Raw genomic sequence first — 72,089 nt, forward strand, 5'->3', positions numbered from 1 at the left:
CCGAAGGCCTAATCAGCGCCGTCAGCGTTAGATAGCCTGAGGCTAAGCCTTTTTCCTTTTTCTATCTGATTCAAATTATAAATTCCATATTAAATTCATACTGACTCCAAATCTGTTGATTCAAAATTCTGCAGGTTCCTAAAATCAAGCTCTATCCGAATATGTGCTTTGCACATTTTTCCAAGAAGATTTTCTGTACTAATATTACTCAAAATCCAAAACTAGATACAAATTCCTATAGGTTCCAAATCAACTCCAAATGGAGTGTTTCCAATTCCCAGAGCCTTCTAAAATCACTATCCATTTTTAGAACCATGGTCAACATTTTTGTGTGACTTCTTTCGGTTGCAATAAATAGCTCTATTTGCTATTTATTCCCCATTGTAAAATCTCGAGGATAATCATTTCAACTCCAAATCCAGTGAAACCACTTCCTAAATATTTCGAAAATCATCCTCTGTTAAATGGGTGCCTCCACTCATTTTTAACAAAATGTTTTCTGTTGACCACTTCAAAGGTCACCTATCCCTCCTTTCCTTCCATATAGTCACCCTTGATGATTCAAACCCCTTGGAAAAGATACAGTTGACGGTAGACGGAGTACTCGGGGACGGAGCGGAAGACCTCGAAGACCCCGAGGACTTGCATGAGCAAGGCAAGCATGCCCTTTTGCCATGACTTAAGTAAAGAAAATGAAGCATGCTAGTATAGCAAGTATTTTTCCGTTGCATGTGATCACGATGCCGGTTCATCACCGATGTGATGGTACCGAAGGCTTCTTCGGAGCACTTGCAATTATAGTAGTGATATTCACATGGCTCCTCGGAGCATAAACATGATGAGCTTGATCCTACCATCTACGAGGATCTTGCTACTGTCATGTTGTCTAGTAGAGTTAATCACTTCATAGAGCTTGACCCCGTGAGGGTCATGATATTATCATGTTGACAAGTAATAATAGAGCATTCTATCATGAGCATGATGTGGAGTTAAATAAAGAGTTTATGAAAACCCCGCCGGGTGCCACTAATGCCCGAAGGTGATGATGAGTTGGTGATCACTTTTGGTGAAGTGATGCACCGGTGATTTTGGTGTGAGTATGGTTTCGGAAATGGATTAGATTAATGATGTGTCGACCGTCCCAACCTAACCCAGTACGACCACGATACCCCTTTATGTGACGGGGCTTTGTTGATTACTCTGGTCGGTGCTAGCAAAGAGCCACATTACTAGTGGCGGGAGTGATCGGTGTCACTCTCGTGATGGGGTCGTGCCAGGTAGGACGACTATGCCATTATTATGACTTCCAGGCACACTGTTGGTCCCTGCATGGTTGATACAGTCCAGAGTTGGTGCTCGTAATACGTACAACATGTGGGCTGGGTACCAATCGAGTGGATATCTCTGTCTAGTATCGTCAGGGGAAAGATGATGATCGGATACTTACCTCGGGTATATGTGATATACCGCGAGTCGTGCATGACACGGAAGTATTCCGTTTCTCGTGGGTCCAGCGTACTACCTCTGCAGAGTGTAAACTATTCGAATAGCCGTGTCCACGGTCAAGGACAGTTGGGTGGTGCTGCTTAAACTAGGTCCTGAGTTTCCGCATAAACCAAGTGTGTGTGTGGTGTTAAAAAGGTGTCGTTATAATCATGATAATCGCAATAATATGATCAAGTTCGGTGACTTGACATATAGGGTAAACCCAGATGGTTTCGCCCTCATTAATTCCTTGAGATTATGACAAGTCCGATGACTTGGCATATAGGGTGAACCCCGTGAGTTCAACCCTTGACAGATATGTCAATATCTGTCACCTTTTCTTCAAAAATAATTCTTTAACCTGATGCATATACCTGATCATTCCACCCAGTTGAGTACACTAAAGATGCATGATACTATGATCCTTCACTTTCATTGTTCGTATCATGGTCTGTTTGCGAGTACATTCAAAGTACTCATTGGCTTGCCACTAGTTATTTCATTGACCAGGTGTGAAAGACAGGATTCGGTGAAGATTAACTCGGTGACGTTCTTGCAAGCTGGGACGCTTTCTAGTCAGAATGCCTGTAGGTTAAGGCTGATGGCATGGGTTCACGCTTTCAACCAATAACTCCGCTATTGGTCTAGTTTGGTGATTTTGCCTTTAAGGCCCTATGTATGTAAGACTCGACCGAAGAGGTCATTTATTGTATCAAACGGTATGTATGGATGTAAGACTCTATTATTCAGTATCTGTGTTCAGTGAGCATTGATCCTTGGGATCACTGGGCACGGCAATCTCGACTTACCAGTCGGGGTCCTCACAGAACTGGTATGAGAGCCATCCTGACTGTAGGAAGCCCTTAGTTAGCATGGACGCTAGTTAGGATAAAACTGCTTTCCAGATCCTTGAAAATACTTACAGAACTTACATATTTCCTCAACTCTCCTAAAACTTCAAAGAAATTGAAGGTTATGCTCTATCCTTCCACTCTTATTTTCTTGGCACTCCTCGTCTATTTTTTTTCAAAACTCGCTAATGGTCGCTAGAAACTTATGCCCTTCTGACCACCGGATAAATTGAAATCCTCGTGGGCAGCCCGGCAGGAAGTAACCTTTCCACGCTAACACCTGTGTTGAAGGACAGAGAAGACAACTCTACGACCAGACGACACCAACAGTAGTACCTCTAAGAGGAACGAGAACATCGAGGCTTAGAAGATGGTGAAACCCTGGACACTGTTCCAGAGTGATGCCACTCTCTCCTACGATAATTTGGACATAATATATGCAAACCTTGATCTGCATCACTAATAGAGCGACCATGTCAGTTATAAATAATTGTGTCGACCACCACCGGTGGATGAGAATCTTGCCATTTGGTCCGCCTCACCTTTGTGAGCAGGAAAACAGTTCTCTTCATCCCTCGCTCTAGGTGTCGATATCACAATTAGTATGATTGACAGATCAGAACTCTATCATGTCATGCGAATATCGGTGCATGAAGATGTCCACTTGAGACTCTCGAAGCCTCAGAAGACAAGAAGACGCTGACAAGATCATGAAGGCAACAAAAGACCCTGTCAGTGACAGCTATGAAGAACCGCCTTCGTGAGCAATTTCCCAGACGAGAAGACAACAAGAGTTCTCTACAACTCGAGCAAATTTCTTCAGCAAGCGACAACAAGAGGCATGACAACACCCTGAGAAGGTTCAGAAGACTTAGCGGACTCCTCTTCGGAGCAAGAAGCAAACACGACTGTCGAGTCCCTGAACCTAGGATAGGATGAGTCGTGAATCCCCTATGCGAAGTCGAGTCCGTGAAATGGTTCGGATGAACCATGTCGTGTGTTGTTTGTTTTTGTTGTTTGTGCTTTGATATAAGTCGCACTTTTGCTCAGGCAACAAGCATGCGGTTATATCACTTGTCTTCAAATAATTTTTGCCCTGGTTGAGTTGATTTTTCAACGCTTGTTTGATTGCACTGAGACCCTTAGGCACTTCCCCTCTGTGCTCTCTCTCTTTCTCTCACCCCTCTCGACAACCGAAGACAGCAAGGCAAGATGCGCCAGGGATCCGCTTCGAAGGTTGACTAACATTGAAGACACTAACTGTGCCACGCTTAACCACATGCAACCGTAGGAGTATGTTTTCCCCCTGGAGATTGGAAAACCACACTAGACCAGACTAACATCCACAAGCCTTTCCGGCCCAAATTTTCTGGTCACGTGTCTAGTACACGTACATGCCAGAACACGTGTAGGTCCCCTATAAACCCCGTTGAGCACCGGGTTCTTAATGAAACAAGTGATCACCGTGAACAAGTACCCTTCATCTTAAGCTAGCACTGTAACCTTGATGCCATAAGAGGACTGATCTCCGATATGAGAGCATTAGACTAAGATTGTTGCGAGGATGATAGTTGTGTTGAGGATATAGCTAGACTACTTTGATGGATCGTGAGACCCTTATAAAGGTAGGTGGATTTGGCTCGATAATCTTGATCATGATACCATGTTTCTCGGTGGATATAGAGTGCGTATACTTGGAGTTGTCAATTGATTTACAACCTATGTGGTTTGGCCTTGGAGATTAGATGGCTATGATTATTGAAGTTGGTGGATGTACTACGACGTAATTCTAGGAGTGATATGTGAGTTATGAGGACTCTAAGGGACTATGTAGAACCCCATCAATGTTGGATTCGTTGGAGTGGTGAGTCTAGTCATGGTTGGCCGGATTGATCGATTACTTGATCGGATTCATAGGAAGGAAACAAAATGTTGGATTGGTCTACCACGTGTTTCCTTAGTATAGTAGTATAGTATCCTGTCCATTGGATGACTTAGGTGGACAATTGGATTTGTTGTGCCTCAGATCTAATCGTGGTAGCTGTATGTCTCCCCAAGGTCCTTGCATAGTAATGCATGTACAGTTGGGGCTACGCCATACTTGTAAGTGTTTGGGTTTAGTTCTTCCCTCAACACAGAGTTGACTAGCAAGAGCGGTGTGGAGTTGACCGTGTAGGGTGGTATCCTTGATGAGATAAGATGATGTTGCCTCAAGTTAGCGGTCGAACTACTGGCATCTAAGGAATGTGCTTATAGATAAGATGATAACTGTTCGCCCACATCCTAAGTTCCTTAAGACCCTAAAGCTTCGCTGAGCCACAAGATGGACGGATTACGACCATAGAAGACGACTCTAAGTCATTAAAAGATGGCTAGTACCCGCCCATAGCAAGTCCCGTTCTCCTCACCTGACTTTTGAGCACTGTGCTTATGTCTGTTTGGGAAGGTAGGTAGTCATCCTCACCGATGACTTACTTACTCACCCCGTAAGAGGAAGAACACACCTTGGTCGTGTTTGGACGAACCCCAGGAACGCAAATTGTTATGCCTCTCGAAGGTACGGTGATATCTCGAGAAGGTGAGTCTCTCGAAACAGTCCCAAGACCACGGAAGACTACCCTACGCAAGTCAAGATGAAGAGCTGCTACGACGAGGAAGCCACGACAACGGCAATGAAACAACAAGAAGCCTCGACGACACAGAAGAACGACACATTTTATTGCAACTCCAACATCGACTACGCCGACCACAACATGCTAGGCAGTAAGGACAGACCCACTGGGAACAAGCTCTACCCGGATCACAACTGCGCCTACGACCACACAGCACGCCCACGCTTAACCAGTTGCCACTATGATGCACCTCGGTTCCTTCATAGGAAGAGACCGCAAGGACACCACTAGCACACTAACACCCCGCTTGCGCCGAGCAGGCGCCTAATCGTCATGAACCCTGCCACCGCGAAGAGCCACCGTGCGGGAGACAGCATCCTGGCGATCATCGTGGAAAATCGCACAGTACAGCGCCGAGACCCCGACCAGCAACGCCACCATCCCGGACAAGAAGATGATGAGCCATCCCGGAGTCTCGTCCGCCATTGGCATCCTTCCTCGAACACCTGCAGCAGAAGAAGAAGAGGACCGGAGCAGCAGCAAGTGGCGAGGCTGGGTGGAGACGAGAAGGACTCCCTGGCCAATTTATAGCCAGGACCGGAGAGCCACAAGCCAGGCCACCAGCCCCGTTTTCCGCTCGGCCGTCGGTGCTCGCTGGGAATCCCAAAGCAGTGCTGACATACCAGGGCCGCGAGGTGAGTGCTTACTGCGCCGGCAGATGGCTCACCGCACGCCATCGTAGGGAGCCCCGGACACCGTACGCCCTAGGCACTGCAAGTGGATACAACACCCGGGGCTCACCCAAGAAAGAAGAACCAGAGGTAGAAGAAGAGGCTGACTGCGGACCCTGGGCCCACTTGTCAGCCGGAGCAAGTGGCAGGAAACCGGTACGGCTAGCAACCAAATATGGCAACCTCCCTTTTCTCCAACATCCTCATAGAACGCTGAGGCACCAATAAGTGGTATTCTTGAGTTGACCCCATGAGACCGCATTTTGATTATCGCTGCTAGTAAGTCCTGCAGCATAGCAGGAGCAGACCCTTGTTTCCGTCTTAACAAATCTCGGGGACGAGATTTTCTTAAGAGGATAAGGTCTGTCACATCCCAGTTTTGGCATTCCCGATTAACTAACTTATTTCAAAATTTAGGACCAATTAAATTTTTTTTGTCAATGCTTCTGATGCTTGGAGTGACTATTGTTGTTTTGCAAATGATTAATTCCCATTTAATCTTGTCACTCCCCTAATCATCTTCTCATACCATGCTCTCCTGCCTAATGATCATGCCATGTCTTTAGGACAAATAACTATTTTTACCAAATATTATTTCCACCAAAAAGCTTGTCTTTGAATCAAACTTTCAAACCCCTGAGATGAGGTTTGTACTACAAGTCCTCAAATTAGGGGATTTCTTTTGCACCAAAACTTTTATTTAAAACCTATTATCAAAATGACTTCCAAAAAATCATCTTATTATTATTTTAAAGGATATTTTATTATTTTATTTAAAAGCCTTTCTGTGAGGCCAGAAATGGTCTCCTATGAAGGAAAGTTATTTTTATTGCTTTCAAAATACTTAAGAAAATTTAGGGAAACTCAGTGGATATATTTATTCCATATTTATGAGTTTCAACACATGGTCATGTTCAAAATATTGGGCAAATCCCTTCAAAACCATTCCTGTCTATTTCAAGCTTTTGGAATATTTCTATAAGAAATATTCTCTATAAACTCCAGTAAAATTCTAGCATGTCATCTATGATATTCTTAATGATCTTGCCAAGTTTCATTTCAATCCAAGTTGATTTGACTCCCCTAATCACTCTGAAACCCTATCTGTCCAGAATCAAATTTGAGCAACTCTACATTGTGAGGTGTCTCCAATTGTTCTCAAATTTGGTGGACATGTTCCAGTACTCCAATGAGGCATCCACACCAAGTGGTACACCAAGGAGAATAGAGGAACTTGTCCTAAAACCCTCAAAACCCTCTCTGTTGATTTCTGACTTTGACAAACTTTACATTATAAAGTTTGTCCAATTGACCTCAAAGTTTTTGTGCATGCCTTAATGCTCAAATAATGCCCCTACACCAAATATTGGATTTGTGGGAATTTATTTGAATAGGGTTCTAAGCAAAAACCCATTTCTGCCCCTTTCTAGGGTTTTTCATGTCTACATTGAAGAACTTATCCAGCAAATCCCAAATTTAGTGTGCAAGCCTATTTTCATCTATTATTTGATCCTGTTAAGTTTCATAGACATTAGAATTCATCCGGTAGCCCAGCCACAGATCAAACACCTTGTGTGCACTCACCAATTTGGCTTTTATTGCCCCTTCTACTTTTACCCTTGAGCTCAACATTCTACCACAGCCTCACATAGTTACATTTCATCTCCAGTAACCTTCCCATGGTCACTGGTCAATTATTGGAGAAGGTCTCTTTGCATCTTCTCTCATTTTCACCCATGGAACCACTGTTTTTACCCTCTTGTTTTACTTCTGCTTAGCCCAAGACCCCCAATTCTTTGCAGAGCCTTCCTTGTGTGCCAAAGCATCATTTGGAACCAAGTTATGGCATGCTCATGTGGGGAAAATGAGCAGCACCTCCTCAAGTTGATTTCTAGCTTAAATATAGGATTGCACTACAAGTACTAGCTAGGCTCACTCTCCTGAGCTGAAATTTGGCAGACTAGTAGTCCTTCCTTAAACAAGAGTGCTGGACATGGTTTACCTCCAGTTAACTACCTGTGCAAACTAGTTTTCTAGCACTAAGTTTGCTGCTGCAAACTAAATCAATGTCAGCAGCCATTCAAACCACCTTAACTAGTTGCCAAACTCCAGAGTTACCTTCCTGCATGTGTGCCTTGCGTGCTGGACATCTTTTGCTGGTCTTTGCAAACCTGTGGGCGTGAGTGACCCTGGTGACCACCTTCTGGACATGCAGAACTGGTGCTCTGCACCTTGTCTTCCTCCTACACGCTGTGTGTGGCCACTGCATCATGTCTCAGCACGCCACATACTTCCATTTGACCAGTCCAGCAGCTCCCCGACGTCAGCTAGCCTCCAAGACGTCCCTGGGACACATGTCTATCCCGTGCTCTCAGAGCTCCAGAGAGCTCCCGAGCTTTCCTTCTCTCCCTCCTCTCTTATCTTCTCTCCCGAGCGCCCAGAGCCTCGGATCCTCTCCCCCGAGTCCCTTCTCCCTCCTAGCCACCCTCGGAGCCTCCCCTTTGAGCTCCCTAGCTTTCTCATCTCCTCCCACGGCTGCCATGGAAAGCTTCGGCCGAGCATGAGTTCGAGCTCCCTCGGCTTCCCCCTTCCCATCTAGCTACCCCTAGAGGTACCCCAGGCCGCCACAGCTCCTCCCCAGCGCCTTCAGCTCTCTCTCCCTTCGCGGTTGGCCGAAGCCAGGGGGTAGACGACTTCCCCCGCAGCTGGCTCTTCCCTGCGTAGCCCCCATTGCCGAGGCCCTCTCCTGGCCCTTGCTCCATGCTCGGGAAGAACCGAGCTCTCCCTCACCGTGGACCGTCTGGGGTATCCTCCCCTGCTTCCCATCCATCTAGATGGCCGGGTGCCGATCTCCTCGCTACCGATGCCGCCCTCGAACCGCGGCCAAGGCCTCCTCTCCCCGCGGTTCCCCTGCAGGAACGGGACCCCCGGGTAGGTGCAGCGTGGCCGCCCGAGCCGCCGGGGAGCCGGACCTCACCGGAGGTGGCTAGGGCATAGGGAGCCAGCAAGCCCTCGGGCTCCTGCTCCTCCTCTCTGCGCATGCTAGAGGTAGGGGAAACTCCTGCATGCGGGGCCCCTCGTCAGCCTCTCCCCCATAGGGCCCGCGCGGTTAAGTGGAGACGAGTTCCTAAATTGTTGCCTCCCCGTGGCGAAGGCGTATTTCCCGGATTACGCCTTCGGCGTGATCTCCCCCTGACCAGACCGAGCACTGGGCCGGCCCGAAGGCCTAATCAGCGCCCTGAGCGTTAGATAGCCTAAGGCTAACCCTTTTTCCTTTTTCTATCTGATTCAACTTATAAATTCCATATTAAATTCATACTGACTCTAAATCTGTTGATTCAAAATTCTGCAGGTTCCTAAAATCAAGCTCTATCCGAATATGTGCTCTGCGCATTTTTCCAAGAAGATTTTCTGTACTGATATTACTCAAAATCCAAAACTAGATACAAATGTCCCACCTTTCAAAATTCCTATAGGTTCCAAATCAACTCCAAATGGAGTGATTCCAATTCCCAGAGCCTTGTAAAATCACTCTCCATTTTTAGAACCATGGTCAACATTTTTGTGTGACTTCTTTCTGTTGCAATAAATAGCTCTCTTTGCTATTTATTCCCCATTGTAAAATCTCCAGGATAATCATTTCAACTCCAAATCCAGTGAAACCACTTCCTAAATATTTCTAAAATGATCCTCTGTTAAATGGGTGCCTCCACTCATTTTTAACAGTATGTTTTCTGTCGACCTCTTCAAAGGTCACCCATCCCTCCTTTCCTTCCATCTAGTCACCCCTGATGATTCAAACCCCTTGGAAAAGATTCAGTTGACGGTAGACAGAGTACTCGGGGACGGAGCAGAAGACCTCGGATTCCCCGAGGACTTGCATGAGTAAGGCAAGCATGCCCTTTTGCCGTGACTTAAGTAAATAAAATGAAGCATGCTAGTATAGCAAGTCTTTTTCCGTTGCATGTGATCACGATGCCGGTTCATCACCGATGTGATGGTACTGAAGGCTTCTTCGAAGCACTTGCAATTATAGTAGTGATATTCACATGGCTCCTCGGAGCATAAACATGATGAGCTTGATCCTACCATCTACGAGGATCTTGCTACTGTCATGTTGTCTAGTAGAGTTAATCACTGCATTGAGCTTGACCCCGTGAGGGTCATGATATTATCATGTTGACAAGTAATAATAGAGCATTCTATCATGAGCTTGATGTGGAGTTAAATAAAGAGTTTATGAAAACCCCGTCGGGTGCCACTAATGCCCGAAGGTGATGATGAGTTGGTGATCACTTTTGGTGAAGTGATGCACCGGTGATTTTGGTGTGAGTATGGTTTCGGAAATGGATTAGATTTATGATGTGTCGACCGTCCCAACCTTACCCAGTACGACCACGATACCCCTTTATGGGACGAGGCTTTGTTGATTACTCTGGTCGATGTTAGCAAAGAGCCACATTACTAGTGGCGGGAGTGATCGGTGTCACTCTCGGGATGGGGTCGTGCCAGGTAGGACGACTATGCCATTATTATGAGTTTTAGGCACACCATTGGTCCCTGCATGGTTGATACAGTCCAGAGTCGGTGCTCGTAAGACGTACAACATGTGGGCTGGGTACCATTCGAGTGGATCTCTTTGTCTAGTATCGTTAGGGGAAAGATGATGATCGGATACTTACCTCGGGTATATGTGATATACCGCGAGTCGTGGATGACACGGAAGTATTCCGTTTCTCGTGGGTCCAGCGTACTACCTCTGCAAAGTGTAAACTATTGGAATAGCCGTGTCCACGATCAAGGACAGTTGGGTGGTGCTGCTTAAACTACGTCCTGAGTTTCCGCATAAACCAAGTGTGTGTGTGTGGTGTTAAAAAGGTGTCGTTATAATCATGATAATCGCAATAATACGATCAAGTTCGGTGACTTGACATATAGGGTAAACCCGGATGGTTTAGCCCTCATTAATACCTTGAGATTATGACAAGTCTGATGACTTGGCATATAGGGTGAACCCGGTGAGTTCAACCCTTGACAGATATGTCAATATCTGTCACCTGTTCTTCAAAAGTAATTCTTTAACCTGATGCATATACCTGATCATTCCACCCAGTTGAGTTCTACTAAAGATGCATGATACTCTTATCCTTCACTTTCATTGTTCGTATCATGGTCTGTTTGCGAGTACATTCAAAGTACTCATTGGCTTGCCACTGGTTATTTCATTGACCAGGTGTGAAAGACAGGATACGGTGAAGATTTTCTCGGTGACGTTCTTGCAAGCTGGGACGTTTTCCAGTCAGAATGCCTGTAGGTTAAGGCTGATGGCATGGGTTCATGCTTTCAACCAATAACTCCGCTATTGGTCTAGTTTGGTGCTTTGGCCTTTAAGGCCCTATGTATGTAAGACTCGACCGAAGGGGTCATTTATTGTATCAAACGGTATGTATGGATGTAAGACTCTATTATTCAGTATCTGTGTTCAGTGAGCATTGATCCTTGGGATCACTGGCCACGGCGATCTCGACATACCAGTCGGGGTCCTCACAACCTGGCCCGCCAAATGTCGGATTTCGGGCTCCGCAAAACCCTAAATATTCGAATTCAAGGGCATGTACGGAGACCTCTGCGTGCTCGCCTCACCTAACTCTCTACTCGCTGGGGATGGTAGAGAACTCACTCGATGGTGAGGAAGACACATAACATGACAGTTTACCCAGGTTCGGGCAACTGAGAGGCGTAATACCCTACTCCTGCTTTGGTGGATTGCCCCTCATCGAGGTTGGTGGATGAACTAGTACAGTGTCTGAGGGCCTCCGGAGGCTAGGTGGCCTTTGTATGGTGCCAGTGGGCGAACAGATGAATCGGATCCCCCTATGAAGTAACCAACTCTCTCTACATTACGTGGCGGCCCCGGTCCTCTTCCCTTATCGTTTTGGCAGGAAGGGATCCCACAACGGCCAGTTTTGAAAGGGAACAGGGGAACATGCTCCCCTGCCCAAATGTAGTCTTCGCCTGCAAAGTGGCTGCAGGGACGGGTCCAAGGATGACATCTTTCCTGCTGGCGGGCGGCGATGGCCTTGTTGCACCAGAAAGGAAACCTTTGGAAGATGCCTTGGGAACCCCGGTACATCCTTGCCCCCTTTGCACTAAAGGGGAAACTGCTCCGTCCTGTTGTATGCTGGTCACCTATCCTTCCTCCGTGTCACCCTTGAATCCTGAGGCCGGGTCTCACCTGGGAATGTCCGCTGCTCCGGAGGGTTCATGTTGAGGCCCCCTGCGGGTCTTGATGTTGTTCCTGCTCGTGAGTCTTGGCCCGTCGCGAGGACCTTGCCTTGATCTGTGCCTCGCCCGATTGTGCTTGATTGATGAAGTGGGCCAGCCCTAGGCCATAGGCACGCAGGTCTGGGTAACCCCATTCCTAGAACGCCGACTGTTTTTCTGCCAACAAGATAGATAGTTCTCTTCGTGGGTCTCTTCACAGCAGCTTTCTTTGCAGGTGCATCCTTGGAAATTGCTTTGCCCTTCTAGGCATATTCAGGTGCTCACAGATCAGCAACACTAGCACATATCTTCTTGACAACTTTCCTTGAGGAGCCTTAGGAGGGGCTGAAGTTTCTTCTCGCAAAAAGTCTGAGTCTTACTCATTAGAAACTATCTTCTTTCTTTGCCTGGTAGCTGCCTTGGGAAAGCCATGAGAATTGGAGAACTTGGGTCTGAAGCAGGTTTCTTTGGACTAGTGCCAGAGTTCATCTCGACACTCTACTCCCTGAAGTCATCCCGACTATCATCTGAACCTGACATTCTCACAGACACACTCGGCAGCAAATAACAGAACCTGTGAAGTGAATATAGGAAAGACAAAAAGGAGGAGCATCACAAAATTCAGATGTTTTTGAAAATTTGAAGTTTGAAACATAGCGTATGATCTTGTGAAGGATGTAAATCGGTGGCACCGAGTTGGTATTATCGGAGTCACCGAGAAGGCTTACTCGCTTAACAGAGACTCGGCAGTCATTTTCGGTAGCACCGAAAAGAGTTGCTGGATCTCACCGAGTTGCTTCTCAGGAGCCCTAGATGAAGAATCGGTGGAACCGATTTTACAAACTTGGTCGCACCGAGTTGCATGCTGCGGCAGATCATATCCAAAATTTCTACTTCTTCTGCACTACGAGATTCATCTGGTGGAAGGAAGGGTTTGCACATGGTGGCTTCAACAACAACTTTCCCAATGCGTAAGAATCAGATAGGGGAACACAAAGGAAATTGGATCCGTATGCTAAATTGGTGGCGGTCCGGCTATGGTGAAGACGGCGGAGCGGATTGCATTGACGGCGGCGAATTCCACAAGCGGCAACGCTCGGGGAAGTAAATGCGATGACCTGGGATCTCGGGGGCAGCGAGGGTTTGTCGAAAGAAACGGTTTTGACGAAGTGAAGTCAAAAGATTTGGTTCATGGATCTATATACACGTGCGCTGTCGGTTTTACCGAGATGGCAAAAATGGTGTCACCGAGTTCCTCAACTGCCGGTAGACAAGGAAATCAGTGTAACCGAGTTGGTGATTTCGGTGGTACCGAGATAGGAACACATGATCAACTTTGAAAAATCGGTGGTGCCGAGTTTGTGGAGTTGATCACACCGAGTTTTTCAAAGAGGTTTTGGACGGCAGCCTTTGATGATACAGAACTCCGAGTGCACCTTCACATAGAGGGATCGACGAGTGCTTGTTCAAGTTTTGTGATGAAGCATGAATAGAACTTGGGATGAGGTAGCATGGATAGCTAGAGAAGGGTCCTAGGCATTTTTGTCCATCCAATTGGCAAAACATAAATGAAACGCCAAATAACAACAACTGGATGTTCTCGAATGATCAAACACATGCACACCAACATGCTCATACAATAAGAATGATGAATAAAACATGGTGAACATGGACACACATCCTAGCAGCTATCAAGCACTTGGGCGATGGCAAAGACATCTATATATGAGTATATTGACATAGGAGCCAAGTAAAATTACTTAAACATAGGTCATACTCATCATTAAGCATAAGTGGGTTTACCACTTCTACATAAGCATTAATGTGTTCATATCCTTAGGATATGCTTATACTCAAGTCTTAGAGTAAAGCTCCCCCTTGATATGATATCCCCACTAAGAGGGATCAACTAACCTTGGGTTTTGTCATAGAAGACTTCAAGTAGGTGAAGTAGTGGTGGATGCTCAATTTTGATGAAGGTCATCTTGAGTTGGGAGCAATTCTTGTTGTTTCCATACTATTTTCACCTACATGGGTTAGTCCCAAAGCAAGAAGAACATATGCAAGAATATCTATGGACATGGAGTGAAGCACACATGGGACAATGTCCAAAGATGCATTAATTACCTTGTTCCTTCCTTACCTTTGAGGGAATGTGTGACTCCTTGAAGTAATGCATATGGTTGAGGTTGATTGCATATAGTTCTTGCCAGTATGAATAAGAGTGAATTTCATTGGCAGAGTCACCCGTCAAGAACTTCTAGTTCTTCCTCTTGGAAATCCACACCAAATTGATGGGAATCCTTTGAGTTGTGGTAGCACTTGCTGAGCTAGAGCTAGTAGTATCCTTGGGAATCCACTTGACCTTAGCTTGGGTTCTTCCTCAAATAGGTCCAGGTCATCTTGAAGCTTTCCCTTGCCTTTGTGGTCTTGTGGTAGAAGGCCATCATGTGAGCTTGTTCTTTCGAAAGGAGTGGAATCACACTTCTCTTCTTGGGGAACAAACTTGGGAGTGGGATATGGACCTTCTTCCCAAACGTCTCCATTGATGTTGAACTAGCCAACACCTTGTTTCTTCCAATGTCTTCCTTTCTTGCGCACAATTTCCTCAAATTGCTTACTTCCGGCAATACTCTTGAAGAAACCTCACTATAATCCCTTTCAATAGATCATTTTCTTGCTCAAGTGTAACAGGGCTAAGAGAATCGTTAGTGGAATCGATAGAGGTACTAGCAACAACATTATTGGATTTAGCTTTAGCATTGTTGTTACAAGATGAAGAAACCTTCTCGCCTTTGTTATTACTGTTCCTAGGTTTAACTTGTGGAACAAAGTTAGACAATAGTAATCGTTTGGCTAGATAAGAAGAACTCTTCTTTCGAAGATCATCATTGCTTGCTTTTAAGAACTCATGCTCTTGCTCCAAATTGAGCTTCTCGAAGTGTAGCTTCTCATGGGTTCTTACAAGCTCTCGATGAGCTTCTAGAGTAGTCTCATGAGCTAACTTAAGAGTTTTTAATTCTTGAGTTAGTCATTCAATTTCTTTCTTATCATCAATATTTGATTTCTCTTGACTAGCATGATAAATAGCCAGTTCATTTTCAGTGCATTCACTAGCTTTATCTAGAAGCAAGTCATATTCTCCTAACAAGTCATCCTTATAACTATTGAAATGAAGATACTCAGGATGTGATACCTTGCGGCCTTTATCCATGATGCAGTTTTTTCGACTCCCTCATTTGGTGAATCAAATAAGTCGTAGGAGTTGGTGGAAACAAGCGCAATCCCGTCAACACCTTCATCTTGACTATAGTCGGAGTTGGAGTGATATCTTCTCTTAGAGTGGTGATCAGACCCGGAGCCAGAGACCCATTCACCAACATGAGCTTGATGTCTTCTTCTTGAACTACTCTTGGTGTATTTGTCCTTATTCTCTGATTCCTTGTCTCTCCGTGAGTGTCTTTGTTCATAGTGACCTTCTCTACTCCTTCTCTCTCTACAAGGTGACTCATCTCTTGAGCTTCATCTTCGAGGTGACTCTTCTCTTTCTTTGTAGGGAGCCGAGCACAAATTTGAGTAGTGTCCGGGATTCCCACAATTCTAGCAGTTTTGGTCACGACAGGACGAACGCTTCTCATCATGTCTTGAACTTGATCTTCTATCTTTGCCTCTACTCATGTAGAACTTGTTGAATTTTATCACCATGCGGCTTATCTCTTCATCAGTCACAAGATTGTCTTTTTAAGTAGAGGGAGCATAACATGAAGCTTTATAAACACCGCTTGACTTCTTATCGAGCTCATCTTTGTCCTTGAGTGACATCTCATGAGCAACAATCCGACCAATGACTTCAGTTGGCTTGAGATCTTTGTAACTTGGCATCATGTGGATCAATGTGTACATTGTGTCATATTTGCCATCAAGAGCTCTAAGTATCTTCTTGATGATGAATCTTTCGGTCATATCTTCTCTTCCTAAGCCGACAATCTCATTGGTGATGAGAGCTAGCCTAGAGTACATTTCAGCGACTACTTCACCATCCTTCATCTTGAACTTGTCAAGCTGACTTTGAAGCACATCCAACTTAGATTCTCTGACATAATCGGTACCTTCGTGTATATCAACCAAAGTATCCCAAATTTCTTTTGCATTCTCAAGATTAATGATTTTTTGAATTCTTAGGGGCAAAGGCAGTTGATGATGATATCGCGGGCTTGAGCATTAAGTTGCAACGTCTTCAATTAATCAGTTGTTGCATCACAATCTGGTTCATGCCCTTCTCCTAATAAGTTACCTTGCACGCCAACACGAATAACAACCCAAACATGAGGATTAAAGCCAAGTATATGCAACTTCAATTTATGCTTCCGACTAGCAAAATTAGTGCCATCGAAGTAAGGACCTCTACGATGATAATTTCCCTCACTAGATGCCGTACTCTCCTAGGTCGCTAAACCAATGAAATGGAGACCAAAGCTCTGGTACCACTTGTAGGATCGAAAGTATGTCTAGAGGGGGTGATTAGACTACATGAAAAAAATATTTTTTCCCTTTTCCCAATTTTACTTGAGACGCAGCTACGACAATTATAACAAGTCAAGTACACCATACACATGGAGTTCTAATAGTATAGCAGTGGAAAGTAATCTTGCAAGTGTAGATAGAGGAGTAATGTATGGAGATCAAACGCATGAGGTTTACATAGCGATTTTGGGCATGGCTCCGATAGGTGGCGCTATTGTACGTCCATGTTAGTGGATCTTCAACCCACGGACGGTAACAGCTGCGAGAGTCCAAGGAGGGCTCCACCCACAAGGGGTCCATGAAAAAGCGGTGTTGTCTATTCCACCACGTATTTTCCCCATGAAGGACTAGCCTTACTCACAGTAGATCTTCCCGAAGTAGGCGATCTCCTTGCCCTTAGAAACATCTTGGTTCAACTCCACAACACGAAGTAGGAGGCTCCCAAGTGACACCTAACCAATCTAGGAGGCATTATTGTCCAAAAGGTAATAGATGGGGTAGATCTATGAACTCCTTGATCTTGTGCTTCTAAAGATAGTATACTCAACACAAATCACTCTCTCACAGAATATGCATGGGTAGGAGAGGTTGATTTGGCTGAGAGAAGTTTGGGGAGGCTAGAGATCAAGTTTCAATTGATTGGATTGGAATATCTTGGACTCAACACATGAGTAGGTGGTTCTCTCTCATAAAATGGATCTGGAAATAAAGTATGTGTTCTGAGTACTTCTCCCACGAATGAGAGGTGGATGAAGGGGTATATATAGACAGCAGCCAAAATCCAACCCTTACACACAAAAGAGCAAACTCTGTGACACCGAAGTGGACAACTCGGTGGTACCAACTAGTACTAGAAGTGTGAACTTTTCAATCTCGGTGAGACCGATATATAGAAATAAGTGGCACTGAAAAGGTCACTAATGGTCAGGTGGCCAAACTTGATGGCACTGATACTCAAACTCAGAAATTCCTATTTTGTGTATCTTGGCAACAGAATGTTGGTCACACTGAACTCAGTAGCGCCGATGCAGTTTCGGTTGCACTAATTTGGTGGGAATGGCTAGGGTTCTGTGTGAGGGTCAAACTCAGTGGATCTGATGAGGAAATGTTGGTGACACCGAATTTGTGAATGTGGAACTTGACAGAGTGGATATGTTGGAAAAATGACTCAGTGTTTTGGTGGCTAACTTTGAGCATTTGAGAAATCAGTTCATTTTACTACCTCACCCCCCTTTTAATAGTATTGACTTTCCTATGGACTCAAAATTGATTTCTCTCAAATATAAAATGAAGTGTCTTCTAGCTTGAAGCTTGAGCCAATATTGTTCCTTTCTTGCATCCAGGGGTATCTCCACATAAACCTTAAGCCATAGCATCTTTTGAACTTTTGTGAAATATATTTGGAAAACACATTAGTCCAATGATGCAAATGTTGTGATCAATTATCAAAACCACCCTGTGGAGCAATTGTGCTTTCACCGAGCCCGTGCCTATCTGTCCCCTCTCCCGTCCTCATCCCCTCCCCTCTCTCGCTTGGTTCTCCGCACCCGAGAGCACCGTCATGCACCGCCACGGCCACAACCACCACGTCTCCCCTTGGTGGTGTCGACGAGCGCCGAGACGTCGTTCTAGTCCTCTACACCGAGTAGAGAAACGTGGGAGGCCGTGTATCGTCGCCGGCAACTTCGTCCTTGACTTTGCGCGCCGGATATCCTCACAGTCGAATCACCAGCCACAGCGCGTCCCCGATCATGCCATCGACGCCTATGCATCGTTGTGAGCCCACGGTTCATCTCCCCTTGCTTTCGCATTCTTGTGCACCGCCTAGCCACTGATTCCACATGAACTAAGAGGTGCTCGCCGTTGGCCATGGCGACATCCGTTATCGTACACTTACGAGAATGGAAACATGGTCCACACCTATCCAGGAGGTCGTAGTCCCCTCCAGTTTTCCTCCCGCGTCCGTGGTGTCGAGCGCCATCTAGGCCGAGCTCCATCCACTGCTTCGAGTGTCGCTGCCGTCAACTCCGGTGTCCTCCATAGGCCTAGCTTGCTCCGTTCGATGCGGGAGAGCAGGGGGTACACCCCAGTAGCATCATACGTCGCTCTTGTGGCCTCTATCGCAAACACCATTGGGCCCCTGGGTTGCTGACGACTGATACTTCTGATCTGCGTTGATTTTTCCGTGAAGAGGAACGGGTTATCAGAGCACAATGTGGGTAAGTGTTTCCCTCAGTTATGAAATCAAGGTTTATTGAACCAATAGGAATATCAACCACAACCGTCTTCAGCGGGTGCACACAAGAGAACAAACTAGTTGCACCCAACACAGGCAAGAGAGTTGTTAATCCTCTTTCTCTTGCTATTTGCATGCGAGTGAGGTGTGTAGATAATTGTAGATAACAAGACAAATTAAAAACAAGTAAAGGGAAGCAAGGTATTGAAGGTTTTATCAATATGTTGTGAATAGACACGGGGGCCATAATTTTCCCTAATGGCATCTCTCATGAAAAATAGCATACGGTGGGTAAACAAATCACAGTTGGGCAATTGACAGAAAAATGGACAGTTATGCAATATTCACGGCAATGATCATGTGTATATTGGCATCACGTCGATAAACAAATAGTTCGCTTCCTGCCTGCACCTATTACTATTAATCCACTCATCGACTGCTATCGAACATGCATCTATACAGTATTAAGTAAAACAAAGTAATGCATGGCGAACAATGACATAATGTAGACAAAGTAAACTCAAGCAATATGAATAAACCCCATCATTTTATCCTTAGTAGCAGAAACAAAAATACACATCTTGTGACCATATGTCACTGGGATATAGAAATTCCACATGTTGAACCTACTACAACACACCTCTCTCATCGAAGGAATATCAATCTACTTGGCCAAACTATTTCATTAGATCCGAGAGGATAACGAAGCTATCATAATCATGCACATAAGAATCATATAAGTGTTCAGAGAAGACTCAAATATTTATCATGATTAATCTGAACATGAACCCACAATTCATCCGGTCCCAACAAACGCACCGCACAAAAGGAATTACAACATGTCGATCAAAGTGAAGATGTGATGATCTTTGTATGGAAGATCAAAGAGAGATATAGCCATCTAGGTATTGGCCATGTACTGTAGGTCTATGGTGAACTACTCACAAATCATCATGAGGGAAGCAATGTTGATGAAGAGGCCCTCCATGATCGATCCCCCCTGCGGTAGGGTGCCGGAACGGAGCCCCAAATGCAAAGTTGTGAGAATTTCGATTCTGAATCGGACCGGAGGTCCATTGCTAGAATCGTGAGTGGTAGAATCATAACTATCAGGATCGTAGAAACTTAGATTCTATGAGCAAAATCGTTGAATCGGAGAGGCTAGTTTGGATTGTAAGGTCGTAAGATTCTAAGACTTGACTCACGATTCTGACAAATTTCCCTAGATGGCCTCCCATCGAAATAGAGAATTTATAAGCCTCCAACCTTCTTCCGATACTCCTCTGACCTCTTTTGGTCGAGAAAAATCACCAAAAAGTTTCAGGTCAATTGTGCTTCGTTTGGTATGGAAACCCTCAAAAGTGGAAAACATGGAGAAAATAGCAACTCGCACTGGGCACTGGGTGAATAGGTTAGTGCTCACAAATATTATAAATTGGTAAATAAATACCCCGAAAGTATTCTAAAATGATAATATATCAGCATGGAACAATAAAAAATTATAGATACTTTGGAGACGTATCAAGCATCCCCAAGCTTAATTCCTACTCGTTCTTGAGTAGGTAAACGATAAAACGGAATTTTTGATGTGACAGACTATCCATGATGTAACCTTATGCATTTATGCTCACTGAGAAATGATGAATTAACAAATACTAACACAACAATAGTTATAGGTATAAGCAGCAAAATCATTAATCTTTCAAAGTATACGATCCTCAAAGATTGTTTTACTCCTATACATCTTATTATATTAGCAAGGCATGGATCCATCTTCACCACATTAATACAAATGTCCAGCACCATGGTGTCCAAGTCAGGCAATTGGATCGTACTTTTTCAATATGCATAAACTTTGTATTCTTCACGCCATACATTAGTGTGAACCATTGGACATAGCTTAAAGATGGAATAGAATATGGTGGTAGGTTTTAAAGGGTAAGAGCGGAGAAGATAGTCTCATATAAACTAGGCGTACCAACGGGTTATGGAGATGGTCGTCGATAGATATCGATGCAAGGAGTTGGGATTCCCATGCATATGAATCATATAACATGAGACTCTATATGAGGAACAAGGTGCCAGTTTGAGGCACAAGTGTGGTAAAGGATAGTAGAAAAGTCCCTTATCTTTTTTATCTCATTCATTTTTTTATTTTTATTTTTTTATTACGGTGATCTCAATTGGCCTCCACCATTTTTATTTCCTAACTAGGACAATGCTCTAATAATGATGATCATCACACTTGTATTTACTTACAACTCAATATGAAAATTGATAGGACGATATGACTATGTATGAATGCCTCTAGTAGTGTACCAACATGTGCAAAGATTTAGTGTGGCATGTATCAAAAACTATGATGAACAATGTCTTCGCCACAAATACTATGTCAGCTCTATCTGATCATGCAAAGCATTGTGATGATGAACGAACTAGTCATGTGAAGTGACGATGCCATTTGCATGGCAATATATCTCGGAATGGCTATGGAAATGCCATGATAGGTAGGTATGGTGGCTGTTTTGAGGAGGATATGAAAAGGTTTAACTTCAACAGAGTGTGTCATGTCATGGGGTTTGGATGCATCGGCGAAAGTTGCACCGATCATCAAGGTGAGAACGGGCGATGCACGGTACCGAAGAGGCTAGAAAATATGAAGAGGTGAGATTGTGTATGTCCATGGTGTCATATTAGTCAGGAAGAACTCATGTACTTATTGTAAAGTTTTATTAGTTTTATCAAAAAAAATAAGTACTACTCGCATGACCCAAGGGAGAGGGTTGGTAGGAATTAACCATCCCGCGACTCCGACTCAAAACAACACTAGGATTTCAACGAGGAATAGAAATGCTCACACATCATCACCATGCCCTTTTAATTTTTTAGATGAAAAAGAAGATTAACATCTCTTAATATCCACACCTCTTTGAATTAATAGTAATGCACTCACATCTTTTTCATATCACCACATCAATATCGTTAACCCAAAATTTCTCTCTATGTGCTACATGATGGTTTTAATTATCAATCATTGAATCCCTTTATTTTTTATCTAGTCTTATGACCCATGAAAATTAACATCACTATTTATCTAACTCTCAAACAAATATAAGTGAATACCAAGAGCATAATATTTCTATAAAATCTACATGCCACCGTGCTCAAAAAGATAAAAGTGAAGTACTTGAGCAACTACTAAGCTCAAAAGATATAAGTAAAGCACATAGACTATTCTAACAAATTGTGATGATGTGCTATCTCTCTAAAATATGTGTGCCTAGAAAACAACGATTGTGGCAAAGTGAAAGTAAAATCAAACAAAAGCAAATGACGCTCCAAGAAAAACTCATGTCATGTGATGAATAAAAATATAGCTCCAAGTGACATACCCATGGATTGAGATGAAAGGAGGGGATGCCTTCCGGGGCATCCATAGCTTAGATGCTTGAGTATTACTAGAATATTACTTTGGGGTGCCTTGGGCATCCCCAAGCTTAGGCATTTGCTGCTCCTCAATCCTTTGTCTGTCGGGATAATACCCATAATTTGAGAACTTCAATCACATAAAACTCAACAAAACTTCGCGAGATCCGTTAGTATAATCAACATATAAAATACTTTTAGGTGCTAGTTGATTATTATTTTATTTTAACATAGGTTACTGTATTCTATCTTCTCCATGGCTTATACCCCTGATACAATCCATAGAATCATCAAAACAAGCAAACTACGCAAGCAAAAACAGAATCTGAACGAAACAGAATAATTTGTAGTAATCTGAATAGAACCTTTACTTATGTAACTACAAATGAACAATTAGAAAGACCTGAGAAATTTGTATAGAAATAATTTTTAAAACATTCAGCTTAAAAAGACATTCCAAGAAAATCAGAGAAATTTTGCACTGGACGTTAAAGTTTCTGTTTTTGCACCGTATCAATTCTACTCATCATGCAAATCATCCCAAAGGCTTTACTTGGCACAAACACTAATAAAAACATAAAAACACAATAATTACAAAGGAAACAATCATATCATCACAAAGAAACATAAAGTAAAAAAAACATAACTACTGGGTTGCCTCCCAAGAAGCGCTATTTTATTACGCCCCTAGCTACTCATATTCCATAGTTTCAAGTGTTGTCATCTTTGTTCATAAGGGGTGCAATCTCATTAATAACCTTGTTTTCCCTATCACAAAGAACATCAAGGTTTTGTTCTATGGTATCAAGACTCCTACTATGTAGAATGACTTTCCCATGGATCTTAGAGATAGAATTGAACACCCCCCCTAAAATTAGACTCCATACTAGTTCTACCCTCTTTGATTAGCTCAGTTTCGCGGTGGCACCCTAGTATAGCAAGTTCAATGGTTTCTAGTTTAGGTTGCCCAAATACATTTTTCATATTATCATAATTCTGAAAATCATTGTTTCCAAGGAAATCTTTTTCAAATATAGAATCCAAGACACGTCTATGGGGAAGATCTAGACCAACATAAAAACTTCTCAGAAGGAATTTAATATGACTTTTTGGATTAGCTGTAGATTGTACTGTTAGTAATCTATCCCAAGATTCTTTGAGCGACTCATCACCTACTTTCTTAAGATCGAATATTGGGGAACCCTCTCCAAAGTAAGGAACATGATGTAACGTCTAAGATGCGGCTCTTTCCTTATTTGGGGGCGAGGGCTCAAAAGGGGAAAGGGGCACATCTAAGCGATTCGCAAGAACGGTAAACATTGCAATAGGTAGAAGAGGGATGAGTATAGGATTTGTCTTACACTCACCACAAATTAAGTTACAAGATCCACAAAACATTTATACAAATCATTCAGAAGGCAGGGTCCGACTACGAACAAGATAAACAACAAAAGCAATGTTCCCGCCTCACTAGGCCCACGGTCACGACCAAGGGCCTATACTCATCGGGATACGTCACGTACAGCCGACCACTCTCCTTGTCAAACTTCCACTTCAGCTAGGTATCCTCGGAAGCATCTGTATCTGGGGTACCTGTACCTATGGGTGGTTGTAGTAATCTGTCAGTCACAAGGACTCCACAATCTCATGACCATGGCAACCAATCTAACTAGGTTGTTGGGTAAGGATGGCGTATGTGTTTGAGTTTGCAGAAACCTAAGCATTTATGGTGGCTAACTTACCTTGAACAGGAAATAAAGATATAGTGGTCTACGCATGATGGCCTTTAACTAGGAATAATCACTAAGTGATCCTGAACACCTACTTACGTCATTCATAACCTCATCGTGTTCTCGATCAGAGAAGGAACTCTCAAGGAAACAGTCACAGTTATGCACACAATTGCTAGGTTTTAATTAAGTTACTTCAAGTTATCTAGAAACGGATGTTAACAAAGTTTCCATGTTTGCCACATAACAACGGGCACGGTTTTCCGAAAGATTTAGCCGTGCGGGGGTGCTCCAACTAGTCCATCACAAACTACCACAGGCCACATAGAAATCCTCGATCATGAAACTAGATCTTGTCGGAATACTTTGTGGAAAACCTGAACTATGAGAAGACCCAAAGTGTCACCAGAATCCCAATGTACAAGATATATCGTTAAGGTAAGACAAGTCCAGCAAGAGCCCCCGACGTGTCGACGAACCCGATAGGAGTCGTGTATCTCGTTCTCACGACATGACGGATGAGCGATGGTTACCACGCCAAAACACCTAATTGCCCCGGGGAGCGTTAGTAAGCTACTCTGGGTTTGATCAATGATACATCTCAAACGTATCTACAATTTTCGATGGTTTCATGCTGTTATCTTGTCAACTTTGCATGTTTTATATACCTTTTTATCTTTTTTGGGACTAACTTATTAATTCAGTGCCAAGTGACAGTTCCTGTTTTTTCTGTGTTTTTGACTCTTTTCAGATCTGATTTTGGAACGGAGTCCAGACGGAATAAAATCCCCGAAATAAATTTTTCCAGAACAGAAGAAGATCGGGGGACTTGAGGGCCAAGGCAGGAGGCCCACAGGGAGCCCACAAGCCCTGTGGCCGCGACCAGGCTTGTGGCCTCCTTGGAGCTCCCCTGCCCTAGCTCTTTGGCGTATATATTCCCTAAAATACCATAAAAAATTAGGGCATCCACGAAACCACTTTTCCGCCGCCGCAAGCTTCCGTTTCCGCGAGATCTCATCTGGAGACCCTTCCGGGTGCCCTGCCAGAGTGGACTTTGGAGCTGGAGGGCTTCTACATCAACATCATTGCCTCTCCAATGACTTGTTTGTAGTCCAATTCAGACCTATGGGTCCATAGTTAGTAGCTAGATGGCTTCTTCTCTCTCTTGGATCTTCAATACAAAGTTCTCCATGATCTTCATGGAGATCTATCCGATGTAATCCTCTCTGGCGGTGTGTTTGTCGAGATCCGATGAATTGTGGATTTGTGATCAGATTATCTATGAATTATATTTCAGTCTTTGCTGATTTCTTATATGCATGATTTGATATCCTTGCAAGTCTCTCCGATTCTTGGGTTTTGTTTGGCAAACTAGATCTATGATTCTTGCAATGGGAGAAGTGCTTGGTTTTGGGTTCATACCGTGCGGTGACCTTTCCCAGTGACAGAAGGGGCAGCAAGGTACGCATCGTGTTGTTGCCATCAAGGGTAACAAGATGGGCTTTCATCATAGATTTGAGATTGTCCATCTACATCATGTCATCTTGCTTAAGGCGTTACTCCGTTCTTATGAACTCAATACACTAGATGCATGCTGGATAGCGGTCGACGTGTGGAGTAATAGTAGTAGATGCAGAAAGTATCGGTCTACTTATTTTGGACGTGATGCCTATATGTATGATCATTGCCATAGATAACGTCATGACTTTGCGCAGTTCTATCAATTGCTCGACAGTAATTCATTCACCCACCATCTACTTGCTTTCATGAGAGAAGCCACTGGGGAAAACTACGGCCCCCGGCTCTATTCACAATTATCGTCTCCGCTTTTATTTTTACTTTGCTTTGTTTACTTTTTGCTTTCAGTTCTCACTTTGCAAACAATCTATAAGGGATTGAAAACCCCTTCATAGCGTTGGGTGCAAGCTCTTTGTGTTTGTGCAGGTACTTGTGACTTGACGCGATCCTCCTACTGGATTGATACCTTGGTTCTCAAACTGATTGAAATATTTATCGCCGCTGTGCTACGTCACCCTTTCCTCTTCAAGGGAACACCAATGCAAGGCTCCAAGGCCACGGGGGAATCCTTTGCATATTTGCCAAGGAAATCCCTGTAGGCGTAGCCAGGAGCAGAACGATTTCTGGCGCCGTTTCCATGGAAGATCAAGTCAAGAATAGTCTCCCGTCAACTTGCCAATTTTTGGCGCCGTTGCCGGGGAGATCAAGTCAATATCTATCCAAGTAAGTGTCACAAACTCATCTCTTGCATTTACCTTTTTTGCCAGTGGCCTCTCGTTTTCCTCTCCCCCACTTCACATTTGTCGTTTTCATTTTCCTTTCTCCTTTACCGTTTTCGTTTGCCTTTTTGCCGTTCTCTTTTGCCCGTTTCACTTGCTTACTTCCTGCTCTTTTTTGTGTGGGATAGTCCATCAATGGCTAGACCCACCACTCCGAACGATACCCCTGAGAACAAAGTTCTCAATTTCAAGCAGAATGAGGAAGAACATTTAAAGGACGCTTGGTACAGGATTTGCAATGCTCATAGTAGATCTACTCGTAAGCAATCCACTACCGTTCTTCTTCACAGTTTTTATGTTGGAATCTCTCCTTGGAATAGGTATATTCTTGATACCATCGTAGGTGGGAATTTTTTGGGGAGCCATACTATTGACTCCTATGGAGCTATCATGAATTTGGTAGGCTCACCCCCGCTCATGGTTAATCGAACTACCTTGACCTTGGAACACGTGATGCAAAGGCTTGACGCCATTGAAAACAAAATTGCCACAATTGAACTTATTGAGGATTTGGATAGAAAGATCCACAATCAAATTACTCAGTATGGATCCAAAGTGGGAATGGTTTTGAAAAATTTAAGGGAGAAGGGACCTATAGTTTATTATTCCTCTAAAATTGGCAAACTAGAAGTTGTCATAACCAACTTGGGTTCCGCTTTTGCCGTTGTGCAAAATACTCCAAATATCACTCTCAAAAAGACCGTCAAGTCTGTTTTTGTTCCTAAAGCTAGTGGTGAGTCATCGAATAAAGATGAAGATCTTAAGATGATAAATGATCACACTACTTATGGTTTGAGCACCAAAGATGACTATACGTGATTCCATCACCTTATGCCTAGCTAAGGGCGTTAAACAATAGCGCTTGTTGGGAGGCAACCCAACGAATCTATCATTTTTCTTTCTCTTTTGTGTTTTCCACACTTTCATAATTCTGTTATGATTGTGTTTTTTGTGTTTCTTTTGCATTTGTGCCAAGTAAAACCGTTATGATTAGTTTTGGGGATGATCGTTTGATCATGCTGGAAAAGACATAAACTTTCTGCTCACGAAAAGAATTTTCATTTTTTTTCTATAAGAGCGTTTGAGTTGATTCTTTTTGCTACTGATTGCTAAGAAAATTTTCCAGACTGTCGTAAGTTTTCAGAATTGTTGATGTATCAGAAGTAGACGAAGTATACAGATTGCTACAGACTGGTATGCTGTTAACAGATTCTGTTTTTGTTGAGTTGGTTGCTTATTTTGATGAAACTATGGATAGTATCGGGGGGTATTAGCCATGGAATATTGAAAATACACTAACCCAACATCAACATAAGTAGGATTTAAGTTTGCCACAGTACCTAAGGAAGTGGTGATTTTCTTTCTTATACTAATGATATCACGAGTTTCCGTTTAAGTTTCATGTCGTAAAGTTTTCATGTTTTGGGTGAAGTTCTTATGGACAAAGAGATAAAGAGTGGAAGGAGCTCAAGCTTGGGGATTCCCAAGGCACCCCAAGTTGATTCAAGTATGCCGAAAAAGCCTAAGCTTGGGGATGCCCCGGGAAGGCATCCCCTCTTTCGTCTTCAATCCGTCGGTAACGTTACTTGGGGCTATATTTTATTCACCACATGTTATGTGTTTTGCTTGGAGCGTCTTGTTTCGTAGGACTCTTTTATTTTTGTTGTGTCACAATCTTCCTTGCTGCACACCTAGAGAGAGAGACATGCACTCACCATGATTTTGTCGTGCTTCACTTATATCCTTTGGTTAGGCAATTCAGCTCAGATGTGTTTCACTTATATCTTTTGAGGTAGTTGATTTTGCTATATGTGCTTCACTTCTATCTTTTGGAGCATGCCAGTTCATGTCGTGGTAGTTGATCTATGCTATGAAAGTAGTCTCAAAAGGGGTAGTTATCCAAAGGGATATGAAAACTTCCACCTTCATGTGCATTGAGTAGTTAGAGAAGTTTGATTCATCTGAATTAGTTTTGAGTTGTGGTTGTGGTAATATTGAAGTTATACTAGTAAGGTGTTGTGGATCTAGAAATACTGGTGTTGAAGTTAGTGATTCCCGTAGCATGCACGTATGGTGAACTGCTATGTGATGAAGTCTGAGCATGATTAGTTTATTGATTGTCATCCTTTGGGTAGCGGTCGGGATCGCGCAATGGTTTATACCTACCAACCCTTCCCCTAGGAGTATGCGTTGAATGCTTTGTTTCGATTACTACTAAAAATTTTGCAACAAGTATATGAGTTTTCAAAGCCATTCCGAGATATATTGCCACACAACTACCACCATGACATGTGCCACAACTTCTACATTGCCATTGCATGACCATGAGATAGCTAGCATGATGTTTCCATTGATGTCTATGCCATGCTAGATCATTGTCACGGTACACTACCGAAGGCACTCCATATAGAGTCATCATTGCTCTATGTTTTGAGTTGTAAGTGTGACGATCATCATTGATGGAGCATTGTCCCATGTGAGGAATTAAAATAGGCCAGCGAAGCCCATTTACAAAAAGAGGCCAAAGATGCCCACCAGAATAATAAAAAAAGAGAGGCCAAAGAACCCACCAAAAAAATGAGAGAAAAAGAGAGAAGGGACAATGTTACTATCTCCTTTCCACACTTGTGCTTCATATTAAGCACCATGATCTTCATGATTGAGAGTCTCTCGTTTTGTCACCACCATTGAGAGTATCTATAATTTTTTTATGGTCTCATGTTGTTATCTTGTTATATTTGGATGTTTTATGTACCTTTTATATATTTTTTGGGACTAACTTATTAATTCAGTGCCAAGTGCCAGTTCCTGTTTTTTCTGTGTTTTTGGCTCTTTTCAGATCTGATTTTGGAACGGAGTCCAAACGGAATAAAATCCCCAAAATGATTTTTTCCCGAACGAAAGAATATCAGGGGGCTTGTGGGCCAAGCCAGGAGGGCTACAGGGAGCCCACTGGCCCCCACTCCGCCACCAGGGGGGCGGCGGTGGGCAGGCTTGTGGCCTCCCTGGCGCCCCCCTGACCTAGATCCTGCGCCTATATATTCCCTAAAATACATAAAAAATCAAGGGATCCACGAAAATACTTTTCCGCCGCCCTAAGCTTCCGTTTCCGCGAGATCTCATCTGGAGACCCTTCCCGGTGCCCTGCCGGAGGGGACTTTGGAGTTGGAGGGCTTCTACATCAACATCATCGCCCCTCCAATGACTCGTGAGTAGTTCACTTCAGACCTATGGGTCCGTAGTTAGTAGGTAGATGACTTCTTCTCTCTCTTGGATCTTCATTACAAAGTTCTCCATGATCTTCTGGAGATCTATTCGATGTAATCTTCTTTGGTGGTGTGTTTGTCGAGATCCGATGAATTGTGGATTTGTGATCAGATTATCTATGATATATATTTGAGACTTTGTTGATTTCTTATATGCATGATTTGATATCCTTGTAAGTCTCTCCGAATCTTGGGTTTTGTTTGGCCAACTATATCTATGATTCTTGCAATGGGAGAAGTGCTTGGGTTTGGGTTCTTACCGTGTGGTGACCTTTCCGAGTGACAGTAGGGGCAGCAAGGCACACATAGTGTAGTTTCCATCAAGGGTAACAAGGTGGGCTCTGTCGTAAATATGAGATTGTCCATCTACATCATGTCATCTTGCGTAAGGCGTTACTCTGTTCTTTTGGACTTAATACACTAGATGCATGCTGGATAGCGGTCGACGTGTGGAGTAATAGTAGTAGATGCAGAAAGTATCGGTCTACTTGTTTTGGACGTGATGCCTATAGATATAATCATTTCCATAGATGACGTCACAACTTTGCGCGGTTCTTTCAATTGCTCGACAGTAATTTGTTCACGCACCGTCTACTTGCTTTCATGAGAGAAGCCACTAGTAAACACTACGACCCCCGGGTCTATTCACATCTATCGTTTCCACTTTCGCTTTTACTTTGCTTTGTTACTTTGTTGCTTTCAGTTCTCACTTGCCGAACAATCTATAAGGGATTGACAACCCCTTCATAGCGTTGGGAGCAAGCTTTTTGTGTTTGTGCAGGCTCTTGTGATAGTCCTTCACTGGATCGATACCTTGGTTCTCAAACTGAGGGAAATACTTACCACCGCTGCACTACATCACCCTTTCCGCTTCGAGGGAAGACCAACGCAAGGCTCCAAGGCCACGGGTGGAGTCCTTTGCATATTTGCCTAGGAAGTCCCTTAAGGCGTAGCCGTATCAGAAGGATTCCTGGTGGCGTCAACACACCTATTTTTGGCACCGTTGGAAGGTCTTTTGTTGCAGTAGTAGAAGTATTTCTGGCGCCGTTGCCGGGGAAGGAGAGATCTATCCAAGTAGGTCTCACAAACTCATCTCTTGCATTTACTTTTTTGCCAGTTGCCTCTCGTTTTCCTCTCCCCCACTTCACATTTTCCATTTTCATTTGCCTTTCTCATTTGCCTTTTTCGTTCGCCCTTTTCTCTCGCTTGCTTTCTGCTCGCTTGTGTGCTTTGTGCCTTCATTATGCTTGCATCTTCGCTTGCCGAAAATCTATTGATATGGATCCTCATCCACTAGCTAATCTCTTTAAGAGACCCACTTATGTGGAACGAATTGCTAGTGAGTTGAGTGCACTTGACTATCTTTATGGAGTTTTGCTTGAGATGCGTGAATCCCAAAACTCTGAGAAATAAATTTATGAAGAGATTCACGAGGGCTCCTTGGATGAAAAGCATGATTGCAATGGTTTCACTATAAATTCTATTAGTGACAATCATGCTAAACATACGCAAAACCCTAAGCTTGGGGATGCTAGTTTTGCTTTGTCAACTACTTGTTGCAATAATCATGATTGGGGTGACGATCTTTCTTATGATCTTGAAATTTTTTTCAAACCTCATGATGAATTTGATATTCGCAATAATATTGAAAGTGGGTTTGGAGAAGTCATGACTTTAGTTGATGACAATCCCACTATTTTTTAGGAGCATCAACTTTGCATGCATGTGGATCATGAAAAGAATATCCTATGTGATAGCAACATTGTTGAATTTGAATATGATCCCACATGTAATTGCTATGAGAGAGGAAAATATTGTGGTAGAAACTTTCATGTTCCCAATTACCTCTCGTTATGTTGAGATTGCTATTGTCTCTTTCTTCTTCCTTGCATATGGTAACTATTGGTTGTCTTAACAATCTGTTTTCCTATAAAATGCCTATGCATAGGAAGTATGTTAGACTTAGATGTGATTTTAACATGATTTATGATTCTCTCGTTGTGCTTCAACACTTATCTTTTGTGTGAGCATAATTGAAAAGCGCTTGTTGGGAGGCAACCCAACGGATCTATCTTTTTTCTTTCTGTTTTGTGTTTTCCATAGTTTCATAATTCTGTTATGATTGTGTTTTTTGTGTTTCTTTTTGCGTTTGTTCCAAGCAAAACCGTTATGATTAGTCTTGGGGATGATCGTTTGGTCATGCTGGAAAAGACAGAAACTTTCTGCTCACGATTTTTTTTTCATTTTTTTTCTCTAAGAGCTTTTGAGTTGATTCTGTTTGCTGCTGATTACTACGCAAATTCTTCAGACTGTCGTAATGTTTCAGAATTTTTGAAGTACCAGAAGTATACCAAATATACATATTGCTACAGATTGGTCTGCTGTTAACAGATTCTGTTTTTGTTGTGTTGGTTGCTTATTTTGATGAAACTATGGATAGTATCGGGGGGTATTAGCCATGGAATATTGAAAATACAGTAACCCAACATCAGCATAAGTAGAATTTATGTTTTCTACAGTACCTAAGGAAGTGGTGGTTTGCTTTCTCATACTAATGTTATCACGAGTTTCTGTTTAAGTTTCATGTTGTGAAGTTTTCATGTTTTGGGTGAAGTTCCTATGGACAAAGAGATAAAGATTGGAAAGATCTCAAGCTTGCGGATGCCCAAGGCATCCCAAGTGATTCAAGTATGCCGTAAAAGCCTAAGCTTGGGGATGACGCGGGAAGGCATCCCCTCTCTCGTCTTCAATCCATCGGTAACGTTACTTGGGGCTATAGTTTTATTCACCACATGTTATGTGTTCTTTGCGTGGAGCGTCTTGTATCGTAGGATTCTTTTATTTCTGTTGTGTCACAACCATCCTTGCTGCACACCTAGATATAGAGACATGCGCTCACCATGATTTTTTCGAGCTTCACTTATATCTTTTGGTCAACAATTCATTCACATGTGATTCACTTATATCTTTTGAGCTAGATACTTTTTCTCTATGTGCTTCACTTATATCTTTTAGAGCACAGCGGTGCGTGGCTTGGTAGTTGATCTATGCTTTGAAAGTAGTCTCAAAAGGGGTAGTTATCCAAAGGGATACGAAAACTTCCACCTTCATGTGCATTGAATAGTTAGAGAAGTTTGATTCATCTCAATTAGTTTTGAGTTGTGGTTTTGGTAATAGTGAAGTTATGCTAGTAAGGTGTTGTGGATCTAGAACGACTTGTGTTGAAGTTTGTAATTCTGGTAGCATGCACTTATGGTGAACCGCTATGTGATGAAATCTGAGCATGATTAGTCTATTGATTGTCATCCTTTGCGTGGCGATCGGGATCGCGCGATGGTTTATACCTACCAACCCTTCCCCTAGGAGTATGCGTTGAATGCTTTGTTTCGATTACTACTAAAATTTTTGCAACAAGTATATGAGTTCTTCATGACTAATGTTGATTCCATGGTTTAGATGCACTTTCACCTTCCACGATCACTACCTTCTTAGTGTCGTGCAACTTTCGCCGGTGCACAAAACCCACCATTAGCCTCCCTCAAAACAGCCACCATACCTACCTACTATGGCTTTTTCAAAGTCATTCCGATATATATTGCCATGCAACTACCACCATGACATGTGCCATCAGGTCTATATTGCTATTGCATGATCGTAAGATAGCTAGCATGATGTTTCCACTAATGTCTATGCCATGCTACATCGTTGCCACGGTACACTACCGAAGGCATTCCATATAGAGTCATCGTGGCTCCGAGTTTTGAGTTGAAAGTGTGATGATCATCATTGATGGAGCATTGTCCCATGTGAGGAAATGAAAGAGGCCAAAGAAACCCACCAAAAAGAGAAGAAGAGGCCAAAGAGCCCACCAAAAAAAATGAGAGAAAAAGAGAGAAGGGACAATGTTACCACTTTTCCACACTTGTGCATATTAAGCACCATGATCTTCATGATTGAGAGTCTCTCGTTTTGTCACCACCATATAGCTAGTGGGAAATTTTCATTTTATAACTTGGCTTGTATATTCCAATGATAGGCTTCCTCAAAATTGCCTTAGGTGTTCATGAGCAAGCTAGTTGGATGCACACCCACTAGTTTTCTTTAAGAGCTTTCACATATTATTAGCTCCAGTGCATCATTTGTATGGAAATCCCTACTCATTCAAATTGATATCTATTGATGAGCATCTCCACAGCTCATTGATATGCCTAGTTAATGTGACAATCTTCTCCTTGTTTTGTCTTGCAACCTCCACCACACTCCACACCATCTATAGTGCTAAAACCATGCCTCACGCTCATGTATTGCGTGAGAGTTGAAAAGGCTTGAGAAAGTAAAGGTGTGAAACAATTACTTGGACAATACCGGGGTTGTGCATGATTTAAATTCGTTGTGCAATGATGATAGATCAATGATGATTTAAATTCGTTGCTTTTGTAGGGATAACTTTCTTTTGGCCTTGTAATTTTGAAAGTTCATGATTACCTTGCTAGTTTGCTTGAATTATTATTGTTTCCACGTCAATAGCAAACTATTGTTTTGAATCTAATGGTTCTGAACATTCATGTCACATAAGAGGAGTTACAAAGGTCATCTATGATAGGTAGCATGAAAGCATCAAAAATTCATTCTTTATCACTTCCATAGTCGAGGACGAGCAGGAGTTAAGCTTGGGGATGCTTGATACGTCTCAAACGTATCTATAATTTTTGATGGTTTCATGCTGTTAACTTGTTATCTATGGATGTTTTATATCTTTTTTGGGACTAACTTATTAATTCAGTGCCAAGTGCCAGTTCCTGTTTTATCTGTGTTTTTGACTCTTTTCAGATGTGATTTTGGAACGGAGTCCAAACGGAATAAAATCCTCGAAATGATTTTTTCCCGAATGAAAGAACATCAGGGGGCCTATGGGCTACAGGGAGCCCACAAGCCCCCACTCCGCCACCAGGGGGGCGGCGGTGGGCAGGCTTGTGGCCTCCCTGGCGCGCCCCTAACCTAGATCCTGCGCCTATATATTCCCTAAAATACAGAAAAAAATCAAGGGATCCACGAAAATACTTTTCCGCCGCCGCAAGATTCCGTTTCCGCGAGATCTCATCTGGAGACCCTTCCCGGTGCCCTGCCGGAGGGGACTTTGGAGTTGGAGGGCTTCTACATCAACATCATCGCCCCTCCAATGACTCGTGAGTAGTTCACATCAGACCTACGGGTTCGTAGTTAGTAGCTAGATGGCTTCTTCTCTCTCTTGGATCTTCAATACAATGTTCTCCATGATCTTCATGGAGATCTATCCGATGTAATCTTCTTTGGCGGTGTGTTTGTCGAGATCCCATGAATTCTGGATTTGTGATCGGATTATCTATGATATATATTTGAGTCTTTGCTGATTTCTTATATGCATGATTTGATATCCTTGTATGTCTCTCCGAGTCTTGGGTTCTGTTTGGCCAACTAGATCTATGATTCTTGCAATGGGAGAAGTGCTTGGTTTTGGGTTCTTACCGTGTGGTGACCTTTCCCAGTGACAGTAGGGGCAGCAAGGCACACATCGTGTAGTTGCCATCAAGGGTAAGAAGGTGGGCTCTGTCGTAGATATGAGCTTGTCCATATACATCATGTCATCTTGCTTAAGTCGTTACTCTGTTCTTTTGGACTTAATACACTAGATGCATGCTGGATAGCGGTCGACGTGTGGAGTAATAGTAGTAGATGCAAAAAGTATCGGTCTACTTGTTTTGGACGTGATGCCTATAGATATAATCATTGCCATAGATGACGTCACGACTTTGAGCGGTTCTATCAATTGCTCGACAGTAATTTGTTCACCCACCGTCTACTTGCTTTCATGAGAGAAGCCACTAGTAAACACTATGGCCCCCGGGTCTATTCACACCTATCGTTTCCACTTTCGCTTTTACTTTGCTTTGTTATTTTGTTGATTTCAGTTCTCACTTGGCGAACAATCTATAAGGGATTGACAACCCCTTCATAGCGTTGGGAGCAAACTTTTTGTGTTTGTGCAGGCTCTTGTGATACTCCTTCATTGGATCGATACCTTGGTTCTCAAACTAAGGGAAATACTTACCACCGCTGCGCTACATCACCCTTTCCGCTTCGAGGGAACACCAATGCAAGGCTCCAAGGCCACGGGGGAAATCCTTTGCATATTTGCCTAGGAAGTCCCTTAAGGCATAGCTGTAGCAGAAGGATTCCTGGTGCCGTCAACACACCTATTTCTGGCACCGTTGGAAGGTCTTTTGTTGTAGTAGCAGTCACGTCATGACAAAATGACATTTTTGCAAACTTGCTCAAACGTGAAATCTAACGCAAAAATTGGATTCCTTGAGAAATTCTACCCAAAAACCATATGCCATACCCCTATATTTTTGTAGAAAAAAACTCACACAACTCCATTAAAAAAAGGGCAGTGCTCTACACCGGCGCGCTGGTCAAAATTTTTGTCCGGCCGTGCGCGGGCCGCACCGTTAGATCTCCATGCAGCAAAATTTCTCGATGCAACAAATTTCGTCCACGATGTAGCAATTTTCTCCCACGGTAGCAAAAAAAAATAGTTGTAGCAAAAAAAAAATCAACATGGTCGTAAAAAAACGAAGCTGATGATGCGTGGTAGCAAAACAAAATAAGGGTTGTTGCAAAACAATCTGGTGAACTCGGGTTGAAACTCTAACGAACGTGTATGCAACTTTTTTAGTGAACGGTTGCCGGAAAAAATTATACGGGTTGTAGCAAACATTAACACAGTTGTAGCACAAAAAAACCGGCTGTAGCAAAAAATCTGACGAAATGAGGTTGCAACCAAACGAATATGTAGCTTTTTTGGTGGAAAAATGTAGCAAATTTGTACATCGGTTGTAGCAAATTTAATCGATCACCATAGGGGAAAATGTTGCATGCCCAAACGCGCGGGTCACATGGGAGACACGTGGGCAGCGAGCGACCGACGTGTTGCTTCCGCGGGCGCGCCGAAGGGCAACGTTTTCCATAAAAAATGGCTTACTCTCTTATACACCTTATTTGCCAAATCTTGCATATACTAAATTAGGCATCTCCAGATTTAGTCATTGCCAAAACTGGCACATACCTTATTTGGAATAAACTGAAAACAGAGAAAACAAAACACATAAAATAGCAAAAAAGAAAAAGAAATGAAGGACCACTAGCACTACCCGTATGCCATGTGTGGTGACATGTCGGCGCTTAGCCCACTATCAAGGGCTGTCTAAAATGAGCCCGTGGGTTTTCGAACCCAGATCTCCCTCAAATAGAGAGAGGGGATACAACTAGGCTACGGCTCTGCTGTTAACAACAAAGGGGTTCCACCAATATATATGTTCTTCATCGCTGGCTTCTTCTTCCCTATGACACGGGAACATAACGCAACGACGCCGACGAGCTTTCTGGCAACCGTCGTTGGTGACATAGAACTACGGCGGGGCTGCAAGATTGGCCTCGGAACCCATTCCCTAGGATATCTAGGCCCTATACGCATGGAGAAGAGCAGCTCGAGCTCGAGCTTGAGCTCGGGCACGACGCTGCGATGAGGCGAAGCGAAGCGCGAGCCAGCTGGAGCGCAACTAGTTGTGCGCGGGGTGGCCTAACTCCAACACGATAACAACAAGAATGCAAAAAAAATTCACCTTGTGCAGAGCGCAGGGAGCATGGCTACGACATGGCCGGACCTACGCATACGGACGACAAGCGACACGACAACGAGGGGGAAGGAAGTAGGGGCCATACCTCCTTACCTATTGCATGGAGGATCTGCTGCGGGCTCGATGAGGGGACGACAACGAATCGATGAAGGCGACTAGCCTGCTGGTTCGAGAAGAAGACGAGGAAGAAGCTCGGGGCGGCGACTACACAGGGTTGGCGCTGCTGTGGCGATGTAGCAGACGGAGGGGGCTCCGGGGCTGCGCTGCGGGGGAAAGGAGAGGGATTGACAGGCCCCGGAATGTTGCCCTCTCTCTCTCTCTCAAAGAAAAATAAAAGGTTTCCTTTTATTTAAAAACTCACATAACTAAATATCATAGAGAAAATTACAGAGATGTTTTGACACAAAAATAAAATATCCCTGGGTCCACATAAATATGTACTAATTTCAAAAAATGAGTTGGCATTTTTCTCAAACAACAAAATAAAACCCTTTTATTTAATAAGCCCCCTATTTTGCAAATAATCTGAAGGCACATAAATCATTTCAAGCAGAACCAAACTCACACAAAACCAAACAGAATATTGGTGTTAGCTCCAACATTTTTATTTAACCAAAACTGCAACTACTATCACAAGTTCTGTTAAAAATGGAAAAGAAGGTTTTCCTACTTAGTGCAACAAGGGTTTGCAAGGTTGAGACCACACAAGAACACACTCATACCGCATGTCACAACCACACAGACAATGCACAAGAGATGATGATTATGATATGATGCCATGATGCCATCTTTCCACAAAAATGAAGGCAAAACTCATTTGATGTCATACACATGACATGCCAAGTTGGAGGGTGCCATATATGGAAAGGTTACAGAAAAGGAAAGGGGTGCATCTGGGCTGTTACAACCTTGCCATAGTACAAGAGGATCTCGACCCGAGATAGAGGACAGGAAGAACTCCGGGTATTCGGAACGGAGCAGGTCCTCTCGTTCCCACGTGGCTTCTTTGTCGGAACGATGTGACCATCGTACTTTTAGGAAGTTAATTGACTTATTGCGGGTCATGTGCTCAATCTCTTCAAGAATTGCTACTGGATGCTCATGGTAGGATAGGTCGGGCTGGAGATCAATATCTTGGAGGTCAACTGTGCGCTCGGGAGTCTTGAAGCATCTCCGAAGCTGAGAGATGTGAAACACATCATGCACATTGGAGAAATTGGATGGAAGCTGCAACTGATAAGCAAGATCACCTCTTTTCCCAACCACTTTGAAAGGACCAACAAATGGAGGAGCAAGCTTTTCTTTGATGCTTGCTATCTTTTGATGGGACTGAGCTGTTGTGAGATTATCCTGAATGACACAACACATTTCTTTTGCTTCAGCGATCATGTCATTTGCAATAATCTGACGTTCACCAGTATCAGGCCAATTGAGCGGGGTACGTCACTTCCTGCCATATAGAATCTCGAATGGGGCCTTGCGTGAGCTTGCTTGAAAGCTGTTATTGTATGAAAACTTGGCAAACGGTAGGCAGTCTTCCCACTTCATGCCAAAAGAAATCACACAAGCTCGGAGCATATCTTCAAGGATATGATTTACTCTCTCAACTTGACCACTTGTCTGAGGATGGAAATCTGTACTGAAACGGATCATAGTACCCATCACAGTTTGAAAGGAATCCCAAAACTTGGAAGTAAAGAGGCTTCCACAATATGAAGAAACCGTGCAAAGAGACTATCCTTGACGTATACAACTCTACAAGCTGAGTTGCCGAGATAGATTCTTTGACTGGAAGGAAATGAGCAAATTTTGAGAACTTGTCGATGATGACGAAGATGGCATCGTTGCCTCTCTTGGACTTCAGAAACCCAATGAAAAAATCCATCTCCACATGATCGAATTTCCACTCGAGTATGGGCAAAGGATGAAGGTGGCCTGCTGGACGTTGATGCTCTGCCTTCACTCTGCGACACACATCACACTTGTTCACGAACTGAGCAATTTCACGTTTCATGCGAGCCCACCAGAAGGTCTGCTTCAGATCTTGATACATTTTTTAGCTTCCTAGATGTATAGAGAGGAGGGAATTATGGTCTTCATCCATGATAACTTTCCTGAGCTCTCCTTTCAATACGACAAGGCGGTCCTCGAAGAACAAGGTATCTGTGTCATCAACACGAAGCACTTATATTTTGCATGCTCTTTGCCTAGCCAATCTTCACTTTATTCACCATAACATCAAGGAGTTGAGCTTGGCGAACTTGGTCTTCCATGGTAGGAGAAATCTAGAGATTAGCAAGAAATCCCTGAGGTACTATCTGAAGGTTGAGCTTCCTGAAAGATTCACAAAGATCGGGTTGGAGAGGCTTCACAATGAGACTGTTGCAGTAAGCCTTTCTGCTCAAAGCATCTACAATTACATTTGCTTTGCCAAGAGTAAAGTCAATGCTTGGATTATAATCTTGGATCATTTCCACCCAACGAGTCTAACGAAGATTGAGATTAGGTTGACTGAAGATGTATTTGAGACTCTTGTGATCAGTGTAGGCTTCAACCTGTCTTCCCAACAAGAGGTGTCTCCAAGTCATCAAAGCATGAACCACTGTCGCCAACTCAGGATCATGATTACTGTAGTTTTTATCACTTGGCTTCAATTACCTCGAGGTATAAGCTACCACTTTCTTCTCTTGCATCAGAACTGCACTAAGACCTTGGAGAGAGGCATCACAGAACACTTGGAAAGGCTTGGAATCATCAGGAGGAGCCAAGATTGGAGTTGAAGTGAGCTTCTCTTTGAGTCGAATGCCAGATGACACTCTGGAGACCAGACATACTTCACACTCTTCTGAAGAAGGTTGGACAGAGGCTTAACAATCTTGGCGAAGTTCTCCATGAACCTTATACAATAGCTTGCAAGCCTGAGAAAGCTTCAAAATTGCTTCACATTCTGAGTAGGCTCCCACTTAACAATGGTCTAAACCTTTACATGATCCACCTTGATGCCTTCTACAGAGATGATGTCCCCAAGGTACACAACTTTCTTTAGCCAGAATTCACATTTTGAAAACTTAGAATAGAGCTTATGCTCTCTTAGCTTATCAAGCACAAGTTGGAGATGTTTTTCATGCTCTTACCAAGTTTCAGAAAAGATCAGAATGTCATCAAGATACACCAAAACAAATTCATTCTTCAAGGGAGAGAAGATATAATTCATCATCCGAGAGAAAGTCGGAGGAGCATTGGCGAGACCAAAAGACATCACTGTGTACTCATAAGAGCCAAATCTTTTCCTCAAAGCAGTCTTCAGAATATCTTCTTCGCGAATGAGGATCTGATGATAGCCCATCCGGAGATCAAGCTTAGAGAAAATATTGGCCCATTTCAATTGCTCGAACAATTCATTGATGTTGGGAAGTGGATACTTATTCCTGATTGTCTTCTTATTCAATGGACGGTAATCAACATAGAGTCGGTCCGTGCCATCCTTCTTTTTGACAAACAAAACACCACAACCCCAAGGATAAGAACTTCGTCTGATCAGACCCAGACGTTCTAGCAGCTCTTTGAGCTCTTCGAGACCAAGTTTATACGGACGCTTGCAGACCAATTCCATTCTAGGTTCAAGTTCAATTACAAACTCAACTGGCCGGTGTGGGGGCATTCCTGAAAATTCTTCTAGAAAGACATCTTCATACTCGCAGACAACCGACACTTGAGAAATTGGTGAGATTTCACCTTTGTCATTGAGGGAAAAGAGACGGATCGTGTCACCGCGAGCAGCGAAAATGATCACGTCCTCTCAAGGATGAATCAACTTGACTTCTTTGGCTTCACAATCAATAAACGCCTTGTTGATCACCAAAAAATCCATGTCAAGGATCACATCAATATCCGACTTGCCAAGGACAATTTGAGAAGCCAGAAATGAATAGCTGCCCATCTTGACAAAGACATCAGGAACCACCATGTGAGAACTCATTCGCATACCCGTAGATACCACACGAAAAGGATTATCCAAGTGATGTGCGGATATGTCATGCTTAGCAACAAAAGGTTTTGACATGAAACATTGTGATGCATCAGAATCGAATACAACTCTTGCAGGAATATAATTAACCAAGATATTACCCATGAGCACATCGGAGGAGTTCTCTTCTTCAGTTGCATTCACCATGTTCACCCTTGTCGTCCTCGGATTAAATTTCACCATTGCATTGCTTGGAGGCCTGATTTGAGGAGGAGGCGGAAGACACCGCTCGCCGGTACACTTGTTAGAGTAGTGACCCTTCTGACCACACTTGTGAGAAGTCACCTCTGACAGCGGACGGAGTTGCCCTTGAGGATTTCCTTGCTTGTGTTGCTGATACTTCTACTAGAAAACTGGGTTGGGTGTGTGGGAGGGACCACGACCACCAGGCTGCTTGAATTTTTGAGGCTGCCGAGGAGGAGAAGTTCTGTTGCTTCGAAACAATTTGGGCTGCGGATGAGGAAGAACTGGAGTCCCTGAAACGCTTCCTTGAGTTTGAGCCTTGAGCAAAGCTGACTCAACCCTCAGAGCCAACTTGTAGAACTGGTCGAACTCAGTGGGATCGTGCAAGGCAAGGGCCAGCTGCAAGTCTTCCTTGAGGCCACCATGGAACTGATAAATCTTGCTCTTCTAGTTTGGAATGTCTTGCTTAGCATAACGAGCCAGATCCTGGAACTCCACATTGTAGTTGTACACACACAAACTCCCTTGTTTCAAGCACGTGAATTTCTCATGCATCTCTTCCACAAAACATGCTGGAATATAGCGACCCCTGAAATCCCTACAGAACTCATCCCAGCTGATCACTCTTTCGCCTCTAGAATCCTTCAATTGCTGCCACCATTTTGTTGCCTACCCCTTGAGCTTGAAAGACTCAATCTTGACAAAGTTCTCTGGTCTGACATTATTGCACTCAAAGTGTTTGTTCATGTCACGGAGTCAGTCATCCGCATCGAGTGGCCGGTCACAAGAGGTGAAGGATTTCGGCTGATTTGCCAAAAATTGTTTTAGAGAAGCAAACTACTGACCACCATTTTTGAAATTACCCTGCTGCCATTGGTTCCTCTCTTGCAATAGCTGGAGCAACATTTGGGTGTTTGAATTGTTTGCAGCCATCAAAGCTTGCCATGCCTCATGAGAAGAAGGCGCAGGGGGTGGTGGAGGGTTTGACTGCTCACCCTCATGACCCTAGAGATGGACAACAACATTAGACCAGAGATGAAATAAAATCAAATATGAAGCTGAATCAATGGACAAAAACATGTGAACAAGAATCGTTAGCAATTGCACTCGAACTAAAATTAGTAAGAATGCTTCCACAAAATTACTGTCGACAACATCTGATTCAAAGCCACTTGCAAATGTCAAGTATGAGGTAGGATTTCTCGGAACAAATGTAAATTCCCAACATACAACTTATGAAAGAATTCTTAAGTTACTAATGGTATTCCCACCTAAGAACTTCTGAAATTTCTGGTCATGCAATCGGGTCCACGTATACAAAGAGAAAATTGATCACTCAACTCCTAGCAATAACACTAACCCGTCCAATGTATCACATCCGTCAACACATAACCAGAATCTCGGAAACACATCTATCTCAGACCCTCGTAATCACGACGATACTAAGTATGGAAGTACATTCGGACGCTCTCTACCAGTACTAGGGGTGTCGGACTCCTCTCGCTACTACCAGTATTGAAGCCATTTCCAACATCCTCCGTCCTAAGATACTAAGAAATATGAACGATAATGATGTGCTCAAGAATCCCTTGGAGCTCAACTCCCCGGAAGAAATCAAGTCAGATAAGAGGCACCAAGACAGAACTCTGTCACATCGGTATCATGTAGATTCCAACATATCCGTGAGATCTTAATTTTTTTTGAGCGAGAAGAGAAGTAAAATCAAAATTTCCTTACTCGTAAACCTCACCAATGCATAGGTGGGGATTCCATTAGTAACTTAAGAATTCCCACCTAAGAACATCTGATTCAAAGCCACTTGCAAATGTCAAGTATGAGCTAGGATTGCTCGGAACAAATGTAAATTCCCAACATACAACTTATGAAAGAATTCTTAAGTTACTAATGGAATTCTCACCTAAGAACTCAAAACAATTTTTACTAGACTCGACTCGGGCAAGTTCGATCAACCAAAGGCTCCTATGGTTGTAAGGATCTAATTACCAACTTGTAACGTCTAAGATGCGACTCTTTCCTTGTTTGGGGGCGAGGCCTCAAAAGGGGAAAGGGGCTCATCTAACCATTTTGCAAGAACGGTAAACAATGCAATACATACAAGAGCCATGAGTATAGGATTTATCTTATACTCGCCACAAATTAAGTTACAAGATCCACACAACATTTATTCAAATAATTCAGAAGGCAAGGTCCGACTACGGACAAGATAAATGGAAAAAGCAATGTTCCTGCCTCAGTAGGCCGACGATCACGACCAAGGGCCTCTAGTCATCGAGATACGTCACATACAGTCGGCCATTGTCGTCCTCAAACTCCCACTTCAGCTGGGTATGCTCGGAAGCATGTGTATCTGGGGTACCTATACCTTTGGGTGGTTGTAGTAATTTGTGAGCCACAAGGACTCAACAATATCATGACCATGGCAGCGAATCTAACTAAGTTGTTGGGTAAGGCTGGGGTATGTGTTTGAGTTTGCAACAACCTAAGCATTTATGGTGGCTAACTGACATGGAACAAGAATTAAAGATATAGTGGTCTACACATGACGGTCGTGAACTAAGAATAATCACAAAGTGATAACGAACACCTACTAACGTCATTCATAACCCCACCATGCTCTCGATCAGAGAAGGAACTCTGAAGGAAACAGTCACGGTTACGCACACAGTTGGCATGTTTTAATTAAGTTACTTCAAGTTATCTAGAACCAGATGTAACAGTCACGGTTACGCACACAGTTGGCATGTTTTAATTAAGTTACTTCAAGTTATCTCGAACCAGATGTTAACAAAATTTCCATGTTTGCCACATAACCGCGGGCACGACTTTCTAAAAGATTTAACCATGCGGGGATGCTCCAACTAATCCATCACAAACTACCATAGGCCGCACAGAAATCCTCGATCACGAAACTCGCGATCTCGTCGGAATCCTTTGTGGAAAACCTCAACTCCGAGCAGACCCAAAGTCTCTACGGAATCCCAATGCACAAGATATATCTTTAAGGTAAGACAAGTTGAGAAAGACCTGCCGATGTGTCAATGAACCCGATAGGAGGCTCGTATCTCATTCTCGGGACACGACGGATGAGCGATGGTTACCATGCCAAAACATCGAGCTGCCCCGGGGAGCGTTAAGAAGGTGCTCTGGGTTAGACTAACACTCATGAGGAGCACTAGCATGGGAGTTGATTAAGTCTCCTCGGGGTAGCTATTCCCTATGCTTTTATTATTAAGTTGTTAGCAAATTTAACACCAAAGTTGGGTCAGACATGCCTTAGACTTAACGATTTACCAACGGGTTCCCATAACAACCCCAAACATGTTAGGAGCGCTTAGTTATGGAATAAAACACCGGTAGCCGAAACTAAGGCTGCAAAATGAGAAAAAATCACCTAGCAAAAGTCCAGGCCTTCCGCCTTTTAGCAAGTATATGGGTCCATTAATTAAGTAGCATTTAAATAAGATGATTATCAAATTGCCCATGTTATCACATGGACTAGCTTGCACCTACAACTAGCAATTCTATCTAGTGGATGAGCAAGTGCTAACTTAGCCAAACAATATTTGCTAGGAGGTGAAGGGTTAGAGGTTTCATGGTAATGTTTGGAGGCTTAATTATCAGGTGGTAGGCAGCGATAAGTAACGATGGAAAACGATTCAACTAGGCATAACAAAGCTAGATACGATGTCTGAGTCACGATCATCTTGCGTGTGAAATCTTTAGACTGGAACTGCTCTTGATCTTCCTGAACGTATTCAACAGAATCCTCGAACTTGTTCTCAGCACCCAATGCTACCAAAAAGAAATGAACAGGCAATAAACACCATCAAGTACATTGCTACAAGCAATATTATGCATGTGTGGTATGAAAGGTAGCATGGCATTTCTATACTAGTCATCTTTCATGCATAACTTGAGTTATTACTATTCTCGATAGAACCTCAAGTTAACTTATTTATACATGCATGATTATGGCAGGAATGGATGCATCACGACAAAACGATACAAAAATATATAAAGAATGTCGCAAACCGAGTTACGCAGCTCTGGGAAACTACAAAACAAGACACGAGGGGCTATGGAGACATAACAACAGATTACTAGTAGCTATGGGCACCCACTTGGCATTCCAAGGTTTCCACTAGAACAAGCATAAAATTCCAGGTGTAATAGGGCTAAATAACACACAAATCCATCAAGCATAGCTCACACAAAGCCCAAAACAATATAGCACACAATCTGCCCACTAACAACATCTTAGCACTTTACTCACAAGAATTAAAGTAGCTACAGCCTACCTTAAGGCATGAAATTTAATAGAGCTATATAGGAATACAAATCAAACAATCACTAGTTCATTGCTTGGGCTAAAACCCCACAGAAAACTTACTAGCACCAAATCAAGAGGGCATGAAAATACTAGCAGAATCTCATACTTAGTGAAAATTTACATATTTTCACTTGATGCCGTTTTCAATAGAATAACAACTTTTTGCAAATAATAAAACTATGATGCAAGTCCTATGAACAATTTTGTGGCCCCAAGTTGTAGAGGGGTTCAACCACTACAGTTCATGCCATTGGTGCACCCACCAAAGATCAACACATTCATGGAAACCATGCTCACAATAGGGGAAGAAGATAATGGTTCTAACACTTGGAAATATTTCTAGCTACCCAAACAACAATATTTTCATCCGATGAAAACAGCAAAGGATCCACCTATTCACAAGAGTAACATGCTAAACAAAAATAACAGTCCCTAGTAAACATAAAAAGCTAGAACTTTCATGTTGGCACAAACTTCATAGCAAGCATAGAATTAATCCTACAAAAATGACGAAATGCCACCTCATCACAAAATGACATTTTTGCAAACTTTCTCAAAAGTGAAATCCAATGCCACCATTGGATTCCTTGGTAAATTCTACCCAAAACCATATGTCATAACCCTATATTTCTGTAGACAAAACTCATGCAACCGGAATTAAAAAATGGCATACTCTCTTATACCCCCTATATGGCAAATTTGGCGTATACTAAATTAGCCTTGCCCAGATTTGGGCATTGCCAAAACTGGCACCTACCCTATTTGGAATAAAGTGAAAACAGAGAAAGCAAAACAAACAAAATAACAAAAAAAATCTAGGCCCACTAGCAGTGCCCATATGCCATGTGGGCCCTCTGGCCAACTGTGAGGGGTTGGGTAAAATGAGAAATAAAAGGAGCTCGTGGGGATTCGAGCTTAGGTATCCTTGGAATAGAGAGAGGGGGCGCTACCACTAGGCTGCAGTTTGACTGTTGACTAAAGAGGGGTACCGCCGATATACGTTCTTTATCTCTCGCTTCTTCTTCCGTGTGACACGGGAAAAGAACGCAACGACATCGGCGAGCCTTCCGGCGACCATTGGTGACATAGGACTACGGTGGGGCTGTGGGATTGGCTAGAGAATCCATTCCCGAGCATAGCTAGGCCCTGTACACGCAGAGACAAGCAGCTCGAGCTCGAGCTTGACCTCGACGATGGCGCTGTGATGAGGCGAAGCGAGCGCGACCGGGCGAGGGGAGGGGCTCGGTGCCCACGGGCGCATGCGAAATCGCAAGGTGAATCACGAGCGAGCTGGGGAGTGGCTAGTTGAGCGCGGGGTGGCTAACTCCAACACGGTAACAACAAGAATGCAAAAAAAAACTGCACCTTGTGCACAGCTGAGGGAGCATGTCTACGACATGGTCGGACCTACGCGTACGGACGACAAGCGACGCGACGGTGAGGGAGAAAGTAAGTAGGGGCCATACCTCCTTACGTAGGGCATGGAGGGTCTGCTGCGGTCTCGACGAGGTGACTGTGATGAGTCGATGGAGACGCGTCTGCTAGACCGAGTGATGACGTATAATGTGCTGCCTAGTTTCTGCCATGAGATCGGTCTTTTGGTTTCATTGGCTAGAGCATGCGCTTCTACATGGTATCAGAGCCAAGAGGTCTCGAGTTCAACACCCGGTTGGTGCAATTAAATTGCAGCCCACTTTAGGTCCACATTTAGGCTGAGGGAGCCACACGTGAGGGGGAGTGTTGACGTATAAGTTGCTGCCTAGTTTCTTCCATCAGATCGGTCTTTTGGTTGCATTGGCTAGAGCATGCGCTTCTACAAGAAGACGACGGAGAAGCTTGTGGCGGGGACTGCGCAGGGTTGACGCTGATGAGGTGATGTAGGAGACGGAGGGAGCTCCGGGCGTCGACTCCAGGGATGCACGCGGACGACTATCCCTTGCACGAGCACGAGCTCGGCCGGAGCTGCGCGGGCATGGCGAGGGCGACCTACCTGAGTGACAGCGAGCAGAGGTGAGGGTCAGAATAGGTCCAGGAACCCTAGGGAGGGGGTTCTAGGGCACTATTTAAAGGGCACTAGGGGTCTTTCCAGCTGTCAAATCAGTGGCTTGGCTGACGTGGCTTCTATCGATGTTGCGCCGTACAAAGAAGAAGACGATCGCGCTAGGGGCGGCTTCTGCTGGGCTGCGCTGCAGAGGAAATGAGAGGGATCGAGAGGCTTAGAAATGTTGCCCTCTCTCTCTAACAAAAAACGTTTCCTTTTATTCAAAAACTCACATAACCAAAAATCATAGAGAATATTAGAGAGATGTTTCGACAAAAAAATAAAATATCCCTCGGTCCACATAAATATGTATTAATTTCTAAAAATGAGTTGGCATTTTCGTGAAGAACAAAATAAAACCCTTTTATTTAATAAGCCCCCAATTTTGCAAAGAATCTGAAGGCACGTAAATCATTTCAACGAGAACCAAACTCACAAAAAAACCAAACAGAATATTGGTGGTAGCTCCAACATTTTTATTTAACCAAAACTGCAACTACTATCACATCTTCTAATAAAAATGGAAAAGACGGTTTTCCTACTTACACTACAGGAATCACCTTCTTTGTCGTCTGCCATCACAGACGGCAAAGACAATATCCCGGACAGCAAACACAATATCACAGACGGCAAAGATTCTCACGGCCGGCAAAATTTCTGCGTCAGCCTATGACGGCATAGGACCTTCTTTGTCGTCTGCCCCCCCAAAGCGGACGACAAAGCTCTTTGCCATCAGCTTTCCTTAGGAGGAGTCGGCAAAGTGCTCGAGACGGCAGCCGACAGGCGTTGCCTCCGTTAGGTGTTAACGGAGGCTTTGCCGTCTGCCTCCCCGTCCATCTTTGCCGGCTTCCTCCCCGTCCATCTTTGCCGTCTGCCTTCTCTTCCCCTCCCCTCCCCCTCCATCTTTGTCGTCTGCCTCCCCGTCCATCTTTGCCGTCTGCCAGCTCCTCCCGTCCCCCCTCTCTCCACTCTTTGCCGTCTGCCTCCTCCTCCCCCCTCCCCTGTTCCCTCTTCTTTGCCGTCTGCCCACCCTGGAGGCTGACGGCAAAGAGACTACATAGACACCCCAGAATGCATAGCTGGGTGCCATGTGGCACCTTTGCCGTCTGCCAGCTGATGGCACAGGTCTTTGCCATCAGCTGGCAGACGGCAAAGAGACCATATAGTTCCTGTTTTTTTAATATTATTTCACAACACACACACACACACACATATATATATATATATATATATATATATATATATATATATATATTTGACAGCACATTTATATAATTCACCACACATATATGATATATAGTTCACCACACATATATATAATTCACCACACATATATGATTCACCAATGTACATCCCCATATATCCAAAGAACCAACATACCAAGTATTGCAATGTTTATCCATATATACATGTACATATAGTTCGACATTGTTCATCAACTCAAATGAAAACTAGATGATATACATATAAAGTTCATCCATCGACATTGTTCAACTCCATGAATGCCAGCTTCCATGCATGTAGTATATCCAATCTGCAAAAATGTGAATAAGAAAGTTAGAAGAAGAACAAAATATGATGTTTTTCAGCTAATTATGTCATTTTTAGCGGAAAACAAGCTAAGTATATGTGTGGTGAACTATATATCATTTGTTGGAGCTAAATTACCTAATTATGTCTTTTTGAGCTAAATGGGCTAATTACGTCATTTTAGAGGAAAACAAGCTAATTATATACTATTCATGAGCTAACCAAGGTTCTTATGCCATTTGAGCTTATTATGGCATTTTGGAGCTAAATGGGCTAATTATGTCATTGTTGGGTTAATTAAAGCAAGGATAATATGAAAGAGGAGAAGAAAGAGGAGGAGGAGGAGAAGAAGAATAAATCAAGAAGAAGGAGGAGGAGGAGGAGGAGGAGGAGGAGAAGGATAGAAGGTCCTTGGACTTCTCCTCCTCCTCCTCCTCCTCCTCCTCCTCCTTCTTCTTCTTCTTCTTCTTCTCCTTCTTCTTTCTTTTCATTTTGCCTATTTCTTATCCTCTTCTCCTCTTGTTGGAGCTAAATTACCTAATTATGTCTTTTTTGAGCTAAATGGGCTAATTATCCCATTTTAGAGGGAAACAAGCTAAGTATATAATATTAATGAGCTAACCAAGGTTCTTATGCCATTTTGAGCTTATTATGGTATTTTGGAGCTAAATGGGCTAATTATGTCATTGTTGGGTTAATTAAGGCAAGGATAATATGAAAGAGGAGAAGAAAGAGGAGGAGGAGGAGGAGAAGAAGAAATCAAGAAGAAGGAGGAGGAGGAGGAGAAGAAGAAGAAATCAAGAAGAAGGAGGAGGAGGAGGAGAAGGAGGAGGAGAAGGATAGAAGGTCCTTGGCCTTCTCCTCCTCCTCCTCCTTCTCCTTCTTCTCTTCTTCAATTTCTTCTTCTTCTTTCTTTTCATTTTGCCTATTTCTTCTCCTCTTCTCCTCTTGTTGGAGCTAAATTACCTAATTAGGTCTTTTTTGAGCTAAATGGGCTAATTATCCCGTTTTAGAGGAAAACAAGCTAAGTATATAATATGCATGAGCTAACCAAGGTTCTTATGCCATTTTGAGCTTATTATGGTATTTTGGAGCTAAATGGGCTAATTATGTCGTTGTTGGGTTAATTACCCTGGTGCATGGACATGCACCTACCACACAAAGTTCGCAGGTCCAGAAGTTGCCCTTTTGGTCCAGAGGACTTTCTAGGTTACCTATACTACTTTTCAGTTTATATAAAACTTTTCGATATTTTCTACATTTGAGGATGGCAATATTATTTAAGTTGTCCTGTTTTGCTCCGGTACCAATAAATATAGACAATACATTATTTTGACAGACTTGATTTCAACAAAAGAACATGTGATCTTCTTTGAAGTAGTCTTGAACCTAAGCAATAATGATGGGCGAATAAACTAACACAATCTACCACTAAATCTACTAATTAACTAACAGAATCTACCACTAAAACTACTAATTAATTCCAAGAAACTAAATACCAAACATGTGATCTTCTTTTTGTCTTCTCCTCCTCCTATTCTTCTTCTTCTTCTTCTCCTCCTCCTCCTCCTCTTCTGCTCTTCTCCTCCTCCTCCTCTTCTTCTTCTTCCTATTCTTTCTAGTAAGCTAACTAACTAACTAACCTAACTAACCAAGCTAACTAAACCTATCGCTAAACCTAGATAGCAGTAAACAGCAAAAAAATAACAAAAACAGAATCTACCACTATAACAAAAACAGAATCTACCACTAAGTAACTAAAAAAGAATCTAGCTACCACTAAATACCAAACAATAAAAAATCAACTTCTTCTTCTTTTTTATCTTCTTGTCCTTCTTATTTTTTTCTTATTCTCTTCTTCTCTTCTTCTTCTATTCTTCTTCTCTTCTTCTTTACTTCTTCTCCTTCTTATTTTTTCTTCTCTTATTCTTCTTTTTCTTCTTCTTCTCCTTCTTATTTTTTCTTCTCCTCTTCTTCTTCTTATTTTTCTTCTCCTCCTCCTCCCCCTCCTACTCCTCTTCTTATTCTCCTCTTCTTGTCCTCCTCCTCCTCCTCTTCTCCTCTTCTCCTCCTCCACCTAACTAACCAAGCTCACTAACTAACCTAACTAAAACTACTAACCTAACTAAGTCTACCACTAAAACTATTAACAATAACAGCTACTCGAACTACTAAAAAATAATAAAACTAGTAAAAAATAATGCGGGTGGGGGGTGGGGGTGGGGGTGTGGGGGCTCACCGAGAGGGGCGGCTGTGGAGGGGCTGGGGTGTTGGGGGTGGCGGGGTGGCGCCGAGGGCTCCAGGGGCGACGACGCGACGGTGGTGGGGCAGCAGCAGCGGCAGCGGCAGCGGGGGCGAGGTGGGGGGAGAGAGAGAGGGGCGGCGGCTGGAGCGACAGGGGCGACAGGGGCGGCAGTGGGGCGCGACAGGGGAGGCGGCAGGGGCTATAGGGGCGGCGACGCGACGGGGGCGGCGGCACGACGGTGGTCCTGGCGGGCGTTACAGAGAGAGGAGCACGCGGGGTGGGGAGAGAGAGCGAGGGGCGCGCAGGGTGAGCCGTTACAGAGAGAGAGAGGGGCGGGTGGGGGGAAGGATCCGTTAACGGAGTTAGAGCTTTGTCGTCTGCCGGCGGACGGCAAAGAGTCTAGACTCTTTGCCGTCTGCCTCCGGACTCTTTGTCGTCCGCTAGCAGACGGCAAAGGTCCGACTCCTGTTTGACCTAGCCACCCCGTGGTCAGGTGGGCCTATCTATATCTTTGTCGTCTGCCTTTGGACTATTTGCCGTCCGCTAGCAGACGGCAAAGAGGTGACAGATGGCAAAAGGACTGTATGCCATCAGCCAGTACTGTGCCGTCTGTTTTGCTGAAGCTGACGGCAAAGACACTCTTTGCCATCAGCTAGCAGACGACAAAGACTAGGCAGATGGCAAAAAACTGTTTTCCAGTAGTGTTAGTGCAATAAGGGTTTGCAAGGTTGAGATCACACAAGAACACACTCATACCACATGGCACAACCACACAGACAATGCACAATAGATGATGATCATGATATGATGCCATGATTCCACAAAGATGAAGGCAAAACTGATTTCATTTCAAACACATGACATGCCAAGTTGGAAGGTGCCATACATGGAAAGGTTACAGAGAAGGAAAGGGGTGCATATGGGTTGTTACACGAGAGGCATATCGGGAGGAGAGATAGCCATGGCGTGAAGCAAGTAAACTAGAGAGCAAAGATGCAATCTAGTGACAAGCTAAGAAAGCAAAGGTAAATATTTTTCTATTTTCTTTATGAGACAAGCTAAAAATACCAGCAAATAAAAAGAGAATCAAGTGAATGAAAATTTGTTTGTAGTTACTTGGTAGTTGGTGATTATATTCCCCGGCAACGACACCAGAAATCCTTCCTGATACTTGTGATCTGCGCTTAGTTTTCCCTAAAGAGGAATGGGTTATCGCAGCATAATGTGGGTAAGTATTTCCCTCGGGTATGAAAGCAAGGTTTATCCAGCCAATAGGAATATCAACCACAATCGTCTTCAGCGGCTGCACACAAAATAACAAACAACTTACACCCAACGCGGGCAAGATGGTTGTCAATCCTCTTGTCTTGTTATTTTTAAGAAAGTGAGGTGTGTAGATAATTGTAGATAGCAAGATAAAATAAAATAAAATAAAGGTAATTGACAACAAGGTGATGACGGTTTTATCAATAGTTGAGAATAGACCCTCGGGCCATAGCTTTCCCTTATGGCATCTCTCATGAAAAATAGCATACGATGGGTAATCAAATTACTCTTGGGAAATTGACAGAAAAGCAGATAGTTATGCGATATTTACGGCAATGATCAAGTGTATATAGGCATCACGTCCATAAGCAAATAGTCCTAGTCCTGCCGGCACCTATTACTATTACTCCACTCATCAACCTCTATGCAACATGCATCTATAGTATTAAGTGAAACAGAGCAATAGATGGAGAAGAGTGACATGATGTAGACAAAGTAAACACAAGCAATATGAATAAACCCCATCGTTTTACCCTTAGTAGCAGCAAAACAAATACGCATCTTGTCCCCTTCCATCACTGGGGTAAAGAAATTCGCTAGGTTGAACCTACCACAACGCACCTCTCTCACCGAAGAAATATCTATCTAGTTGGCCAAACTATTTCAATAGATCAGAGAGAATTACGAGCCTAACATAATCATGCACATCAGAATCATATAAGTATATAGAGGAGACTGAAATATTTATCATGAATAGTCTGAACATAAACCTGCAATCCATCGTATCGCAAGAAACAGACTGCCCAAAAGGAATTACATTATGTGGATCAAAGCGAAGATGCGATGATCATTGTATTGAAGATCAAAGAGAGATATTGCCATCTAGGTACTATCCATGGACCCGTAGGTCTGTGGTGAACTACTCACACATCATCGGGAGGGCAGCAAGGTTGATGAAGAGGCCATCCGTGATTGATCCCCCCTCTAACAGGGTGCTGGAACAGAGCTCCAGATGGCCTCCCATTGAAATAGAGACTTGCGGGGACGTAAAAAGTGCTCCAGGACTCCCCTTGATATTTTTAGGTATAAGAGAATTTATAAGCCAAAGAACAGAGTTGGGAGGGCGACCAGGGAGGATCAAGCCATCAGGGCGCCCCCAGGCCACACCTTGTTTGATTTTGGGCCCCTCGTACGCCCTCGAGCCTTCTTTCGATACTCCTCGGTATTCTTTTGGTCCACAAAAAATCACCAAAAAATTTCAGGTCAATTGGGCTTCATTTGGTATGGAAAACGTGAAAAACAAAAACATGCCGAAAACACCAACTCGCACTAGGCACTCGCTCAATATATTAGTGCTCAAAAATAATATAAATTGGTAAATGAATAACCCAAAAGTATTCTAAAATGATAATATATCAACATGGGACAATTGAAAATTATCGATACGTTGAAGATGTCTCAGCGACGAGCCCTGTCGTGTGTGTCATCGACCAATGGGCCTAGACAGTCAAGTGATATGCTTAGTGTTGATCACCTGGTTAATTAGCCCTTGACCCATTGACATATGGGTTCAACACAATTAACTGAGCCACTCACATGTGGGGCCCAGCCACCAGGTGTAACCTGGACTGACGCCTTTGACTAAGGACCTCATGTTGAGGCCATGCTATTGCACTAATGAAATTTCTGGATTTGAAATAAAACTAAATGAATTATTAATTCCATAATTCATTAAAAACTTTGGAAAATCATATAAAATAATCTGTAAGTCAAATGGAAATATTTATATATGGAAAATGATCAAAAAATGCAATTTGTAACTTCACATATGGAGGTTGAATTTGAACCTTGGGTTCTAACCAACTTTATCTAAACATGTTGATTCATGCATTAACCCAAACACATCATATTGCCATGTCATATTCATGCATCATACAATTGCATTGGATGTGTATTGATTGTTCCCCCTCGATGGTTGTTCTTTGTTTTAGGTCCTGTTTCGTAGGGTACGATCGTGTATCCATCTGACGAGGAGTAATGTGTTGACGCTTTATCAGGGAATCAAACTCCCTTGAGCATTCTGATATAATCCCACTCTATCGCTCTTGCTCTTGTTTATTGCATTAGGACAATGCGCTTCAATTGTTACCTATTTCGGTAGTTGAACCCATTCCTCTACATGACCTATCATTGTCACAGAAAATAACTGAACCCAGAAACCTAGCAAACGTGGGATGCTTGATCCATTTTGTGCCATTACCCTACTATGCTTTCTATGCTTAGAGTCATGTGAGGTCTGATACATCTGGGTGATGGTTTGGTATAATGTGATCATGTAGCGATGAGAGGCCATGTAGGAGTAGATGGTGGGTTGTGTCATTGAGATTGTCCTTAAGAACTGAGTTTTGTTTATGTTATCCAAGACAAGATACTAACACACATTGGGATCCTTAATTGACTCTCTCGACTTATTAATTCCCTCGGTCTCTATCCCAGAATTGCCACTAGTTTCTGGTGTTTGTAGGTCATGCTAGTAGTCTACCTAGTGGCACCCCGCACACGTGGGCTTGGGACACACTAGGCATTGTCGCCCGCTGTACCAAGCGTAGATCCATCCGACGAGGTGGGCTTGGAAACCGTGTACATATCATTTGGACCACTGACAAAACTTTAGCCGGACTTTTGTCATGCCGTGTGTTTGTACAACTTTTGCCACATGTTGTTCTATGACAAATTGGCACCAATTAATTTTTTTTGCATGTTGTGATGATTGATTTCTGTTGCAACTTGCTTGTGTGACTGATTGAGTCTTTCAATCGCTATAGTTTTACTCGTCTTTAAAACTTGCCTCCTTGACCCCAAGACTTTGCCAATGATCATACCATGTGAATAGGACCAGAAAACAATTTTTATAAACTACTATTTTAACAACAGGCTTTTAATCATTTTAAAATCTCTAAAACCCTAGGTTTGAGATTTGCACTGCAAGTCCCCAAATTAGGGGATATTTTACACAAAAGGTTTCATTTGCACCCTGTTATTCAAAGACTTCCCAAAACCAAAAAATAATTATATCTAAAGTTATTTTCCTATTATATTTAAATATCTTTTTCTAAAGCCATAAGTGGTATTTCAAACCCAAAAAATATTTTCGTCCTTCATAAAAATTTGAGAATTTTTTTATGAAACTCAGTGGACATATATTTTCCATACATAAGAGTTTCAACACATGGTCATGTTCAAAATGTTGGACAAAACCCCTCAAAACCCTATGTTTCTATTTGAAACTTTTAAATATTTCCAAAGGAAATATTCTCAATAAATCCTAGAATTTTTTTTACCAAGTCCCATATGGTAAGTGTTGTGATCCTGCAAAGTTTAATCTCAATCCAAGTTGATTTGATCCACCTATTAACCCCAAAACCCTTCCTGTGCCAGAACCAAGTTTGAGCAACTCTACATTTCAAGTAGACCCAATTGCTCTCAAACTTTACACGAGTGATCCAGCACCGAAATAAGGATGCCACACCAAGTTGTGCATTCGTGGGAGTTGATTTGATCACCTTGGTCATTTTGTTCATTTATAGGGTTTTTCATATCTACATTGTGAACTCTACTCAAATGAGCTCAAACTTGGTGAAACCAATTGGTTTTGATCACAAACCAATCCTGTTAAATAGCACCGCAAGTGGTGAGGTTTATCTTCCTCAAACCATCATCAAACACCTTCTCATGAATTGGTAAACTGTTGCTTTCACTCGCTACACTGTTCTCGTTCACTCCAAATTTTTACCACAAACCGACAGAGTCACTCTTCACATGAAGTAGCAAGATGTAGCTCAAGTTGAACAATGGGGTTAGACAAAAACCTCAATTACCCCTCTGGAGCACTCTGGCAGAAGCTTTTCACCCCTCTCCCTTTGACGATAGTCCACCCCCTCGGCTCGAGGGCATCCCAGGTGAATCCCAGCATACCCGAGACACTAGAGGACAAGGTGGGGCTTTCTAGAGCATGCCAACATGTCGTGGCACGCCAAAACTGCACTCTAGGCACGCAAAGGTGTGCACCCGCACGTTGGGAGGCCAGCCCCAGCCCGCTTTGGATGCCTCCGACTGTCCGCTGCAGCCCCTCGATGGCAGGAGACCGGCACCACGTAGTGCCCCTCCTATCTCCCCTTCTAGTCCCCCCTACGACATGTGCCCCCTGCAGTCGTTTCGGTCATATGGCGTCTGCCACCGCGGCATGCCAGGAGCCAGCTCCTCGCTCCTCCTTGACCCTATTCCAACCCCACACCGCATCCACAAAGACCACTAATGTGCTCCCAAGCCCTCTTTCCTCCCCTGGCCGTCACCATGGTCTTGCCGGCGCACGAGCATTCGGTGCACCGTGCCCCCTCTATATAACGCCACCCCGAGCCTCCCTCTCCCTCCCTTCGACCCCCTGCTGCACATAATGGCATCCTTGAGCCATCCATTCATCTCCAGGAGCCCCTGGTCTCGAGATCGAGCTGTAGATCGGCCACATCGGGATTCTGGCAATCCCAGGGTACAAGGCCGCTCCAGCTCTCATTACTTTCCCATTGGGACAGTAGCAACTTCCTAATGATTTCCCCTCTCTCCCCTGTTCTTTTGTTGTAGGTTTCGACCCCAACGACCACTCTCCCGAAGCTCCTGCGCTGCGGGACCTCGTCGCCGGTGAGTCCTTGCACCCCTATGCCTCTCTCCTCCACCCGTCCAATGGTGGCTCATCTGTGGATCCATTTCCATCACTAGCTGCAGTCGTCGTGCCCTCTCTCGTCGTCAGTGAGCTCGTTGCCCTCTCTTTCCCATGGTTGAATGACAGGTGGGGGCCACCTGTCATCCGCACCTCTTTGTTGCCTCCCCTCTCTTCCACTAGCGGCTGGGCCCCTCGTGTCGAGTTTAAACACTGGCTGGTGCGCGCGCGTGGTCTTCCTAGGGTAGTTCGCTAGCTGGGCCGGTTCGGCCCCCAGCTCCAGGCCCAGGAACTGTTCCCCGTTTTCATTTTTATTTTTATTTTTGTTTTGTAAAAATTCCACATCATTAAATATTTATCCAAATTCAAATATTCCTCCACTACAAATCTTCTAATATTATGTAGTATTTTAGAGTGCCACTTGTGCATTTTTTACAAAGGTTGCATGCACTTTATTATTTTAAAATCTTGTTTTATACATTTATCACTTTGTTAAAATGGTTTGTGCGACTTTTTGTAGTCCAAAAAAAACCCAATAATTTTTAGAGAACCTATACTCACCCTAGTATTTTACGAAAATGATGTGAGTTTTTTTAGTAGAAGATTTCCCCTATTTTTGGTTGAGTGCTTATTTTTGCCCCGTTTATATTATGGTTATAGATTGCGCTTCTGATGAGGGGCTTGGATCAGAAGACCACAAAGACCCAGTAGACCTATTTGAGCAAGGCAAGAAACCCTTTGACCATGTCTGAGGAACTACTTTTATGCATGTCAATTAGCACCTCATTTCGATGCATTGAATCATGCTGAGTCGATGACCACCTTAGTGGGTTGTTTCCTTAAAATCCTTTTTGCTAGTTGCACCTAGGCACGACACTACCTTCCTATGAGGGTTGTGAGGGTGGGAAGTTGTTAGGTTGCTGGTAGACATGCATGGAGACGGAAAAAGGAGGTGATTTCAAATATTTTACGAAAACCCCGTCGGGTACCACTAATGCCCGAGGGTGATGTGTTGAGCTAGGTAACCACTTGATGTGGGAGAGGTGTACCGAGGCTAGTTGTGTGAGTGGGTTTCTAAAACCGGATAAGATTTAAGATTTCTCGACCGTCCCAACCTTACATGTACGACCATAATACCCCTTATGGGACATGGCTTTGCTGATTACTATGATTGGTGCTTGTAGATAACCCGCATTACTAGTGGCAAGAATGACGTGGTCACTCTCGAGATGGGGTCGTGCCAGGAAAAAGGGAAACCATGGGTTGTTTTTACAAACACCGTGCACACCGTTGAGTGCCCTCGTGGATGATACATGTGATGTACATCACGAGGGACTGTGACCATCGAGTGGACTCTTTTCTAGTATTGTCATAGGAAAGATGATGTTCGGGTACTTACCTCCGGTATGATAAATACTGTGAGTCATGTGCCGATAAAAACTATTTGAATAGTCGTGTCCACGGTGAAGGAAAGTTGGGTGGTGCTGCTTAAACTATGTCCAGGAGTTTTCATATAAAACAAGTGTGTGTGTGTGTGTGTGTGTGTGTGTGTGTGTGTGTGGTAGTGGTAGCAGTATGAGTAATGAGCTAAGTTAGATGAGTTGGCATGATGGGTGGACAAGGGTTGTCTGACCCTTAGTGGATATTGACATGTGTACCTGCTCTTGGTTACCGTTAATCTTATGATGCATGCCTTATGAAAAGTTGATCATGCTATTGCACTAGGGAAAGATGTGCTTTCCGCATAATAGCATACTAATGTAAGGTCATACTTCATTATTGCCTTACTCCACATCATGGGTTGCTTGCGAGTACATTCAAAGTACTCATTGGCTTGCCACTGGTTATTTAATTGGCCAGGCGTGGAAGAACCGGCGTTTGGAGAAGAGTTCGTCGGAGACGAACATGCGAACTAGGATGCTTCCCTGTTGGAATGTGTGTAGGTTAAGGCAGATGGCATGGGTTCACGCTTTCAACCAAGATATCTGTTGCTTGTTTGTGTTTGGTGTCTCGGCCTTCGAGGCCATAGCTATGTGATGACTTGGTCATAATGGTCTTTATTTGTATCAGACGGTTGTATGGATGTAAGACTCGTTTTATTCAGCTTCTATGTGTTCAGTGAGCATTGATCTCTGGGATCACTATAAACGTGCATTCGGTGACTTCAACTTACAATTCTGGGTCCCCACAACTTCCTTGAGTCTTGTGTGGTTAGTCAGGTTGTGTCTGACACCCATGCCAGTGCTTTTTCTTGGAGGTTGCCGGGATGCATGATGTGCATATGGTGATAAGTGGTGGGAGCATGTGTGAAGAAGTATACCCCTACAAGGTAATCATCTATTCGAATAGCCGTGTCCGTGGATATGACTACTTGGAAACTTATGTGGTGCATAGAAAACTTAAAGGGATACTCTAAAATGTGCAAGAAAAGTGTGAGTGCTATGGATGGCTTTCGCGTAAGGAGGCGGGAGAGGATTCAAGGTGGTGTATTGAAATGGAGAATATGTGGACTAGTGTGCTTCTTCTCACCTCAAAGAAAATATGGGTACTTGTAGTACAAAATAACCACTGAGTCAAAGCTTGCTTGATGCATTAAACTCCCCAACCCCCTTTGCTGATACTAATGCATATATATAGTTAGTTCTAATGTAAGTCTTTTGAGTACCTTTGTAGTCACGGTTTCTTAATTTATGTTTTTGCGGAGGAGACTTGAGTCTCGCTAGTGGTTTCTATGATAAGATCAATGTTGACCGAGTAGCTTGGTAATCCCACACAGAGGAATGGCTCCTATGGAGGGTCTTGTAGATAGACAGACCTTCTTAGCCTTTTACTTTCTAAATGTGTGTACCCAGACATGTTATGGTTCCGCTTGTTGTTTGTATGACTTGAGTGTTGGGTCTTGTGACCCATGTTTGTAATGTCACACTATGTTGACTGTGATGAGTCTTTTATAAATGCTTGAGTCATAGAGTTGTGTTGTGATGCCATGATGTATCTACACATATTGTGCGTATTGTGTCTATGTGTTTGAAATGCACTATATGTGTGGGATTTGACACCTAGTAGTGTGCCTATGGTAGCATTCTTTACAGGGAAATGCCTCTTTGTGCTTCCACTAAGCCTTGGTAGCTTGCTACTACTCTGCTCACATTTATTGCTGACATGTATTCTTGTTTGCTGTTATGTCTGTCCCTACGGGGAAATGTCACACGGTGTAATGGAGTCTATGTAGCCTTCTATGACTCATCTACACGAAGTTGATGACAGAAATGTCTCGCGGTGTAATGGAATCCATGTAGCTTGCTATGACTCATCTACATGGAGTTGCTCACTTACACCTACATTGTTGGGTTACGTATGTCTGTTCCTATACGAATGTGCCACTTGGGCTTATAACTAGTCGTGTAGACCCGTGTTCTCTGACATCTGAATTCTACTGACATATTCACATACATGAGCCCAAAGAAGAAAATGGTCTCGGCCAAGGTAAGGAGGCAGCCGTCTGGATAACCTTGCGTGAGCCCGCAAAGTGATGTGATATGTTACGTGCTAGATTTTTATGGCTTAGGATTTGGGTCCCGACATTGATGGTATTAGAGCTTGACCGACTGTAGGATTACGAAGCCAAACTGGTCGATGTTGAATCTAGCAAATCTCTCGATATATAAGAGAATTTATTGTGCAAGGGAACGTAAGGATCTTTTTACTCCTTTCCCCATGTCGTTCTGATTTTGAGTTACCTGTTCTTTTCTACAGGGCTTAAGAACTACGCTTCTTACCTATCTATCAGGATATCGTGTTAATATTCCATAGACATATAGGAATGTTTAATCCGAGTAGCATTCGAGTCCTCAAATTCTTTCCGGGTAGCCTGTTAGTATGATCAGAATCTTTAGATTGCGATGTTGAGTATTATGCTATCAAAATCTTATGTAGGATGCCTCATATTCTAGGTAATTACAACTCTTAAGTTGTCCAATTTTCCCTACAGTTTGTAAGGACATCGAAAGCTTTTGCATTTGTTCCTTCCTATCCTTGATGTCATCCTTGATTAATCCGAGTTTCTGATCTCGAGGATGTCACACAGTACCTGCGATGCCATTGGCCGCAAGCGGGGCAAGAGCAGTGGTTCCCAAGATGGCGAGGTTCTTCCTCATCAACCTTCGTTGGCACATATTATGTGAGAGATTGAGAGGTACAAGCATGAGTTCAACCGCCCGTTGGCATGTATTGAGGAGAGCACTGCATACCAACATAATGAATCGGTGAACATCAATGACTTCATGAAGCTATACCCACCAACAGCCTATGAGCTACGTTCAGCTAGCCTAGCCAAAGCTGACGAGGTCACCTTTGTTGCATACCATCTAGAAGGTCCAGTTCATTTATGGTGGGAAAACTATAAGGCTATGCGCCCAGCTGGCCGTATTATTTCTTGGAAAGATTTCTCCAAGGATTTCTGCGAGGACCACATTCCCCATGGCGTTGTTGACTACAAGATGGAGGAGTTTTGTAACCTCACACACGGTACGATGACTGTTGATGCTTACATTCGAGAGTTTGGGAACCTTGCCTTTTAAGCTATAGAAGAAGTGTCCACCGATAACAAGAAGCAAGCTAGATTCAGGAAGGTACTCAACCCAAAGTGTGTCATGAGCTTCACTTGCACAAATGCTCTACCTTCTAAGTTGTGATGAACAAGTCAATCAAAGTAGTGACAACTCAGCTTATGAAAAGTCTCAAAACACACCCGTGATTGTGGCTCCTCTTGTGGCTATAAATCTCAGAAGCGCCGGATTTGGGGTCCAAACTTTTCACTTCCACCGGATATGCACCGAGGCCATTTTATATGGTGCCTCGCTCTCTTCCATCATATGTTCCACTCAAGCCTATTAGTGAACCATCAGTCAATGTGGTTCCAAATTCAATGCAATTGATTTGTCATAATTGTGGAGAGTCAGGCCACATCGCTCGAAATTGTACCCATGTCAGTATTGTTAAACCCCAGTATGGAAAGTCGGTTAGCAATGGTAAGCCATTAGTAAAGACGATCCATGCCAAGCCAAATGTTATTGAACATGGATGTGTGAATCACGTCTTAGCTGAAGAAGCTCATGATGATCCAGATGTTCTCCTTGGAACACTCCTTGTCAATTCTCATCCAGCGTCGGTTCTATTCGATACTGGAGCATCACATTCTTTCATCTTGAAAAGCTATACCTGGTTGCATGACATGTCATTTTGTGATATGGCAACTGCTCTTGAAATTCAGACTCCAGGGTTTACATGTCAGACCACAAGTATAAGATGTGGAAATGAAATCCTTGTTGACATACTTGTATTCCTTGCTTCGTTGATAGCTCTCAACTCTTCAGATATTAACATCATCTTGGGTATGGATTGGATGATGTCTCATCATGCCAAGATTGATTTCTTCACCGGGTCTGTTTAGCTTACGCACCCATCTGGCAAGATAGTCAATGTTTCAACTCGAGTTGGAGAGCGTCAACTCTACTCACTCAATGCGAACCCTATTCCTGAGCTTGAAGATATCCTGGTAGTATGAGATTTTCTGGATTTCTTCCGAGAAGAATTGTCGGGCATCCCTCATGACAGGGATTAGAGTTTGTGATAGACCTCATCCCAGGAACTATTCCAATTTCAAGAAGACCTTATAGGATGGCACCCTTGGAACTAGCAGACCTTAAGAAACAACTTGATGAGTCCTTGCAAAAGGGTTTCATCCGTCCTAGTCTTCTCCTTGGGCTTGTCATGTACTTTTTGTCACGAGGAAGGATGGAACGGATCGTATGGTTATAGATTACCGACCCGTTAATCTGGTCACAATAAAGAATAAGTATCCGCTCCCCAGGATCAATTATCTGTATGATCAACTCGTTGGATCCTCAGTATTTTTGAAGATGGATTTGAGGTTAGGTTACCATCAAATCAAAATCAAGAACAGAGACATTCCCAATATGGCTTTTGTCACTCGTTATGGCCAATATGAGTACACGGTCATGTCCTTTGGTCTAACCAATGCTCCAACTACATTCTCTCACTTGATGAACTCAATCTTCGTGCAGTACTTGGATAAGTTCGTCATGGTTTACCTTCATGATATTATAATTTCCTCGAAGAATTAAGCAAAGCATGATGAGTATCTTAGACTTGTGCTTGAAAAATTCAAAGAGCACCCTGTGTATGTGGGGACCCCACTTACGCGTCGAAATCGCCGAATGCACGTGTACAGTGATCCCAGAGACCAATGCTCACTGAACACGCAGATATTGAATAACAAGAGTCTTACATCCGAAGTTAATGTTCGATACAATAAAGGACAACCACAGTCATGTCTTACCTAGATAGGGCCAAGAAGGCCAATCACACCAACACAAGTACTAGCGGAATACTTGGTAGTAAACGGGAACCCATGCCATCCGCCTTAACTCATAGGCATTCTGACTGGGTAGCGTCCTAGTTCGCGTGTCCGTATCCGACGATGAATTCTTATCTATACTCAGGTTCCTCCATGTGTGGTCAATAAAATAACCAGTGGCAAGCTAATGAGTACATTGCATGTACTCGCAAACAGGCGATGATATGGATAATGTAGTTGCTACGATAATAAAGTAATATGTAGCCTTTGGGTAAAGCAAGTTTTAATTAAAATGAGCATGGTCAATTACTTGTATGGATATGCATCATAAGCTAGATGGTAATCATGAATACAGGTCAGAGATATCAACATATCTACGAAGGTGTGAACACCACAGGTTCACCCTATATGCCAAGTCTCCAGACTTGGCATATCACCTTCCTCAAATAACACCTCAATACACACACACACACTTGGTTTATGAGGAAATGACTGGACGTAGTTTGAGCAGCACCACCCAACTGTCCTTGACCATGGACACGGATATTCGAAAAGTTTGACACTTTGTAGAGGTTGTACGTTGTACCCACCAGATCTGGGAAACTTCTGTGTCATCCACGACTCGCGGTATATAACATACCCGAGGTATGTACCCGATAAATGATTTTCCCCTAACGACACTAGACAAAGAGTCCACTTGATTGGTACCGCGCCCACATGATGTACGTCCTACGAGCACCAACTCTAGACCGTATCATCCATGAGGGGACCAACAGTGTGCCCGGAACACGTAAAAACGGCGTAGTCGAGCAACCTGGTAAGACCCGGTCACGAGAGTGGCCATATCACTCCCGCCACTAGTAATGCGGGCTCTTTGCTAGCACCGACCAAATTAATCAACAAAGCCCTGTCCCATAAAGGGGTATCGTGGTCGCACATGTAAGGTTGGGACGGTCGACACATCATAAATCTAATCCCATTTCCAAAACAACTCACTCAAAACATTTCCGGTACACCACTTCTTCCTCAAGTGGTCATCCAGCTCAACACCATCACCCTCGGGCATTAGTGGCACCCAACAGGGATTTCGTAAAACCTTTTCTTTCATCTTTGAATTACCATCATCATGGATATGCTCATCCTATGTGTAGTAGTACTACTACTTGTCAACTTTTATCAGCGTGACCCTCGTAGATGGTAGGGTCGTGTTTTGTGCAAGTGCTCCTGAGGAGCCATCGGTAACATGATGTCGGGGTGTACCGATTAATCTTGACTACATGCATCGGAATAAAATAATCAACATGTCATGCGTAAAACATTTTCTCAAACATGGTCAAAGGGTTGCTTGTCTTGATCAGCTAGGTATCCTTGGTCTCCGTGGTCTTCGGGTCCAAGTCCTTCATCAAACGCGTGATCTAGCGTCATAATAATAATAATAACAATAATAATGAGCACACTCAAAAATAGAACACAAACTTATTTTAAAAATGTTAACCTATTCTAAGAAATTATATCTTTAGTTTTAAAAATGTTTGTTTCTGTATTTGAAGTAAAAAGGTATTTTTAAAGTCTAATTAACATAAGCTAAAAATACCCCAAACTAAATATTTAATTAAAGTTGTGCATCAAATCTTTACAAAAATTTACACAGCAACACTAATAAATTATACATATTTTTAGAAGAATAATGGTGGAAAAATATTTGAATTTGATTAAATAATTTATCCTGTAGAAATAGTCTAAAATTCAGGTTTAGAAGAAAAAGAAAAAGGGCTCAGCCCCTGGTCTGGCTCGGCCAGCAGCTGGGCCAGCCCAACTGGGCGACCAGCTAGTCATCCAACCAGCCAGCCCAGGTACGCGCAACGTCAACTTTAAACCTGACGCGCGGGCCCCCGTGGTCAGCGACAGAGAGGGGAGAGACTGACCACCGACATGTGGGTCCCTCTTGTCGTGGTTGTCTTCCACCTCTAGATAGGGAGGAGGGGAGGCACGCCGGCGGTGGCTCCGACGTCCTCGTGGCCCACTGAGCACATGAACGGGCTCGTGGCGTCTCTGCCTACCTGGTAGGGGTCGAGGGACCGATGTGGATGTCTCGTGTCACCGGCGATGACGAGGCCGCGGCGGAGAAGCTTCGGGTTGTGGTGGAGAGGGGTGTTCCAAGCGAGGAGAAGCTCGGGAGAATGGTGGAGAAGGGTCCTGAGCTCATTGTTGTCATGGGGAAAAGAAAGAGGAGCTTGAGAGCGAGCATGTAGCCCAAGATTGATGGAGCTGCGATGCGGTGGCTCCTCGGTTGATCTCAAGCACCGGGGCTCTCCTTTCTCAAGTGGGGTTGCTAGCAGCTCGATTGGAGGTTGGGAGGAGAGGTGTGAGATGCTAGAACGATGGGGGAAGCCTATTTATAAGCTGGCGATGGGGCACCAAGCAGGGGAGCGCAGGTGGTTTTTACCACGGGTGTAGGAGAGGGACAGAGGGCTCGGGGCCAAAACCGCGGTTTGCACACTTGGTTTAGGACTTCCGCGGATGCAACGGGAGGAACGGGGGCAGCTGTGCAGGTGTGCTGCAATGCCACGCCCTCCTGACCGAATTGGGCACGCGTAGTCACGCTTCGCGTGAGTCAGTGGAGAGAGGGAGAAAGGGGCCCTGAGGCTTCCCTGAGTTGAGTTGTTGTCGGGGGCGAGGAGAGACATCAAGAGGAGGTGAGAACCGTCCAGGGCTGGCCTGCCTAGCCTCGGGTGCACTCTGTAGCGCGTCCAGAGCGCAGCTTTGGCATGCCACGGCATGCTGACACGCTCTGGTGTGCCTTGGCCTTGCCTGGCATGTCTGTGGGGTGGGTTAGATGCCCTTCGGTTGCTAGGAACCGAGAGGATCAGTGCTGGTCAACAGAGGTGCTTTAAGACGCTCTGCTAGATTTGAACTAGAAGCTAAATTGGGGTTTTTGGCTTACTCAATTTGAACCAAGGAGGGGGCACTCGTCTGTAGTTGAGGAGTGGTGCTGGCAGTCTGTGCTAGGAGTTTGGAGTGAAGGGTGTGGTTGTAGAGAGTGCTAGATGTTGTTTGACCAATCTGGCTAAAGGTGTTTGATGTGGGTTTGGGGCAGATAACCTTCACCAATGATGCTGAAAGTTAACATGATTGTGTTTTAGGTAAGATTAGGATGCTCTACCAAATTTGAGCTCCATTTGACAAGTTTGGCAATGTAAACTTGAAAACACCCCCAAATGGACAGTTCTGCCTTTTTAAGAGGAAATGTGAGCAAATTAATCCCCACAAATCCAATTCTTGGCAGAGTCTCCTCATTTGGGGTATTGAGCACTGCTGCAAAGTTTTAGACCATTTGGACAAATTTTGCGATGTAGAGTTGCTTCAACGTGAATCTGGACAGGAAAGGTTTTAGGATTATTTGGTGAACCAAACCACCTTGGAATGAGGTTAGACTTTTCATGATCACCAAATATACAAATCCAATTCTTGGCAGGGTCTCCTCATTTGGGGTATTGAGCACTCCTGCAATGTTTTAGACCATTTGGACAAATTTGCGATGTAGAGTTGCTTCAACTTGAATCTGGACAGGAAAGGTTTTAGGATTATTTGTTGAACTATACTACCTTGGAATGAGGTTAGACTTTGCATGATCACCAAATATAGCTTGGGGAACATGATAGAATTTTCTGGGAATTTATTGAGAATATTTCCTTTGGAAATATTTCAAAAGGTCAAAACAGACAGACTAGGTTTGCAAAGGTTTGCTCAATTATTTTGAACATAAATAGGGGTTGAAAATCCTATGTATGGAAAATATATGTCTTGTAAGTATCTCCAAATTTTCTCAGATTTTTCTAAGGTAGAAAAATAATTTTCCACTCAGAAATATCATTTCTAGCCTCAAAAAAGGACATGCAAATAAAATAGGAAACTATTTTATAAAATAATTATTTTATGATTTTGGAGAGTTATAATAGTGCTAGAATCATAATAAAATCTTTGGGTGAAGGCACCCCATGGAAATCAGCGACTTTTAGTGCAAACCCCAAAGCAAGGTTTTGAATTAACAAAAATGCGAAAAAGGATTTTTATGAAAATATTATGTTATAAAAATTATTTTAGATCCACACACTCAAGCATACATACAATCAATGGCGATCATGGCACTCATAGCATTTGCTTAATTTTTTAGTTAAATCCAAATTTGAAAAGATTATAGTTGAGGCAAAGTGAAAACATGGTGTGATAGTGTATGCCAAGTTCTCCAAGTGCGAATTTTGGTTACGAGAAGTGATCTATCTAGACCAAGTGATTTCTGATAAGGGCATTGCTGTCAACCCCGAGAGGGTTCAAACCATTCTTAATTGGACTCCACCTCAAAAAGTTAAGCAAGTTAGGAGTTTCCTTGGTTTAGCGAGTTGTTATCATTGCTTCGTTGAGAACTTCTCCAAAGTTGTGAAGCCCCTAACAGAATTCCTCAAGAAGGATAAAATGTTTGAGTGGAGTGCATAGTGTGAGCATAGCTTCCAGGAATTGAAGATGCGTGTGACCTCTGCTCTCATACTTGTGCCACCGGATTTCTCCAAGGACTTTGTTTTCTATTGCGACGCCTCATGACAAGGACTTGGATGTGTTCTTATGCAAGATCTACACATGATCACCTATGCATCCTCATGAGGAATATTATCCAACACATGATTTCGATCTTGCAGTAGTAGTCCATGCACTGAAGACATGGAGAAATTACCTTCCGCCTTTAGCTATTCCTGAGTAGAAATGGGACAAAGTTGAAATTGACTTCATCACCATATTTCCCAGGACAAAGAAAGAGAAAAATTCTATCTTCGTGGTTATTGATCGCCTCTCCAAAGTGGCTCATTTCCTTCCTGTCCGATAGAGTATCATTGCTAGCCAATTGGATGACTTATATATTTATCGAATAGTATCTCTTCTTGGTGTTCCACTAAAGATAAATTTAGACCGGGGAAGTCTGTTCACCTCTCGATTTTGGGAAAGTTTACAGAATTCTATGGGAACCCATCTCTCCTTTAGCATTGCTTTTCACCCTCAGTACAGTGGTCAAGTTGAAAGAGTCAACCTAATTCTGGAAGATATGCTTAGGGCTTGTGTTATCTCATTACGAATAGATTGGGAGAAGTGTCATCCACTTGCTGAATTTGCATACAATAAGAGCTACCAATCTAGTCTGGGTAAAGCTCCTTTCAAAGTTCTTTATGGACGAAGATGTCGAACACCTTTGTACTAGTCAGAAACTGGTGAAAGACAATTCTTTGGACTGGATATGATCCAGGAGGCAGAATAGCAAGTTCGCATTATTCCTGAGAATCCCAAGACAACCCAATCTCGTCGGAAGAGCCAGTATGACCACCATCATAAGGAAGTAACTTATGAGGTTGATGAAAAGGCCTACCTTCGGGTTACTCCTTTCAAGGGTACCCATCGTTTTGGTATCAAGGGAAAATTGGCTCCTCATTACATTGGTCCTCTTTGCATTCTTCCTAAATGAGGAGAGGTTGCCTACGAGTTGGAACTACACGCACATATTTCCATAGTTCATGATGTCTTCCATGTTTCTCAACTCGCACCTTGCTTCAAGGATCCATATGCAAAGTGGACCACGAAACGCTTGATCTCCAAGATAACCCCACGTATCAAGAATACGCTTTTCCTATTCTTGATCAAGTCGGGTGTGTCACCCCTTGTTGGAATATCAAGTTTCATAAGGTTCAGTGCTCACGTCATTTCGATAATGAAGCTACCTCGGAGCGAGAAGATCGTCTTCGACTTGAGTATCCTGCCCTCTTCCCGACAACCCCTAAATCTCGGGAGGAGAATCTTTTAAGTGGGGGTGAGTTGTCACATCCCTAGGTTTAGTATGCATTAGGATTTAGATTTGTGCTTGCACCATGTTAAATTTATTTTAAACATGTAATGGTTTGACAAAACCCTAGCACCCTTGAATTCAAATAGGTTCACCAAAGTTTATTTTCAAAGAACTTGAAGTGGCTTTCTAAAATGTTCATCATTTCTAGAAAATATGGTAACATCAACCAGAGGTGACGCATATTTTTTGATGTCACTTTTGGTTGCTAAATTCAAATTAATAATTATTTGAATTGTATTTATAAAATCCTGTTAATAATTATATAGCTCCAACAATTCTGGAACTTCTTGTGTGGCTCTGGATATATTATATCTACCCAGATATTCATTTTCACATGCAACAAAATTTTGTTTAGTATTTTTTTAATATCAGAAACATAGCTGCAGGAAATTAGAAAATAGTAAAAATTAACTTAGGCCCAGGAGTTGGCCCAGCCCATCTATCCTGTGGCCAATCATCCCTTACCTTTGCGAGAAGGGGGGTCCGAAGGAGAGCACGGTGCACGATGCCCGTGGGCGTGCCATGCCACCTCCTGCCTCCCTGCTCACCGCATGATGCCCCGACTCCATTCTTCCTTTTCCCCCTCTACCATCCTCATCCCCTCTCCTCTCTCGATTGGTTCTCCGCACCTGAGAGCACCGCCATTTACCGCCGCAGTCACAACCACCCCCTTGCCCCTCGGTAGTGTGCACGAGCTCCGAGCCGTCGTCCAAGTCCTCTATGCTGAGTAGAGAAACGCGGGAGGACGTTCATCAGCACCAGCAACCTCGTCCTGGACTTCAGGTCACAAATATCCTCACTGTTGATTCCGGCCATGGCGAATCCCTGACCACAGCGTCGACGCCTACGCATCCCATGTGATCCCATGATTCATCCCCCTTGCTCCTGCGTTCTTCCGCACCACCTAGCCACCCATTCCACCAGAACCAAGAGGTGCTCGCCATTGGTCATGCTATAGCCATGGCCACAGCCACTTTCATTCTCTTACAAGCATGGCAACATGATTCACTACTCTCCAGGAGGCCGTATGCCCTCCAGTTTCTCCTCACGCATCCCAGGTGTCGAGCACCATCTACGTCGAGCTCCGACCGCCTCCTTTGGCATCACTGACGTCAGCTCTGGTGTCCCCAGCGACCCTAGCTTGTTGTGTTGGATGCACACGAGCAGGGGCTACAACTCAGTGGCCTCATCCATCACACCAGCGGCCCGTAGCACGGATACCGCCGTGCCCCTGGGTCACCGGCGACGAACCGTGTCCCTTATGTCACCGGCCGGTGGGCCGAGTTCGTCAGGTGATTAACTTAGTGCTAATTACCCGGTCAATTAGCCCTCGCCCACTAATATTGGATCTATAACTATTAAACCATAATTAAGATCAAACTAACCCTATTTTTACAAACTGGGCCACTAACACGTGGGGCCCATGCACGAGGTTTGACGAGGACTAGCGCCTTTGAATGATGACCCCATGGTGAGGCCATGCTCATGCAGTAATGGCATTTCATAAAAGGGACAATTACATTTGAGCCCCTAGTTGTGTCACACCCGTTTGATTTGTGCCTAAATTCAAAAAACTATCGTTTCTCTCCAAGCTCGTTTTATCCTCTTATGTTTTTGCCTTTTGACCTTTTGACCGCCACATTGACAACTTCATAACAAATTCATACTAACTCGGAAAAATTCAAATAACATATAAAAATGTTTGGAAAAATGTCTCCTATATCTGGATCTCATTTAAATTCATGACAAAAGTGCTAGAAAGTCCCCATCTCAATTTTAGCTCATATGATGTCACCAAGAATAGAAAATCCAAAAACAATTGAAAACAAGTTCAAAAACTTCTGAACATTTTAAGTGGAAAACACTGAATTTTTTTTGAGTAATTGCAAAGTTTCATAAGAGAATGACATTCATGGAAACCGTGGAAAAAATACAAAAATGATGCTCCAAAATGAAAGCATTTTTGAGTGTTGATTTTCTTTTTTTGCCATGACTTCCACAAATTTTATTCCCTCACAAAACATTGCAATACCTCCAAACATTTTTCAATGTTTGCCACTAAAAAATTTGGATTCTTTTTCAATTCTTATGGATTTTACTTTTCGTGCTGACACCATATGAGCTCAAATTGAGATGTGGACTTTCCAGCACGTTTTTCATGAGTGTAAATGAAGGTGAAACGGTCAAAGGGTAAAAGCATAAGTGGAGCAAACGAGCTTGGACACAAACGATGGTTTTTTTAATCTAGGGGCAAATCAAATGGACGTGACACTACTAGGGGCTCAAATGTAATTGTCCCTTCCCAAAACTAAATGAATTATAAATTCTAGAAATTATTAAATCTTTGAAAAATCATATAAAATAATCT

Source organism: Hordeum vulgare, chromosome 3H (genome assembly GCF_904849725.1).
Source record: "Hordeum vulgare subsp. vulgare chromosome 3H, MorexV3_pseudomolecules_assembly, whole genome shotgun sequence".
Classification (NCBI taxonomy): domain Eukaryota; kingdom Viridiplantae; phylum Streptophyta; class Magnoliopsida; order Poales; family Poaceae; genus Hordeum; species Hordeum vulgare.